Genomic DNA, 72,089 nt, shown 5'->3' on the forward strand with positions numbered 1-72,089 from the left:
ACCTGTTCCTGGTTTTCTATGTTCTTATGAAAATGATAAACAGACTGTTTGACATTTTTCTGCATGCATGTGAATTATTTAAGCTAAATAAATATGAGGTTTCCAAAAAATCATAATAAATGTTTTCAAACAGTGAGAAGATGAACCCTTATTATTAATGTGTTAATGATTCTAAAATCTTTTGCTGATAGACGTCCAGTCTTGAAGAGGAGTATGGCTGGAAGCTGCATTTCCAAAGAGCTCACAGTGACTTCAAACAAGCACCATTTAAATATACTATTCATTTATCTCACTGATTACAAACATCCCCTTGGCATTGAACTAGGTAATGTGGTAATACAGTAAAAAACACATTTAATTCTTCCTGACTGGAAACAAAACTGGTATAATCATTGCCGCCTAATATACATTCTGTACTGTCTTGTTTTACAGTGTTTGTTTCAGTGCAATTATAGGGTTTCACTTGGGAATAAATGTCTGCTGACATAAACGGATGGTTCTCTCCATATTACCATCTAACTGCTTATCTGGAACACGAGGAAAGGATACCACCTACTAACAACAAAACTTTGCCCACCACTGAATCTAACGTGGTCACTTTTTACCATAATATGTATAGCTATGAAGGTCTGCTATGGATAGTGAACAAAATACCTTACAAAGTGAGATAAACAAACCTCCAATGATTTGCTTTCCTCCCGCAGGGACTCCTTTGTCAATTTCAATTAAATAAATTCTCCTGCAATTTTCTTCTCTTCTCCTGAAGATATTTTTGTTGGGATAGAGTTTCATGGTGCTGGATACCCTCTAATGTCTTGATCGGTGGCTATTCTTTATAAATGAGTGGACAGGAAGAAGGTGGTAATGCTCACACACATTTCATGCTGAGATGCGTTGCCCACCGGGAAGCTCGCAGGGAGTTCTTTGTAGCTACCATCCACCTAGTGATGGCTCTTGTCAAATGTTGAACGACCAACTAGTGATTATCCTCCTTGGCGGGAGGTAATTGGGGTCTCCTTGGAGCTGAACTGACCCCAAGGTGACATGCCTGGCAACAGAATGTTGGAATTGATCCAGCCATCTGTGGCGGTCTCAATAATCCAGCTTCTGAGCCAGGAGGATCCGCAGTATTCCAGGATACTGCTGATGACAGCACAGGTTCATCGGCAGGACCTGGAAGAGCAGTCACTGGGGGCAGGGAGTCATCCCACTCAGCTCCCGTTAATCCTGCAAGCCAAAACCCAGGTGGTCCTACCTGGACAAGTAATAGGAGAACTTGCCGGACAATAATATCAATGGCAAACTATGCGATTGTAGCTGGTTAGATTCCAGCAGTACCCCAACGCACACTCTGGGGTCACCAAGCCTTGGCTCTTGCCAACCTTCGCCTAATACTTTCTGGAATTAGGTTAGCAGGATGCGTTCCCCCAGGGAGAGAGTGCACATTCCATTCCAACAATCTATCTCTGGAATTTCCATGTGTAGATGGGATGAACGGAAATCTCAGCTTGGTTTGGATACTCTTAAGCATGGTGATGGGTTTCTGCATGTATCAAACACCCGGTTGATTAAAAAAAATTACAAGTAATCCTAGGCATTGAATAGCAGAAAAGTGTGTATCAATGTTTCACAGCTGGCATAAATCCTGTCCACACTAACTTATTGCACATGGGTAAATGGGGAGTAAGCAGCAGCAAAAAAGATTACTGCGGATCATCTAGATGAACACCTTAGATGGTATGCAGACTGCCTCCACTGATGAACTGGGATGAATCTAAATTTTGTGCAAGGATTTTGGGATACAGGAAGAACTTTCCTGCTGGAATAAGATCAGCTGGGAGGGTAAAAGGTCAGGCAGAAGACACAATGTTTCTCATTGAAATGTAATATTTTGAGATGGGCCTTTCCCACTCACACCACAAAACATTGGTGGCTGATGACCTTTTTGATAGGTGAGGCAATCTGAGTCTGTCTAACCAAGCCTATCTTGTTAACATGGCATGCACAATGACTTGGCCTTTCTCATGATGGCCTTACTCCTGTGCCAGTGCTGTCTTGCTCCCATGCTCCGGAGATTCTAGGTGAGGCAGTGTCTCACTTGCCTCACCTGATGAGTCACCACTGCTGGAACTGGTGTATTGCAAAGAACAGAGAGAATAATAATAATTCTTAATTAATGCTAAACTGAGTTACATAATTCGCTGTATGTTCAGTCGCTGTGCATCAAATGTTTGTATTCAAGTTAGGTATTAGTCTGGCTCAGTTGGTAGCATTCTTATCTCTGAGTTAGAAACTTGTAGGTTTTATTTCCATCCAGGAATAATTGAATATGTTTCCACATCATCTGGTTCAATGCCAATAATCCTATGGGTCTATTCAAAATGTTAATGTAGTTTCTGCTGGTGTCCGGGACAATTTGCTGTACGTTCAGTCACTGTTCACCAAATGTTTTTTTTCAAGTTAGGTGTTAGCCTGGCTCAGTTGGTAGCATTCTTATCTCAGAGTTAGAAGCTTGTAGGTTTTAATAGTTTTTATTTCCATCCAGGAAGAATTGAATATGTGTCCACGTTATCTGGTTCAATACCAAATAACATTGGGTCATTCACTCCATGGCTGTTTGTGGAAATTAGCTTTGTACAAGTTGGCTGCTGTCACATCTACAAACATAATGTATAGTACATAATATATAATAATATTATCTACAAATATACAGCTGATTTACAGAAAAGTCTTTGAGATATTTTGATGATGTGAGAGATGCTATTTAAAAGCAAGGATTACATGTACATTTAGCCACAGTAATACATGTAAATTTAGCCACTTGCTCTAATTGTCAATGTAATAGTGTAAAATAATAATAATAATCCTTCCATTTGAAAGAGTGCCTTTCACATTAAGAAGACATCTCAAAGTACTGTGCAGGATTCATGGAAAGCATAGTGCCTGCCCGTAGTGCAGGCAATTTTGTTCACAAGAATTTAACTTCAGTTTAATTTCTCTTCAGAGGACGGCACCTGTGACAATACAGTGCACCCCCAGCACTGCATTGGAATGTCAGCCTAGACTGAGTTCAAAGTCCCAACGTGGGGCTTGAACCCACAACCTTACTCAGACGTGAGAGTGCAACCAACTGAGCCAGGCTGACACATGTCAGAACCTTCAAATTATACAGAAGGGATAAGAAACCTTTAATCATATATTTTCATAATCTGAAAAGTAATTTTAATTGCATAGTTTCTTAGAACTATAATACAGCATTTATTTAAGGTACTTTAATTCAACTAGGTTGCAGCAGAATGTGATAAGTGGCAGGAGACATAAAATGAATAGCAGAATTGACTCTGAATTAAAATCTCAGCTATAGAAGATCTCAGTTGATCATATAGTGAGTAATAAGAGCTAGAGTCATAGCTGGAAGAAAGAGGTCATTGAGAATGGCTTCTGACTACACTCGGTAATTATCTTCTTTCTTTGATATTTCATTTAACCAACTTTTGCTGAGCAGATATTACACATGGACTCCTCTCTCAGGCATAATGCTGGACTGTCCAATTGACTCCTTTTCTCACACCAGATTTTAATCTTTGCTTCCTCTTAGTCTATACATCTGAGAAATGATCATAACTACCTTCCCAACGTATTTCTCATTGCTGGCTATTTGCTGGCTTACCAGCATGATTCAGGCAGTGAATTTCTTTTAGGAACCAATAAATAGAGTTGAACAAATTCAGTTTTTTCTTGAAATCTGGGCTAACATATGTTACTTAACACAATTTAAATTGCAAGGTATTTACAGGTATGCACAAGGGGATTGTACATATTTGGTTATATTGTGGATAACCAAGTGTGGAGTCCTGTAGCTCAGTGGTTAGAGCACTCGCTTTGCAAGTAAGAGACCTGAGTTCAATTCCAGGCAGGGCGAAACCTTGGGCAAATTTCCTTACTCCACGCGCCTAATAATAATCCCTCCAAAACCAAAAACAATAATAAAATTGGTCATTTTCAATCCACGGCTGTTTGTGGGACACTGCTGTACGCAATAGGCTGCCGCGTTCGCCCACAAACATACAGTCAATTCACTTCACAGTGTGTTCTGTGAAGTGCTTTGGGACCTCCTCCAGACGTGAAAAGCGCTATATCAAATGCAAGGATTATTATTATTATTATATTCGGTTACATTTACCGGAAGGGATCTTTTCTCGGCAGGGGCCTAATCTGGGGTTCGGGGGTGTATAGTTTTGCATGTTGTGACTTCTACAGCTGGTAATAATAATTCTTGCATTTCATATAACACCTTAGCATGTTATCAAGACATCTCAAGGCACAGCATACACTGTAAATTTGTATTAAGACAGCTGGTGAGGTAATGGGAGCTATGTATGCAGTCCTTCATCTCAGGACCCCCTACATTTGTTAATCCTAAAGACAGGATTTAGAGTATCTTGTTAGGGTCTCAAAGGTAATGCTGAATTTAGAGGTAATAGAGGATGTCTTGTTGCTCAATGTTGTACGGTATTTCTCAAGAAACTGCTCAAAGAATGATTAGCACATTGTGAAGCAGTCGGTCGTTATCAATGATCCCGATAGCATCTTCAATGCAGTGCAGACTTCCCTCCAGACCGTAAACATTTTTTGAGAGAATCTGGGCTCCTGATTGTCTTGTCTGGGAATTTGTGAAGGGTAGAATGTGTTGGAGGAAGGGGATAAAGTTGACCCAGATTCCAGCCCAAACTGAAGATTTTGACCCATGCAATGATTTCTCAGAGCTGCACTGCCCATTAATATTTGGGGGGACTCTAATCACTTTATTTTTGTGGGAGGAAGAAAACATAGCTGTATCCATAGTTGTATAATTCTTCAAAGAAGTGTAGAGTTGAGTTAGTCCGGGCACTGGAGTTGTTGCATCAGGATACAAATGGAAAACATCTGAAATGGGTTGGCTTCAACTATCTGGGTCTCAATGTATGATGAAGATGAGGTGCGAACATTCCACTTTGACATAGTCCTGATAGCTTAGGGGTGATAACTGTGACAAGGCATCTGAATCCTGATACTCCCCACCTGAAGAGTTATGTATCTAATAACCATGCAGGCATTTCCTGAGTATCATCCATGCTTTCCATTCTGAATTTGTAGATATAAGAGTGAACACATTCTTTAATGGTATGGAAAGTAATGGGGAGGAAAGTGGTGAGGTTAGTTATTTGAGGCTGGTACATTTCCAGCAGGTGAGCATTCACCAGGAGTGAGACCCCTAGCTGACTGTCCCCTCTCTACACTGGACATTCAGACCAATTGTAGAACCACTCTTACCCAGTTTCAGATCAGATGATGCAGCATAGATTGAAAAATAAATTTGCAGGGATTAAATGTTGGACCGTCTATCTGTATAATGTAATTTACTGAATTAAACTCGGAGTCACCTTTTGTTCATTTTTGGAGATATATTTGGAGTTTGAATAAAATAGATAATAATAATTTGTTCAGATATTGCTATAAAAAAGGTCATTTGTCTTGAACAAACTGTTTTCCATTGTCTTTCTCCAATGTTCAGCCACAATAATGTTTTACCTGCAGTGAGATACAGTATAGCAATGCACTACTGTGAGCCAATGAGTTACCTTCTCATTATATGACTGAGCCTGTCATTACACTCCATTAGAGAGGTAAGTGGTACAGTGTCTATATGAGAAACTATGCTATATATTGCCTTACACTCAATGTTAGGGTTTTATTTCAGGGTAAAATATGAAATGCAAGTATTAAAAGATTATCACGTGGATGTTTCTTTATTGCACTCATTAGAAAAAGCCACAGTCGCTCACTTAGATAGAAAATGAGAATGCAAGGCACCGTTTCTTTTTTTTTTTGCCTTCAGTGTGCAATAAAAATGGATTCAAAAAATGTTGCATCCGTTCTTAGATCACAGGAATAATTCGCACACAGAAATGCGGTAGGTAGGACACGTAGGGAAATGATGGAGAGACGCAGATGGAGGTAACATGCAGAAAGATGGGGAAGATCTCTGGGAATAAATACATCCAGTGTCTGCCCGGATGGCGCGGCTGAAATCCTTCTGTTACGGATACAAATGCAATGTGGGAAATAATAGTATTGCAGTTTAAGTCACAGTGATCTCTGCGATTAAATGAAACCATTCACTCCAATGCAGGTGGACGGTACAGATTGTGAACTCGGAGCAAACGTCTTCGATCCTTTGATTCTCTCGTTAGCAGTTATTATTCCACCCGTTTATTCTCTCTCTTCGGCTTTGCGAGATGCCCAATATTATTACACAAATATAAAAAAAAATCATTGGCGGAGTGCAAACCGAGTCATTTATTCGAAATAAAGACATCGCAACTTGGGTTATTTTGGAAGGAGAGGGAAGGTGGTGGTGGTGGAGTGGGGGGGTGGGGGGTGTGGGGTGTGTGTGTGTGTGTGTGTGTGGATGATCCGACGATCATTTACATTTAGCAAATCGCTGCAAAATCTTGTTCATTACTTAAGCAATTCTGCTGAGCCTCTGTGCTCCACTCAATCGTCACCCAGAGCTGTGGGATGTGCTATAAATAGACTGTCGGCGTCCTCCCCCCTCCCCCCTCCTCCCCCTCCCCTCCCCCCCCATTCAGGAGTAATACACTCGGTTCCGTAAGTCCATAAATTAAGAGCACTGCTATTAACAGTGCTTTGAACAGTCCAACACTGCTCCCTAATGCACACATCCAGGGTAGGCGATGCGGTGAAAATAATAAAACTCTCGCTGCTCGAATGGTGAAACGAGGGGTTGGCCTTTGAGGGGTGTACGAGAAGAAGGGGGGGAAAAAAGAGAGAGAGAGAGAGAGAGAGAGAGAGAGAGAGAGAGAGAGAGAGCCCCGAAGCGATCAATAGTTGGCCGCCTGCTGCAAATTGACTGCAGTGTTCCCGGAGTAGTCCCCGGCAACAAAATTGGTGTGGGATTGACATGTAAAAGGGGCAAAGCCGCGTGTCAGATGTGCTTCACAGGAGGATCCAGGGCTGGGGGATCTGCCAGAGCTGGAGGAGGATGCTGCGACAAGTCGTGCACTCAGGGCTGAAGGGATGCTTTTACAGCTTGGGATTATTCGTGAGCAGACACCCCGTCTTCTTCCTGACAGTCCCCTCCATCCTGACCATCCTCTTCGGGGCGACCTTCCTCAACAGATTCCAGCGTGAGACCGACCTGGAGTTGCTGGTGGCGCCCAAGCACAGCCTGGCCAAGATCGAGCGGACCCTGGTCAACAGCCTGTTCTCCATCAACCAGTCGAAACACAACCTGTACTCGGACCTGCACACCCCGGGCAGGTACGGGAGGGTCATCTTCAGGTCCCGGTCCGGGGCTGACGTCCTGGAGGGAGCGGATCGGATCCTGCGGCTGCACAGAGCGGTGCTGGAGATGCGCGTCAACGCGTCCGACTTCAGCTATTCCTTCTCTCATATCTGTCTGTGGCGGAGCAGCGACGAGAGGTGCGTTCTCGACGATATCATCGAACTATTGGAAGATCTTAGTCAAGCGGCTCTGTCTAATAGTACAGGACCGAGGAAGTCATTGCGCTATCCTAATGCTAAATTAAAGGTGAAACACAACACGCTCTTCTTTTTTTTTTAAAAAAAAGATAGTCATTTCGTTCACAGGTTCTCATCCGCATGTTTCTCCGATTCGCTTTCTGGTTCTCTTCTGTTTCTGTTCGGGTTCTCTGATCGATTTTTTATTTTATTTTATTTTTTAAAAAAAAATATATATTTTTTTTGGCCATCGTTTCTTCTGCTGCTGCTTCTTTTTTTTTCTTCTTCTTCTTCTTCTTCTTCTTCTTCTTCTTCTTCTTCTTCTTCTTCTTCTTCTCCTTCTTCTTCTTCTTCTTCTCCTTCTTCTTCTTCTTCTTCTCCTTCTCCTTCTTCTTCTTCTTCTTCTTCTTCTTCTTCTTCTTCTTCTTCTTCCTTCTTCTTCTTCTTCTTCTTCTTCTTCTTCTTCTTCTTCTTCTTCTTCTTCTTCTTCTTCTTCTTCTTCTTCTTCTTCTTCTTCTTCTTCTTCTTCTTCTTCTTCTTCTTCCCCGGAAATTTTTCCAGTCTGGTCTTATATTGCAGCGAGTTTTTTTTTCCACCAAAAAAAAAAGAAAAGAAAAGGGTTTAAAAGCCCATGAGCACCGACTTTGCTGTTGGAAGGGGTTGGGGTTTCTGTGCAGTCACACACGCAATCACTGATGCTTTTTTTTTTGGTATTGTGTTTCTTTTTTTTTGTGGATCAGCAATGGGTTGAAACTGCACAGGTCGGTTTTTTTGTTGTTGTTTAATTGCTTTTATTTCCCATGTTTTGTTCTGCACTGTCAGTCTTGGTATTATTTCGGAATGAGTAGGTTTGGGTGGTGTGTGTGTGGGGGGGGGGGGGGGGGGGGGGTTGGAGGGGGGAACTTTTCAGATCTGTTTCGAAATAGTGCTGAAATTATTCAGGTCGTGCAAAAGATGTATTTATTTTTAAAAGCACTTACAATTTTGGACGCCAACCGTACACTTCCCAGCGAATCAGCACTTGCTGATCGTTTTGTAAACGTGCATTAGTCTCATAGACTCTTACTGTAGAGTGTGGAACCTTTAATTATTTCAACCTAAATGCTGTACGTTTGAAAATCCGTATAGACATAGTCTTATTGGTACCAACACATAAAACAGTTGCTCTCATTTAGTAGTGGCTATCGACAAATTTGAATTCTGCTTGAAACTTACATTTGCAAATGTATTTCCAGTATAAAATGTTGTTTATATTTGTTTATACAGCATTGCAAAATGTAAATAATCTGATCTTGTTTATATTTTGCAAAGCAGATAACTTATTTTCATTAAACCAACCAGCCCTAAACTTTGTATGACTTATGTAAGCATATTGCCTTCGAGTGCTAGGCTGGTGCAGGGAACTGTACAACATTAAAATATTGAAAGGACTTTAGGGCAGCTGTTATGGGCTAATGCTGCTGCAAGGTGTGAGGTTTAGCCCAGACTTTTGCTCAATTAATCTTCTGGCATGTCAATGTTATACTTATCTGGCAGAGAAAAAAATATCAAATGTAAGGATTATGTTATTAAAAACAAATTTGCAATGTTTTATCTTTAGGGTCAACCGTCCTTCGGATGAGACGTTAAACTGAGTTAATCTGCCTGCTCAAGTGGATGTTAGAGATCCCATAGCACTATTCGAAAGGACAAGGGAGTTTCTCCCGGTGTCCTGACCAACAAACCTCGAGATAAAAAAAATGATAATTCACTTCATGGCTGTTTGTGGGATATTGCTGCACACAAATTAGTTGCTGCATTCACCTACAAATACACAGTCACTGCACCTCGCAGAATCTCTGTGAAGTGCATCGAGATGTTTTGATTTAATAAGGTGTTATATCAAATATAAGAATCACTGTTATACAGGGCACGATGTTACAGCACGGTTGTCTGGGTGCAATCTCTCAGCAGCCTCCTTATAAACAAAGGTGAAAAAATTGCTAACTTTTAGGTCATTGGATAGTTACTGGTGTCACTTTGTGCAGTGAAATGAACGTCTCTTCCTGCACTGGGCACAGGTACACAACATTGAAGAAAGTGTGTTTCCTGCGCTTAATAATGCACAGGAGCAGTGCGCAGGAAGTGACATAAGCGACACTTTGTGCACAATGCACAGAAAGTGACGATTCCGCGGATCTGACACCTGGAAGATGAAAATTTTTTCATGCTCACTTATTTTTTAGAACAGGAAACTGCCTAGTCGATGCTGGAAGCCAGTTGTGGCATGTTTCCACAGGAAATCAGCACTATACACAGTAACAGCTGAAAACGTGTAAATGATTTGGTGGCGGATATGTGTGCAAAAGCATCCCAATTTAATTACTACATTTAAAATACACAGTAAGGGCCCCTACTTCCTAGAGCTCATTATTCATTTGCTTTTGAATATTCCATCATAATTCATAAGTGGAGTCCTGTAGCTCAGTGGTTAGAGCACTTGCCTCGCAAGCAAGAGACCTGGATTCTATTCCCGGTAGGCCGAAATGTTGGGCAAGTTTCCATACTCCACATGCCTCTGTTTACCTGGCAGTAAGTAGGAACCCGGTTGTTAGATGATTGGCGGATTGCTTTTCCGGGGATAATAATCCTTCAAAAAAATAATAATAATAATAATTTGGTAACTCAATCCAAGACTGTTGTGTGCAATTGGCTACCACGTTTCACCCACAAATATGCAGTTAATTCACTGTAGAGTATATTCTGTGAAGCACTTTGAACATCTAGAAGACATGAAAATGCAAGGATTATTATATTACTATTATGTAAGTGACTGAGCTTAGAGTAGGTTATTGAGAATCCACAAGAGTTGGGAAATCTAGTCGTATTTAGCATAGGTTTTATTTTATGTATTTGTTTGTAAAATGCTGGTTGTTTCAATTGTACTAAATATGTTTTGAAACTACAGAGGGGAGCCAATTATCCACACTATTCGGAATTATCCCCATTGTGGATATACAAACTGCATGGAAAATTGGACAGAACACAAAATATAAATTGGCTACAATGGTACCCAAACAATTATTCATTCAAGCGTTATACTGTCACACTCTGCCAATCTCTCTAAACCTCTCTCTCTCTCTCTCTCTCTCTCTTTCTAAGTCTCTCTTACCCTTCCTCACTGAGTTTGTCCAACTTTCTATCTCCCTATTTCTCTCTCTCTCTCTCTGACTTTATCTCTGTAACTATTATTTCTGTTTTTAAGCCTAAATATTCAAAAGCACATATTAAAACAACTTTGTGCTACAGGCAAAAAAAATCCAGTTGTGGGTTCCCGTAATAAATAATAATCCCTTACATTTTATATTTCACCTTTCACATTGGAGGACATCTCAAAGCATTTCACAGGATATACAGTAAGTACAGGGATTGTGTATCTTGTAGACAAAATAATAACCTTGCACACATGTCAGCATGTCAGTGCCAGTATCTCAGCTCCACATTAAGCCAAGTGGCATTGCTCACTTTGAGATAGCACTTCGGAATCCTTTGCATGACATTGCTTCATTGTGAGTCCTTTCTCTCTGAGACCTGAAAGAAGTTCTCATGGTTTTACAACAATAAGAACAATTTACGTTTATATTGTGAGTGCTTCTTAAAGACTTTCACACAGCCGACAAGGAGATGGAAGTGGTAGGGACTGAGAGTGTGAAAACATAGTCGGAAAGTTAGCTCTTGGAGAGGGGGGGAAGTAAAATGGAGGGACTCCATGATGGAATTCCAGAGAGCAGGAGCAGAATGGTTGAAAGCACACTCACTGGCGATGGGGTGGACCAGGTGGGGGATGCTCAATGGAGGGAACAGTTGTGGCTTTAAAAGACTGTTCAAGCAGATGATTTGGATGTGGGATACTGTACTCAGCACAATCTCACCAGAAAGTGCTATCACTGAATACGTGATGTATTTTCTCTTGTGTTAGCAGTAGTGGTTTGTGCAAGAATTATGAAAGTAGGATATCAACTGAGGGGAGCAGGAAGCTAATTTTGTGATACTTGTAGCTTTCGGGCAGCTTTTTGTGGCTTGTGATTTTGTTGTCACACATTTAGGTGGTGTGAGAAGGTGTTATCAAACACATTTGGTTCCCCTTGCAAGGCCAATGAAGCAGTTGCAGTTCCTGAATCAGGTGTCTTTTGCTACCATCTGGAGGAGGGATCAACTGACACTGCAGATAATAGCAATAATTTTCGTTGTTTTTGAAAAATCGTCACTATCGCTTTGTAAGTGTGGGAGGATTTACATAACTATGAAAAGAGTGTAATCAACAAAATAATGAAGACTGTTTATATGTTCATGATCCTTAAGGGTATAATTTCACTCCAGTAAAATGCGACATGTGAAATGCAGTATCAGTTGCTTTCTGTTAGTGTTATCCACAAAACAGGCTGTAGAGGAAAGCATTAGAACAGCCTAAATTGCGTAATCAGTGATGTTATTTAACATTATCAGGATACCACATGTATCCAACAACTTTACAATATTCCCAATTTGAAAGAATATAAATATTAATATGCAAAAGTATGCTACAAAGTATTATGATTAACTGTAATTGTTATGATTTATGTCTGTGTGATCATTGGTGAGATCATTACTTGGAGGAAATACTGAGCCCAAAAGTGTGAGGGAGGTGAATTGACATTAAAAGTACCTACTTGTTAATCAAGAATGACCCAAAATCTTATCTTTTCAGTTATGTATGTTAACTAATTTTTCTCCCAATGGATGGTATTTCCTTGAAACTACTTACCCTGATTGATGCCGTCAGCATTCACTGCGTAACAAATGTTTCAAATAACATAGAAGAAAAAAATAAACACAGGATATTAAAAAGTGCTGTGTGGTGCAATGAGTTAGAACTGCTCTGGGGCCCATTTGGAATGAAGCTCAGGTTGATAGGATGCCCACCTTTAAAGCCTGCTTTAAAATCTATACTTTTATCCGTGTTCTCCATCACATTTCCTGCTCCTCCATCTCCCATCTCTTTGTACAGTGGTAGCATGATTTTATACCTGATGTGTGATGGCCCAAATTGCATCACTACTCATGTAGTTTCCTCTATACTTACAACAAAATAAATCTTTTATTCTCTAGAGCCACAGCCATAAATTAAAGTAGGATAATACACCTGTAGGTCATACATCCTAGTGCAGCACCAGGAACTGATGCATCCTTCCCACCTATAAGAAATCTCACGATCATAACCTCACAAGTGGTAGCAACTGCACAAGCCTTAATGACAATTGTGAATTATGAGCTGCTTAAACTTATACAAACTAACACTAGTAACATACTATATAAATACGATCCAGCTGGTTAACTTAAAATGATTAATCTCTTATCTTCTTTTATTTAATAGTTATCAACTATAGTTTACTAAATTAGACACTAAAATAAGATGCTTCTTCCTTTGATGTTTCTGAGATTCCCATTTCTCTCCCTCATATTGACTTCGGGATTACACAAAAGGCCGATTCAACTACAGTTCAAATTCAAAGACTCAGCAAATGTGTCAGCTTGGCTTAGTTGTTGGTACTCTCTTCTCTATGTCAGAAGTCGTAAATTCAACTCATATATTGGAGACTTTGAGCTGACAATGTAGTCTGATGCTACAAAAGTTGCCATCTTTGGATTAAGTTATTAAATGGAAGTTGTGTCTATCTGTTGGGGTGCAAAACCCCAAAAGAATTTCAAAAAGAGAAGGGAATTTCTCCAACAATGCTCCAAAATAAATTGGACATTCACCTCCTAGCTGGTTGTGGGTCACTGCTGTGCATGAATAGGCTGCCTCATTCACTTATAAATACACATTCATTACTTTGAGGCGTTACAATACTATGTACATCAAATGTGAAGACTATAATTAAGCTAACAAAACATCATGCTAACTTAAAAAATGTTTTAACTTGTCCAGAATAAAAGCGATCAGTCATAATATTTGAATAGATTAAGACTTTTTGTGAGTGACTGTTTAATGAATTATAATGGTATTAGGTTCAGTCATTCATTTTTTTTCACAGAAGAGGTGGTTATTACCATCTGTAGATGAAATAGTCAAAGATACAACCCTCATACTCCCAGAGGGTGTCTAATGATGGCTTACTAGACTAATACCTGGTCTGAAGGCCTCAGCTAAAATGAGCGGTTTGGTAGTCTGAGATTATATTCCCTAAAGAAAGTCAAGGGGTGATTTGGTTAAGTTATTTAAAACAATTGACGTGAAAAGAAGTGACATGTTAGATTGTAGATGATTTGTTCCCTTGGTAGAGGGATTCATTACAGAAGGCGTAGCCTTAAAATGAAAGCGAGGACTGTCAGAACTGAGTTCAAAAAGTATTTCTTCATTGTGAAAGTAAAGAATGCTCTGCCCAGAAAACTGGCAGAATCAATAGGGATGTTTGAAAGAGAGATAGAGAGTAGGTAGTGGAAGGATTAAGGAGTATGACAAAAGGATGGGGCATTGGATAAAAAAATATTGCCAAGATCACCAACACAGACACGATGGTCCAAATGGCCTTCTTCTGTGCTATAAATGTCTATGGTTCTAAAATAGAAAAAACTGGTGGAGCAGGCTCGATGGGCTGAATGGCTTCCTCCTGTTTCTACATTTCTGTGTTCAGAATTCTCATTAAATTGGAGTGAGTTTCTTGAAGGGCAGACCATTAAATCATATTTTTGTTAACATTTCATACAATCCCCATTTACAGTCATTTAAACTAACAGTGAGCGGAAGTGTAGTTGGTAATGTGTAAAAAGAATATTTTGGAGAAATTAGACGCTGGTGGTGGGGGGATGTTACTAAGGTTAACCTTTTAAATATATTTATTTTTTGCAACGGTTTATGCAGGTATAAACATTACAGCTTTTTATTTTCTTCTGAGAAGATGCGCAATGAATTGTTTTTACAAGAATGCTTTATTGGAGCAGAAGGACAAAAACTTGCTTGATCTTCATTTTCTAAATTGTAATCTATGATGATTTCTTACAAGAATCCATAATAAGGAAACTGAGTGAGACTTCTTCCAGTAACAAAGTACATTGTGCAGACTTGTGGGAATTCTGCTCCGAAGCTACGTGACATTGGAGCAAGTTCTCACAAAACAGCATGCCGTATTTCCAGAATCCTGTGAGAAATAATACCCATGTATAAATATCCCACTTTTGATCCTAGCAATTGGTAGTCATGACATTCTTGCAATAAAATAATTCAAGGAGAGATTGAGCAAAGCATTTGTTGAAATGGCCACTGCACTGTTTATAATTGCTTTTGTTGCTATACACAGCAATGTTGTAACTCAATTTTGAAGTGTTTTGTTTCCATTTAACTTCATTTCAGTTAGGAAAGCTGTAACTTTAGAGACAAATTGTTCAAAGAGAAACTCTCAGAACAACAATGTATCTTGAATGCTCCCTCTTCACAATTACAATGAGTAAGATATTCATAGATAGAGATACGTTTCGAATCTTGGCCTGATGAGTTTGGGCACATGTATCTCGGGGTTCTCAAATCACATTGCAAAGCCACAACAACAACAAAATTACATTTGTATAGCGCCTTTTATGTCGGGAGGACGTCCCAAAGGCGCTGGACATTCAGTGTTTCAGACCCAAGCTGGGGGTCGGGATCAGGAAGGGTGGAGTGCAGTGGGGGAAGTGAGAGTGACCGAAGGCACGGAAGGTCGAAGAGGACAGTTTTGAGATGGGTCTTGAAGAAGGCAAGGAAGGGGGCGAGGTGGAGGGACTGCGGGATGGCATTCCAGAGGGTGGGGGCAGAGTGGCAGAAGGACCAACCACCAATGGTTGGGCGGGCAAGGCGGGCGACATGAAGCAGGCCAGACCCTGCTGAGCAGAGGGAGTGCACAGGTTGGTAGGGGGTTAGGAGGTCACAGAGGTAGCGGGGAACAAAGCCATGGAGGGTTTGAAGATGAGGACCAGGATCTTGAACTGAATCCTCTGTGTGATGGGAAGCCAGTGGAGTCGGGCGAGGATGGGGGTGATAGGGTCGCAGAGGATACAGGCTGCAAAGTTCAGGATGATCTGCAGCCTATGGAGGGAAGAGTTGTCAAAGGCAACAAGCAAGGAGTTAGTGTAGTCGAGCCTGGATGTTATGAATGGTTGTATGAGGGTCTCAGCGGCCTGCGGTGTGAGACAGTAGCAATGTTGCCGAGGTGTGGGAACAGAGAGTGGGACACGGCAAGGATGTGGCTTAAAAAGGATAGTTGAGTGTCAAACAAGACCCAAGGCTTAGGACTGGCTTAGTAAGATGAAGTGATATTGATCCATTTGAGCTGCAAAATTCCATCCAGTCTTAGCCCTGAAGAACATTTTGTTTTAACATTTAATATTGCGCACAACTATGGAAAATTCTTAATTCAGTCTTTATTTCGAAGCCAGCTTTCTTAAAAAGAACTGAATTCCAAATAGAAGCCAAATTTAACAATGTTCCACAATTCTGCAGTCTTAAATTTGAAGACAAAATAATGATCTTACAAACTAAGAGTGGGTGGAATTATGAACCTCTGAACCGAAATTCTACAAGCTTTTCCCTTTTAGCATAGTTTTGCTACTAACAATCACTACAGTTGGCATTTCATACTTATAGTCTCCCGATGATTTGGTTTTATTTTAATTCAAACATTCATGTTTAGATCCAACATGTTACTATTACTGAAACGCTATTACAGTGGATTCACATGTGTAGTAAAGATAAATGCAAGTTTAATGAACATGATCCGAACTGGCTGACAAACTGATAGACAAGAATCATTATTATTATTATTATTATCCCTTATTCTTTTCTTAATGTCTTCATTCCAGAGATTTTCTATATCCATAGTTCAATATTCATTGACCAAGAAACAAGATTGCTTCTCAGTGCTCCGCTATGCTGGTCTACAGCACTTAAGAGTATGAGAACAGCCTATGTGACTTGCTTTTCATCACCTGTTTGCTACCTTTTCAGGATAGCTCAGAGGCAATTGGAAATTTATGGTGTGCGGAACCACGGGTGAAGGTGCTCCCACTTCAACAGTGGCAACTGAATTAAAACAGCACAAAATACAATTGATAATTGGCAAAGAACCAGAGGGGAGATGAGGGGATTTTTATTTATGCAGTGAGCTGTTATGATCTGTGGTGCAGATTCAATAATAACTTTTAAAAGTGAATTGGATATATACTTGAAAAAAAGAAAAAAAATGCTATGGGGTAAGAGGGGATGTGGGACTAATTGGATAGCTCTTTCAAAGAGCATGGGCACGATGGAGCAAATGGTCTCCCTCTGTCCTGTAGGATTCTACAATTATATGATTCTAACAATGAATGAAATATAATGATTTAAATCAGGAGGCAACAAAATGAATATGTTTAATATACAGTTTCCTTATTCAGCTAGGTTAGCATGTCTTCATTGGTAGACAAAAATGTCCTGCTTGTCACTATAAAGTATAATTTGATGTACTTTTTGGTCAGTCACATGTGAAATAATCTGAGAACAGCAACAGAAAATTATTTTCTGTTTTTTATTATTATTTTATGACTGCTGAGCTTTAGAGCACTGCATAATTTCATTTTCAAACCGTTAAAAGAGATTTATTCGGTACTAAGGTCTTTACGAACATTGCTTTGAGAACTTAAAATGAATGTGAACAAAATACTTTTTATCATTAAAGGATGGCAGGGTGACTTTTATCGGACATCAACTTGGAGGCGTGATCCTCGTCCCCAACAGTAGAGACCACCAAGTCAAATCAGCTGGAGCCGTTCAGATCACCTACTACCTGCAAAACTACGGGTCTGCCTTACAAGATATTGCAGAGAAATGGGAAACTGAATTCAGCCATCTTGTACGCAGATTTCAGCAAGAGTACAGTGATTTGCTGTTGGACTCCCTGACATCTTCTGGTCTTAGGAAGGACTTCTATAAGACCAATACTGTAGCCAGGACTGAAGTGGTGGTGAGTCTTGTGCTGGTGTTGATCGCTGCCACTCTCTCCAGTGCAATGAGGGATTGCCTACGCAGCAAGCCCTTCCTAGGACTGCTTGGGGTTATCACAATCTGCCTTTCTACTGTTACTGCAGTCGGGATATTCATCAGCACTGATGGCAAATACAACTCCACTCTCCTGGGAATCCCTTTCTTTGCTATGGGTAATTATCTTTCCAAAATGTCTCTCTTTGATAAACCATAGCGTACAGTTTGCAAGAATATTTCTGCAAAGTTTTCATTTTTAATGATTGATATTTCTCTGATGAACGAAATATATATGAATCATCTACGATGTACAAAAGAAACACATTTATTTGGCTGGGTCCGGGCAAAGGCAGCAGAATGATAGCAGAATAGAACAGGTAAATAAAAAATAAGTTGAGAGATCTAGACTTCGGATACCCTGATTTATTTATTGTATTTTGCTTACAAAATACAGGTACTACATTTTGCAGTAAATAAAATCTTGTAAATCACTTTTAGGGGTTTTGATGACATGATCAGGCACTATATCAAATGCAAGGATTATTAGTAGTAGTTTTTACACACCATTAGTTAATACAGAAGGTGGATGTTCATAGCATTGTTTCCATTTGTTGGCGAGTCCAAGACTAGATGCTTAATTATAAGGTAATATATCTAATAGGGAGTTTAAGAGGAACTTCTTCCCAGAAAGGGTAATCAGAATATGATTGTAGTTGAAGAAAATAGCATCAACTTGATTCCTACTTGAGGGAGGAGGGAATAGAGTGGTACAAGAGGGGAAAATAACAGGGTGGGATTTGTGTGGAGTATAAACACTGGCATGGACTGGTTGGATTGAATGGCCTATTTCCTTGCTCAATTGCTCTACGTAACTATAAATTAAGAAGTAATAATCTTCATTTAAATAGTCTATCAGCAAAATTAAATGGCATTCTAATCTAAAAGGTTCACCATACAATAGGCACGAAAATTCATTTATTCTTAGCCTATATTTTCGCCAACAAAATACAGTCAATCCATTTTACGGTATATCCTGTGAAGTGCTTAGAGATGTCTCATTGATGTGATAAGGCACTATATCAAATGCAAGGATTATTATTATTGCTATATGACCAGTTTGTCTCAAAATTTAAGATCACATAAAATTTGTAGAAAATTCACAGATCACTGTCCACAGTTCATAAAAAGAACCAGCTTTTCTGCCCAAACCTAAATTTTAAGACAAAGTTAAATGTTAAGAGAAAATTAAAGACTAATACAAGATGGAATTTCAGGTTATAATAATAAAGTTTTAATATTAAATATTAAATTAAGCAATGCTATATTAATAATAGGCTCTGTAATCTTATCATCCCCATCCTTGTCTGGCTCCTCTGGCTCCCCATTCTCCAGAGGATTGAGCATACGATCCTCGTCCTCACTTTTAAATCCCTCCACGGTCTTGCCCCACCCTACTTCTGTGACTCTCTTGAACTCCACCAACCTGCCTGGTCCCTCTGCTCGGCAGGCACTCGCCTGTTTCACACTCCCTGCCTTGCCCGTCCCATCATCGGCAGTCGAGTTTTCAGCCTATCTGTCCCCACTCTCTGGTTTTTCCTTTGACTCACCCCTTCTCTCACCTCCTTCAAGGTCGATTTCAAGACCTTCCCCCTTGACCATGTCTTCGGTCATTCATCCCCCCCACTCCTCTGCCATCACCCCCACCAGAATCTAACTGCCACTCGGCTGCAAACATCAACTGTCCAGCATCTTGGGATATCCTCCCATCATGAAAGGTTAAGGATATCCTCCCATCATTATCAAGGCAATTTGCTTGTTTATTTGTTTGTTATATGGCAAGTCCACAGCAGAACTTTCAAGGTTAACAAAACATTAAATTTGCACATTAATAACCTGACCGGTAATTAACACCAGGCCACACTGGCAATAGAAATTCTCGTTGATAGTTTTCCTCGCTAGCTGTAACCAATCTGATTTTCTCTCATCTAAATGTAATTAACCAGAAAGTTTAACTTTGTTTTGCTACAAGCAGTGATTTTATTTTCATCTGCTGCTGGGCTGCTCTGAGGGTGGGGATAGAGAATTGCATGCGTCTCACAGATCAATGCCAGGAACAATGAACTCACCTTGGAGCTGCCCTTCGAATTCTAGTCAGGATTCTGGCTGAGACACAAAAAAACAGTATTCCAGAGTGCTACTGTGGTGTCTTTCCACAAAAAGGGTGACCTTAATGAACTAATGATGCACTAGAGGTCAGAGGTTTGATCAGAAAGGAATAGGTTATATTCCATTCTTGTGAGGATATGTAGGGCAGGTTGTGGCTTTGTTTATGCATACATAATGTCATACGGCTCAGGGGATAAACATCTGAGTTCATCAATTTTTGTAAGAGTTTTGATCTAATGCCTCCTAAAGCCCTCATGAAGAAGCAAATGTTAGCTTTTACCCACGATATGTATTCCAGTTCCAAAATCAATGTAAGGGTTGACAGGAGACTCTCCAAGCCTATCCCTCTTCAAATGGAATTATAGCAAGGTTGTCCACTGTCACCCACCTGATTTAATATATTTGTCAATGATGTATTGTGGGGTTATAGTTGATATTAACTTTTGCTTGGACACTGTCCTTTACAAGAGCACTCTGGTCGATCCCATTTCTTTACAATTTCAATGTTCCAGTTATTACGTCATTGAGATGTCTTAAACCACTTTACAAAATACATAGTAATACACAGACTGTATATTTTGTGGATGAAACTTAGCAGCCAATAGTGCACAGCAGTGTCCCACAAACAGTCATGGATTGAATGCCCCCCAAAACATTTTTTTGAAGGGATTATTACCCCCAGAAAGCGATCCACCAATTGACTAACAAATGGGTTCCTACTTACTGCAAGGTAAACAGAGGTGTGTGGAGTAAGGAAACTTGCCTAAGGTTTCACCTTGCCCGAAAATCAAACCTGCGTCCTCTCACTTGCGAGGCAAGTGCTCTGAACTATATGCTATAGGACTCCATGTGTTGCCGCTGGACTCACCTGAGGATCTTGTGCGCTGCACTCTCCATCTTGAGTACTGGGCCACTCAGTCAGTGGGACATGATGGTGAGCACTTCTATGTATAGTTTTAAGCCTTCTCATGGCTAAAGAAGGGACTTGAACATGTTGTTGAATTGATTGTTATTGGTATTGGGGTGGACCCCAATTTTTGCTTGGACACTGTCCTCTGTGACACTGAGAAGGGACAAGGGCATTCGGGTCGATCTAATTTCTTTACAATGACAAAGTCCCAGTGCCGGTTAAGAACATAAGAACATAAGAATTAGGAGCAGGAGTAGGCCATTCGGCCCCTCGAGCCTGCCCGCCATTCGATAAGATTATGGCTGATCTTCAGACCTAACTCTAATTACCTGCCTTATCCCCATATCCCCTAATCCCTCTGTTTTTTAAAAATCTATCAGTCTCAGCCTTGAAGATGTTCAAGGACTGAGCATCTACAGCCTTCTGGGGTAGTGAATTCCATAAATTCACTTCTCTCTGAGTGAAGAAATGTTTCCTCAACTCTGTTCTAAAAGGCTGACCCTTAATTTTAAGACTGTGACCCCTGTTTATAGATTCTCCTACCAGGGGAAACAGACCCTCAGTGTCTACTTTATCCAGCCCTTTAAGAATCTTATATGTTTCAATAAGATCTCCCCTAATTCTTCTGTACTCCAGAGAATACAGCCCTAGTTTATTCAGTCTATCCTCATAGATCAGTCCCCTCATCCCAGGAACTAACCTAGTGAATCTATGCTACACCCCCTCTAGGGCAAGTATGTCCTTTTTTAAATAAGGAGATCAAAACTGCACACAATACTCTGTGTGGTCTCACCAAGGCCCTATACAGTTGCAGCAAGACTTCCCTACTCTTGTACTGTAAACCTTGTGCAATGAACGCTAACATGCCATTCGCCTTCTTAGTTGCTTGCTGCACCTGCAAACTAACTTTTTGAGACTGGTGTACAAGGACACCCAAATCCCTCTGCACACTAACACTATCTAATCTCTCCCCCTCTAGAAAATAATCTGTTTTTCTATTTTTTCTACCTAGGTGAATAACTTCACACTTCCCCACATTAAATTCCATCTGCACCTACTCGCCCACTCCCCTGTTGCAATCGTTTTGCATCATCCTCAGAGCGTCCTCCTCCACCTAGTTTAGTGTCATCCGCGAATTTAGATACGTTACATTCAATGTCCTCGTCGAGATTATTGATGTAAATTGTAAATAGCTGAGGCCCAAGCACTGATCCTTGTAGCACTCCACTAGCCACATCCTGCCAATTCGAGAATGACCCGTTTATCCCTACTCTGTTTTCTACCCATTAGCCACTCTTCAATCCATGCTAATATGTTCCCATTAATCCCATGGGCCTTAACCTTGTGCAATAGCCTTTTGTGTGGCACTTTGTCAAATGCCTTTTTAAAATCTAAATATACTACATCTACTGGTTCCCCCCTATCTAACCTGCTAGATACATCTTCAAAAAACTCTAAAAGATTAGTTAAGCATGACTTCCCTTTTGTAAAGCCATGTTGACTCTGCCTAATCTTGTTATGGTCTTCCAGGAATCCCATAACGACATCCTTAATTAAGGACTCAAGAATTTTCCCTACCACTGAAGTCAGACTAATAGTTCGCCATCTTTTCTCTCCCACCCTTCTTAAATAGTGGTGTCACGTTTGCAATCTTCCAATCAAGCTTAACGTGTGTAAGCCATGTGTCCAAACAGATCTCCTGGTGGTTCTATGTGAAGCCCCAAGCACTCTGGGATACTAACCTGCATGAGGGGTGCTATATAAATGCAAGTTGTTATTGTTGAGGCTCAAGACTAAGCAGTGAGGTGAACTTATGTTAAAAAAAGAAAGTTCCATGTCTCCAACTGGTGGAAACATTGCTCAATGGGTAGGGATGTGTGTCCGAGCTGTTGGCAGGAAGATAAACGCAATGCTCTCACACATTTTATGCTGGCTGTGCTGCTTCCCGGAAATCTCACAAGGAGTTCCTGGTATCTGCCGTCCACACAGTGAGGCCTGCACTCCTTGCGGTTGGTAAGTGAGATCTATTTCAGATTCAACCAGCTGCGAGGTGACATGCTTGACCACACAAAGTCAGAATTGAGTTGACCCTCTGTGACCTTCTGTTCCTGAGCCATGTGGGTTTACAGTACTCCATGGCACTGCTGATGACAAACCAGGCTCATTGGCAGGACTCATATGGGCTGACCACAACAATATATAGGGTATGTAAGCAATGTCTCAGACTGCTTTACAGAAATGGGGTTGCAGATCAAGTAGGAGGGAGGGAGGGGAAGGGGGGACGGGGAGAGAGAGTTGGCCATAGGCGCATTTGAAGAGGTCAAATTTGAGGCAGGACCTAAGGTCAGCTGGAGAGAGAGGGAGCGAGATTAAGTTTTCCCTGTGGAGGGATTTCTAGAGGTTAGGGGCATAGGAATTGAAAGCTTGGCCATTGATGGTAGCTTGGAGAGGGTGGAGCTGTGCAGCAAGCCTGAGTTAGCTGGGTGGAGGGGGTAGGCAGAGGCAGTAGCACAGAAGGAGATCAGAGATATAAGTAGGTGTCAGGGAATGGATGGATTTGTAGGTGAAAGTGAACACCTTGAAATTGATCTGCTAGGGCACAGGGAGACAATGGAGACTGGCAAGTGACAGGGATGATGTGTCTGCGGAGTGTGATGTTGTTGAGAATGCAGACAGCAGAGTTTTAGACTCACCTCAAGACCCTCCTCTTCCACCGTGCTTTCGATCTCCCTGCTTTCCCCCCCCGCCCTCCACCCTCCCCCACCCCGACCCTAGGCTCGGATCCGTTACTCTGTCCAGCACCTTGGGACGTCCTCCTGACATGAAAGGCGCTATACAAATGTAATTTTGTTGTTGTTGTTTTGGTTGAGATGCAGATTGTGAATAGTGGAGCTGGGAGACCAGCGTGGAGTAAGTTGGAAACCTTTCAATTGGATGGAACGAAGGCATGAATGAGTGTATGAGTGTTCAGCGGCATTGGGTGTGAGATAGGCGCAGAGATTGGGAATATAGTTTAGTTGAAGGAAGATGGTCCAAATTTGAGAGAGAAAGGAGAGCTGGGGATCGAATCAGACATCAAGGTTGCGCACTAGTTTGAAACGTTTGGGAGTGAGGCCAGGGAGGTTGAGGAGGTCGGAGCTGTAAGAGAGGAAATATTGGCAGACAGCAAAGAGGGCGGCTTCATTCTTATCCATATTAAGTTAGAAGAATACTTGGCTCATCCAGAAACATGATTTTTACTAGAAAGCATAAACCTTTTTAAGTCTTCCAGATTCATACTCACCCTGCGCCTCACTTTCCCCTTTTTACTACAGCACTATAGTTGTCAGCCTAATTCATGTTCTTGCCTGAGTTGGAAGGTTGTGGGCTGAAGCCCTGCATCAAGACTTTGAGCTCATAATCTATGCTGCTACTCCAATGCACTGCTGGGTGAGTGCCACATTGTCCTTTGAATGAGACATTAAACCAATACCCTTATCTGCCTTTTCAGGAGCATGTTAATGTTCTCCTGACAATATTTGAAAACTATTTGTGGAAAGAGTAGGAAGTTTCCCCCCGTAGCCTGGCCAACAATCCATCATGTATAAAATTGGTCATTCACTTTATGCCTGTTTGTGAGACATTGCTGTGAGCAAATTGACTGCTGCTTTCTTCCACAAATATACAGTAACCACACTTTACAGTAAAGCCTATGATGTGCATTGACATGTTTTGCCAATGTGGTCAAGCTCTATTTGAAATGCAAAGATTATTATTAATAATTATATGCAGTTAATAACAAACAGAATGTGGCTGCATTGCTACCTGCATTCTCTGGGTTCCTTATTAGTTAAAATAGCAATAGATTTCACTTCACAGCAAGACACCATTCCAGTTATTATTTTGGATGTTTAACCATTAAATAATTTATTTCCAAAACCGCATACACCTTAGGCTATCAGTATCAGGATAAAATTGCTCCAGATAAAATTGGTCATTCGCTCAATGACGGTTTGTGGGAAATTGCTTTGCGCAATACACGGTCGCTACACTTTTCACTGAATCCCCTGTGGCTCTTTGAGACTTCTACCCAAAGCAAAATACACTGTATTAAATGCAAGGATTATTATTGTAATTTATTATCATACTATCTACCAATGGCAGCTGTGAAAAATGCATTATAACACACTATAACATACAACAGGAAAATAACATTTAAACCTGTTTAAAGCTACTGGAGGAAGGATAAGGAATTCTTTGGTTGCAGAATTTTCAAACAAAATGCCACCTGCAAATCTGCCACAGAGAGATGAAAGGAAGGGCCAGGGAATAGATGCAATAGCACATTACCTACACTGCAGTATCAAAAATAATTCTTATTGCTTCTTACAAGATAAGCATGATCGAGAAAGTTAAATTACCCTTCTGAAGAAATGTAAAGCATTTTTTCCACACATTTTTCCGATATCAAACAATCAGGATATTGGATGAAAGAATTTTGCATTTTGTATACTTCAGTTGGACCATTTGCAACAAAGAGGTTACTGCTTGAATTATGCAATACTCTCCATTTGTCAGGTGCTACAGCAAAGAACTCCTGCTGTGTCGTGTTTATATATCTCCCAAAGGTTCAGGAATCTGCAGGCCAGCTGAGAACTGAAACGATCATAAAGTTCAAACACTCCAGAATTTAATTGTTTCCACTTTTCTGTAAAATCCTGTGAATCTCTTTGAGACATTTTGATGACATGATAAGGTGCTGTATCAAATGCAATGATTATTATTGTCACCATGTCAGAAACTGCAGTACGATGTATAAATTGAAAGCATACAAATCACCAGTTTTGGGTATGTTCAGATTAAGGTATCACCGGTTCCCAATATTCAGAACTGTGTCCTATTTTCCACCACCTGATGGTAGGAGTCCTGTAGCTCAGTGGTTAGAGCGCTCGCCTCTCAAGCAAGGCACCTGGGTTCGATTCCCAACAGGGTGAAACCTCAGGCAAGTTTCCTTACTCTACACTCCTGATAATAATCCCTCAAGAAAAAAAATAATAATGAATTGGTCACTTCAAATCCACGACTGTTTGTGGGACACTGCTGAGCACAATTGGCTGCTGCGTTTTGCCCACAAATATACAGTCAATTCATAATATACAGTATATTCTGTGAAGCGCTTTGAGACGTCTCGAAGATGTGAAAAACGCTATATCAAATGCAAGGATTATTATATATATATTATACAATCTTAACTATGCACTAAAAAAAAATTTAAAATTGGGATAAAAGGTGTTTTAACAAACTTCCCAAAGTTAGCACTAGAGAAATCACTTAATGGTTGACATTCCCTCTATGCTAGTTGTGAGAACTGTAATATTTTTGCTCTTAACCATAAATTGATTGATTTTTTAAATAATTTGTTCGTTTCCTGTCACACTTGAAATCCTGAACAGGCATTCGTGGATCGCTGATGCTAGTTATATCAACACAGCGTGCTATTAAAAATACTTAGCTCTTTCATAAACATTGACAAAATGCTATCTAAATTTATATCAATGTTGCAATATTGATACTACAAAAACAATGACATTATTATTAGTAATAATCTTTGCATTTGAATAGCAGCTTATCACTTCATCAAAAATCTGCAAGGTTTACTGTGAAATGCACTGACTCAATTTTTGGCAAAAATTGCAGGTGATTTGCACATAGCAGTGTACCACACACATGAAGTAAAGGACCATTTTTTAAATTTGGGGGAGTTGGTCACCAGGAGACACTTCCTTGTTTTTTCGACTTGTTCCATGAGATCTTTAAAATCTACCCGAACAGGCAGACAGTACCTCATTTTAACGTCTCATAGAAGCACGGCATCTCCCAACAATGCCAGAACTATATTGGAGTGTTACTGAGTCTCAGGAGAGATGAAAACTCAAAGTCCTGCTGTGGGCTTGCCTTCTGACTCAGAGGCGAGAGTGCTATCAACTGAGCCAAGCTAATACCTCTTTGACACTAAAATTAACATTTTGATGCACCTTACATCTGTAGCTGAAATTTATAGAAATACAACATCAGCAACTTGCCTTTATATGGTGTGAGTCACTTAGGATAAAGTGCTTCATAAAAACAGGGTCAGAAAACCTCCTTCCTAACAACATTTAGCAAGGTCTTAATAGGCTCGGTTGATGATGATGAGATGCAAGAATACCAGGAATAGCACTAAAAAGCATAACATTAGTGAAGAGAGAATTTTTGAGGGTTAGTTTGTGGATTAGTAATGAAGTAACATTGGAAAGCAGGAATGGGAGGAGGTCATTCAACCCATCAATCCTGTTCTATCATTTTATTAGATCTTGTCAGATCTTTTAATCCCAATGGCCTATCTTTTCACCATACCCTTTAATATTTCTATTGTCCAAACACTTTGTCTATCTTTCTTTAAAAACATCCCTATTGATTCCACCCCTGTAAGCTCTCTGGGGCAGAGTATTCCATATCCTAACAATCCATGTGTAAAGAAATGCTTCCTGACCTCAATGTTAACTAGCTTGGCTCTGATTTTAAGGCTACGGCTTCCTATATGCTTATTTTCCCAATCTAGACTTTCAAAAATTGGCAATCGGCCCTCTAGCTCAAATAGATCCTTAAAGATCCAAATTATTCACAATTTGATTAATCCCTACCTGCTAGATTTATTGTTTGATTTACTCACTTCTACACAGTATGTTTACAAATGTGTACAATTTAGCAGCAATTATAATTCCTAGTCATTTTCAGATAAAAAGCAGTGCTTCTAGCAAACTGATCAGCTACCAGAACTCAATGCTACACAGAGGATGTGCTGAAGGCATTCGCTATTGTACTTAATTATTCTCCCTTACAATACTGTGTTCAAAATTATTTGAATATTTTGTTATGAATTATATCAAAGAGAAAATATGTACATTTTAAAAGCTCTTTCAGCCCTTAAACTGATAACATTTAAATGTGGCCCATGGAATAACTGGAAAACTGCCTTGTTAACCTTGGATTAATAATGTTCTTTGAACAAAATGAGTGCCTATTTTACTCAAAAGTGCCTGCTGTAGCCAATCCGTAGGATATAATTCTTGTTTTATTCTATACTTCCACAAACATTGTACTGCATAATGATTACAGAATAGTTATTCTCCTACATGTTTAGGTTTAGCAGTTTTGCTGCATTCTTGAAGAAAATCACACAAAAATAAACCCATTAATATAACTTTTCTTTGAGAAGCCTATCATTGATCTAATTCAGCCACATTTGTCACTGAAGCAGCTAAGTGAACAGGAGAATTAAAAACATTAAATAGGTCACCATCACAAACACACCATAAGGCTAATAGCATTTCATTATAAACCAACCTCCTTGACGGAAAACTCAATCCTATCTGATCTAGTGCCTGCTTAATCACATAATTGTTCACTTTTCTGGTTTTCTTACTGTGAAATTAATCTTTACTTTCTTGTAGTACAAATACTGATTGTTCACACAATGATCACTTTGAGGTAATGCATCATTGTTGCAAAGATTTGTCTATGAGCAAGTTATCTGAATGTTTTACAATCTATGATCTTTTGGGAAGAAGTGAAGATTGAGGAACAGATTTAGTTATAATAATAATAACTTTTACTGTATACAACGCTTTTCAGGTAAATGGTTGTATCAAAATACTTGATAGACAATACCTTTAAAACAATGAGTTCACTTCCCGATGATGTAGCTCTACTCCTCAAGAAATCGGAAGTTTCAGTTTGATTGCAGGTTTGTGCGAGTTATTTGATCTCAAAGAGGGCAGATTTTGTGCGGCTAGAATTATAACGTCATATCTACATTTATATATCAATTTATATAGATCCTTTCACATAAAAGCAAATGTTGCAATGTGCTTTACAAAATATAATTAATTAGAAATGAAGTGAATGTTCTATGAATACATGAGCAGCTAATTTGCACCAGCAACAACCCACAAATAACAATGAGATGAGTAGCCAATCATTTTGAAAATGTAGGGGTAAATTTGGATCAGATGGGGATATAAACACTCCACATATCTTGAAGCAAGTAATGTCAGGTTAGCCACTTTATGCTCACCTAAATCACAAGGCAGGCAGAAACTAAAATGAATATAATAGAGCCTAATTATAATACTGTAGTTGAAATTCATTAAGTCCTAATCATATAATAAGGATAGATCAGTGGTCAGGGTTTCTGCATTCAATGCACATGCAAAAATACAGTCAACTCTGTTGCATTCAAAACTCCAGTAGCATGTGGGAAGCCAAAATACTGACTTCCAGGTCGTCAGGTCATTGTCGCTATCACTTCCCCTGCATTGTGCTACCTCAGCCCAGCAGCTACTTCACATCATACAACAACGGCAACAAAATTACATTTGTATAGTGCCTTTCATGTCGGAAAGACGTCCATAGTAATAATTATATAATGTAATAATACCGATTCGATTCCTGGTGGGAGAATCAAAGTCTTGATAAAGCGCGATATCAAATCCAAGATTAATTATTATTATCAACACTTGAACACTACTCCGCATGAAGGGTGCTATGTAAATAGAAGCTGTTGTTGTTTCTGATGAACCAGAAATCAGCCATTTTTGAGCTTCCTATGTTCTTGACAACATTTTGGAACTTTGGGGTAAGTAAACTTTCTAATTATGCTATAATTATACTAATTATTATTATAAGTGAACCCGTGATATAATGGAATACATTATAACAGAGTTCTATTATAATATACATTTTTATATACATAAAATGTCATTAGGTAGGCAAATGCGGCAGCTGATCTGTGCCTCAAAGCTCCTATAAATAGCTATTGAAATTAAAATTGAAGAAAAAAGGCGGAGATGGAAATGAAAGGAAGAAACAGAAAATAAAAAAATAGTTAAAATTTGAAATGAGAGAGCAAAAATCAGCCAGGAATTCTCACACTGATCAAAATCTAATGATTCAGGTGGACAGGATTAGACACAGTTGAATATCTTCTGTAGACAAATAACTTTACGAACACTCACAGAGGTGTATCAAATTTGAAATGGGATTGAAAAATTAAATCCAGACCAATACTTAGGATTCACTGTGACAGTAGAAAAAGAGGATATAGGTTTAGAGTTGCAAGGGGAATTTCAGGAAAGACACCAGGAAGTTTTTCTTTACGCAGAGGGGAATAAAGATCTAGAGCCTGGAATAGGATGGCAGGAAGGATGGTTTAAGCCAGTGCATTGGATTTGTTTTTAAAAATGGTTTGATATTGTCACGGGAAGATCGTAAGGTGTGTATTCTAGAAGATAATAATAATAATAATAATCCTTGCATTTGATATACAACAAAACAATAACTTGCGAGGGACAAGTAGGAGGCTGGTGCCAGTCAAGCGGAGGTGCCAGGTGGTGGATTGCGAAGTGAGGAGGTCGGAGAGGTAGGGAGGTGCCAGGGAGTAAATGGAATTGAACACAAGTGTGAGAATCTTGAAGTCGATCCGTTCGGTGATGGGGAGCCAGTGAGATGTGACTAAGGAGTTTGTGGGTAAGGAGTTTCGTCCGGGTAAGTATGCGGGCGGCAGAGTTCTGAATCAGCTGGATTTTTTCAATAGTGGAGCTGGGGAGACCAGCGAGGAGTGCATTTGAATAATCTAGCCAGGAGGTGCCAAATGCATGCACAAGAGTTTCGGCTGCATTTGGTGTAAGGTACGGTCAGAGGCGGAGGTGGAGGAAGGCAGTCCTGCTCAAGGTACGGATGTGGGGGAGGAAGGACAGCTGGGGGTCGAACTGGACGCCTAGATTGTGCACTGGTTTGGTGAGTCTGAGGGGGAGCCCAGGGAGGTTGAGGAGTTCAGATCCGCAGGAGTGAAGACATTGATGGGTGCCAAAGAGTCTTGTCCACATTCAGCTGCAGGAAGTTTGCACTCATCCAGGCCCCTGATGTATTGCCAGACAAGCTGATAGAACATCTGCGGACCTGGAGTTGGTACTGGAGGAGGCAAAGTAGATTTGTCTGTCATTTGCATAAATGCAGAAATTTACCCCGTGTCTGCGGATGACATCGCCCAGAGGGAGCATATAGATGAGGAAAAAAAGAGGGCCAAGGATGGAGGCCTCGGATATCCCGCAGGGGACCGGGCAGGAGGAGAGACAGTCATTCAGTAAGCTGGATGGCTGCATCAGGTTCGTTGTGGGTGGAGGGCCAGAGGGAGAGGCGGTCCGACGAAGAGAGGGTATTTGTAAAGGACATAGGGGGAAGCTGTTTCTATGGGTGCAAAAAAATGGTGTGGGGCTTGGAAGAGGGGAGGGGGGTGTGGCAGGAGAGGGAGATACGGAAGTGGTTCGAGATGGCCTTTTCCGTGATAGACAGGTCATAATTGTCAAGGCCATGTGTGATGACGAGGTTGAGGGGTTGGCCACGGTTGTGGGTCAACGAGTTGATGTGGAGGGTGAGGTTTAGGGAGGAGAGGAGGGCAGTGAAATCTGAGGAGGTGGTGCAAGGGGAGTTTAGGTGGAGGTTTAGGAGGAGAAATGACTGTGGAGTTTGAGGAGGGGGAAAGTTGGAGAGGGTATGGATGAGGAAGGAATGTTTGCCTTTCAGAGGCGGTTGGTGCAGAGAGAGTAAGCGATGGGACAGTTGGGATGGCTGCTCTGGGACAACCAATGCCAGGAGCCACTATGGGCCTGGCGGAGGATGCCCAGGCTGGAGCAGAGGGAGATAATGGTTGGTTCCAAGAGACAGAAGGCGAGGAGGGCAGTGGGAGAAAAGGACAAAGTGGGAGTAGCAGAGTGTGAGGTTGGGGGAAGGAACATTTTCAGAGGGAGCAGCTTGGGTCGGGGTGGTAGCCAAAACTTGCACTGAGACCGGGAGCAAGCAATCAGCAGGGCAGCATCAGCCCTACAGGAGCTACAGGAGACAGTGCAGGCAGGGAGGGAGAGAGGCAATGGGGAGAGAAAGAGGGAGGACAAGGTAGCAGAAGGATAGCAAAATGTACACTACACTCACCCTGGAAGATTTGACCGAGATTCGGTCATTGTTCAGGCGGGGGATTTCAAATGGCATCTCCGCACCTGAAGCAACTGAACCTTTGCCTCGCCGGTCACGAACCACCACTCGTTTGACCACTTGTAGCCTCGGCGGTCACTCGTTCCCATCTGATCTCGGCAGTTTCCGTGGTTCAGGTGGGAGATTTCAAATTTCGTCTCCGCGCCTGGGCCCACAAATGGGCCTGCTCTGCCTGTGGCCTATTTCGCCCTACTGCCATTGCCCTAACCTTCGAACCTCGCGCTGGTCACTGCCTGTTTGTTTACTTGTGGCCCCAGCTCTCGCTGCTCTCGTCTGCCTTATCATGCCTTATCATGTCGCTGAGATATCTCAAAGCACTTCACAGAATATGCTGTAAAGTGGATTGACTATATATTTTGTGGGGCAGAACAAATGGATCTGATTTGAGATCAAATGGACTGATCTTGAGATCTATTTACAGCCCACATCATGGTTTCTAATATTACCTGTGAAACTTCTTGTCCAAGAATTGAAACCTACATTGCTGAGGAGAAGCAATAGCAATGATGTGAATGGATTGCAAATCAATCATTCATATAATTTACATATGATTTTAATGTATAAGATTCGCAAGAATTTAAATTGGAATTCATTGCTGCAGTGGTTATCTGAGAAAGATTAATAAGGTATATGTCACCTGAATCAACAAGCATATCTCATCTCTAAGTAAAGAATTAAAATTATTTCCATTGTATGGAATTACCATAAAGTAAGATGTCCTCATGCTACCAGCAATCTTGAAATATTCTGGCTCCAGTTTATTTTATCAGTGGAAAGCAAAGCTGCATTTGTTTTTCAAAAAAAAGCTTTTAGAGTTTATCAATAATTTTGTATTTTCTGTTTGTTATTTTAAAATTCTTCTGTTCTGAAGGCACAAATCGATGCTAAGATGTGTTTGAAGTGGCACCAATAGAACTCTGGTATCTACCCACGATAAAAAAAAAATCATCTATAAAGTAAGGCAGTGTATCTGGCAGACCATCATACTTGTGGAAAAATCATAACTGAACCTAACATTGACATCCATACACATGCATTTTCCAGCAAAGGCAAATGGATCATGAAATGATGGGGAGGAACCTTATATTATTTTTTCTTTGCCTGGCTTGGGAACACTAAGGTAAATCTTAGCATCTTCAACAATTTCTAAAATCAGTTCAGTTAATTCATCAAAGACTAGGTATCAAACCATACACATTCATAGTTAAATGACTGAGTCCCACACAATGGAATAAATGAGTAAAGCAAACCAGAAGTTGGGATGTATCGAAAGATCAATAGCAAGCCGAAATAGTGGGGTAATACTACCACTGTATAAATCATTGGTGAGACCATACTTAGAGTACTGTGTACAGTTCTGGTCTCCGTAGTACAAAAAGGATATTGGAGTATCAAGAAGATACAGAGGAGGGCAACATAAATGATTGAGGGTATGAAGGGACTGGACTATGAGAAGGGTAAATTGGGCATATTCACACTGGAAAAAAGATTGAGAGGCAACATGATTGCTGTCTTTAAGATTCTAAAGGGGCAAGACAATATAGATCATGATAAGCTGTTTCAACTTGTCCAGAATAGTAAAACCAGAGGACATGGCCTGCGATTGAAGGGGTAAATTCAGAACAAATCTACACAAACACTATTTCAGTGAGCGAAAGTGAACCTTTGGAACAGGCTCCCTAGGGAGACAGTTGAAGCAGGAAGTGTTGATTCTTTTCAAACACAGATTAGATAGTTTTCTTTTAGGAAGTAACATTATGGGACTATGGGAACTATGGGAACTCTCTCCTCGCCGGCCTTCCCGCCACCTCCCTCCACAAGCTGCAGGTCATTCAGAACTCTGCAGCTCGTGTACTGTCCCGCACCAGGCTTCGGGACCACATCACTCCCACCCTCGTTCGCCTCCACTGGCTCCCCATCCCCAGAGGATTGATTTCAAGATCCTCATCCTCACCTACAAGGCCATTCACGGCCTTGCTCCCTCCTACCTCTCCAACCTACTATCCCCCTACCTACCTACCCGTACCCTCCGTTCCTCCGGCTCCGGTCTGCTCCACGTCCCCCGCCCCAATCGCCCAACCATTGGTGGTCGGGCCTTCAGACTCTCAGCCCCGAGGCTCTGGAACTCTATCCCCCAGTGCCTTCGCCGCTTCCTCCCTTTCCTCCTTCAAGGCCGGTCTCAAAACCTTTCTCTTTGACCGAGCCTTCAGCTCCCCTCTCGACTCTCTTCCCCCTTCTCGCTCCCTCCCATCCCTCCCCTCACCCTGACCATTTCCCCCCTCCTCGCTCCCTCCCCTCCCCTCACCCTGACCATTTCCCCCTCCTCGCTCCCTCCCCTCCCCTCACCCTGACCATTTCCCCCCTGCTCGGGTCATGACCCAACTGTGCAGCGCCTTGGGACGTCCTCCTGACGTGAAAGGCGCTTTATAAATGGAATCTTGTTGTTGTTGTTGTTATGGGATATAGTACATAGGTAGTTCAGGACATATGTGGATGCTACTCCAGGAAGGTGGAAGGCAAACTAGATGGACCTTGGTTTTTTTTCGTCTAATAATAATAATAATCCTTGCATTTGATATAGCACTTTTCACATCTTCTAGACGTCCCAAAGCACTTCACAGAATATAGTATATATAGCATTTCTTATGTTTTTATGTTATAATGGGCTCTTATGCTAGTGAATGTTGCATTCCATGTCTGTAATGGTATTGACATTAGAAGCACGGAAAGCAAATATCATTTGCACTAGCAAACAGTAACTTTTCCTTCATAGTGCACATTCACCCATTGAACCATTAAGGATATAAGTACACTATGTGGCTTATTTGTGTTTAAAAAAATTGTGTTATTTGTGTCAGTCCATTAGGAACAATAACTGTAAGTAGGTTTTAACATTCTTCCATTGAATGCGTAGATAATTCATGGCACATGATAGTTTTACTGACACATTGAAAACATATTCTAAACAATTCTTAAATCTTGCAAAACATGTTGCATGTTCATTGTACAGATACATTCCATGTTTCAAGTTAATAAGTAATGCATTTTATCCACTCGAAAATACTTATTTTTCCTCTGAGTCTCATTTTTCTTTGTAAACAGAATAATACATTCTTAAACTTATCACTTACCATACAGCTTAGTGTTGTCAGTGAATTTTGTACTATGGAGTTGGGGGAATGTGCTATTCCTGAATTTATTCCATTCTTTACTTAATGATATTTTTTAATTAATAATAATCCTTGTATTTGATATAACACCTTATCAAGTCTTCGAGACGTCTCAAGGCGCTTCACAGAATATACTGTAAAGTGAATTGGCTGAATATTTTGGGCGAATGGCGGCTGCTAATTGCACACAGCAGAGTCCCACCAACGCTCAACAACAACAACAACAAGATTCCATTTATAGAGCGCCTTTCACGTCGGGAGGACGTCCCAAAGCGCTGTACAGTTGGGTCAGGACCCGAGCAGGGGGGAAATGGTCAGGGTGAGGGGATGGAAGGGAGGGAGCGAGGAGGGGATAGAGAGTCGAGAGGGGAGCTGAAGGCACAGTCAAAGAGAAAGGTCTTGAGCTCATGGATTGGATGACCAAATTATTATTATTATTTTGAAGGAATTATTACCCATGGAAAAGTAATCCGCCATTCAACTAATGACCGGGTTCCTTCTTACTGCTGGCTAAACAGCGACATGAGAAGTAAGGAAACTTGCCCATCATTTAGCCCTGCGGGCAATCGAACCCAGATCGCTCACTTGCGAGTTGAGTGCTCTAACCACTGAGCTACCGGACTCCAGGACTCCAAAACGAAAGAATGTTTTATCAACTGGACAGAAAATGTGGTTAAAACCTATCTCTAAAACCTGTTCTTATCAACAGGTTTGGAAATTTAATACCTTCCTTCCTCATAATTTCTGGAAATTTATCTTACTAAAGAGTTTTTACATCCAACTTGACCTATTTTTTAGTTAGTGAGGATCCAAAATGCTTTGTTTAAGCAAGAGTGGATCCTGAACCCGTTTATCTCCAGGGGAAGAATGTTAATGCTTCTTCACACTGGATAAAGTCTTAAAGTGCTATTAAAAGTCATATTTAATAGTTTAAATGTCACACTAATGGATGAGGATAAAGATCTCAGATTTCTGTAACCGCTAAAAGTGGTGATTTGGAATATGAAGTCTCTGGGCCAAAGGATTGTTGAATTATTGGGAGGGGAATTTGGGATAGTCTGGACCCAGATAATCTGGGTGACATGCCTGGCATGAATCACGTTCTATTTGAGTCTATATAGAAAATATCATGCTGCCTTAATTGGCACTACTGCATTTTTAGAAGATGCATGGTTACTGGAAGTGTGTCCAGTCATGTAGCTAATGCTGAATTTCCATTATTTTCATATCAGTTAAGGACACAGATGAATATTGCTGAAAGACATTGGTGAAAATTCATTTATTTTCCCAATGATGGTGTTAATAATATTATCAAAGTTAGACAATGGGGCTAGGGATGGTTATAATTGTATTAAGCCATCCAGACAAAGCCACCTCAGATAACATGAGCTGATTCGGGATTACAGTAGCATGAAGAGACCTTCAGTTATTTTTGTAAGGTGAAAAAGACATTTTGAGGAACTGAAATGAAAATAGGCTTAAACCCAACATCTGGTCAATGTTATTTTGCCTTTTTAATTATTTGGTTCTGACTTTAAAACCTTCTTTGAAGCAATAATGAGAATTTATTATTAAAATACTCAGTGGGAGGGAGAAATGTCCTCTGTGGTATAATCATGAGCCATATAGACCGAGAAGATCCCAAATTTGATCTCTGACCTTGAGTTAGCTGATTACCTGATCTGAGAAGGGTATCACATTTCACCAATTACTTCCATCACCCAGTTGTTGTCAGGCTCCACTGGCTTTCTATCGAAATTGGATTGATTTCAAGATACTCACATTTGAATGAGTTTATGTCCTGGACCTCCCTACCTCTCCAACCTGCTTACACTTTACTCCACTGCCTGCTGCCTTCACCCAGATGGCTCCAGCAAATTGCACCTCTCTAGTTCCCTCTGCTCCACCATCACGCTTGATAAGTATTTCTTTCAAATGTAAGGATTATTATTATTCAAAAGGGAAGGTGTCCTGTCCAACAATCCCCCAAATAAAAGTGGTCATTCACTACATAATAATAATAATCCTTGAATTTGATATAGTGTCTCATCATGTATTTGAGGCGTCTCAAAGCACTTCACAGAATATTCTGTAAAGTGAATTGATTGTATACGTTTGTGGGCAAAACTCAATGGCTGTTTGTGGGATATTGCTGTGTGCAAATTAGCTGTTGTGTTTCTTCTTCAAAATACACAGCATATCCTTTGAAATGCTTTGAGACATTCTTTCATTGAGAAAGGTACTATACCAAATGTAAGGATTATTATTGTTATTCTTTAGTCAAGAAGTTGAGGAATTTGTGACAAATCAAACTTGAACCTGTGAATATTACATAATTACTGAACTAAAATACCAAATGTATTAGAAATTATCAGACAGACTTTTGATATCAAAATCAGTTCAGATACAAAATACGCACTAGATTTGTAGTGTTCACATATATCCAAATAATTGAATCTTAGGGAAACTCATATGGTAGAGATCAGGGATACATATGTATCAGAATTTAGGGCAGAAATGACACAATTATTCTGACCCAATTCTCCCATCTTTGATGGAGAATAGCAGCTAAAAGCTAGGATTATCCCTTTTGCTGCTATTTCATTCTTCTTACGTGGAACTCAATTAGGAAGTAATACAGCTATACATAACAACAAGTTACTCTTATAGAGATTATTTCACATTACAAAGACTGAGTGGGACTCTCTTTGACCGTGCCTTCAGCTCCCCTCTCGACTCTCTTCCCCCTCCTCGCTCCCTCCCTTCCCTCCCCTCACCCTGACCATTTCCCCCCTCCTCGCTCCCTCCCTTCCCTCCCCTCACCCTGACCATTTCCCCCCTGCTCGGGTCATGACCCAACTGTGCAGCGCCTTGGGACGTCCTCCTGACGTGAAAGGCGCTTTATAAATGGAATCTTGTTGTTGTTGTTGTTGTTGGGACCCCGAGGTGGGAAGTTGGGGGGTAGGTGGCCAAAGCACAGTCAAAGATGTAGGTCTTCAGATGGGATCTGAATACAGAGAGGGAAAGGATGAGGTGGAGGGATTTCAGGCAAGAGATCTAGAAGGCGAGGACAAAATGGATAAAGCTCGCTCACTGATAGTGGGCCAGAGTAGACACAGGGCAGGAAGCAAGTCGGATTTGGTAGAGCAGAGGGAGTGGCAGGTGAACAGGGTTACAGGAGATTACAAAGATTTCATGGTGCAAAGCTATGGAGGCATTTGAAGGTGAGACTCTTAAAAGTTGATCTGCTGGGATTTAGGTGGACATTGAAACCAGGCGAGGATGGGGATAATAATAATAATCCCTGCATTTGATGTAGTGCTTTTCACGATTTTGAGACATCTCAAAGCACTTCACAGAATATACTGTAAGGTGAATTGACTGTATATTTGTGGGCAAAATGCAGCAGCCAATCAGGCACAGCAATGTCCCAGAAACGGTTGTGGATTGAGTGATACAATTATTATTTTTTTCTTGAGGGATATTATCAGGCGTGTGGATCAAGGAAACTTGCCCAAGGTTTCACCCTGCCGGGAATTGAACCCAAGTCTCTCGCTTGCGAGGCGAGTGCTCTAACCACTGAGCTGTTGGAACCCAGTGTAGAAGAAAATATGATTTGCAGAGTTCTGGATGGTCTGGAGTTTGTGGAGGGTGAAGCTGGGGAGATGGGCAAGCAGGACTCTGGAAAACAACAACAACAACAACTTGCATTTAAATAAAGTGCCCCGTATGCGGGGTAGCAACCCAGAACAAGTCTAGTGGTGACAAAGGGGTGGATGCAGGGCTTGGCTGTATTGGAGTTGAGGTATTGACGGAGATAGACGATGTTCTGGAGATGGAAGTAAACGGATTTGGTCATAGACTGTATGAAAGGTTAAGAGAGTTGAAGACCTAACAAAACGTCAAGGTTCCACGCAGCCTCAGTGATTTAGAGGCAGGAACCAGGGAGGTTGATATGGTCAGCGCCTTAGGTGAGGATGCACTGAAGGCAACCAGGCAAGACAGCTTCAATTTCGTCAACATAGAATTAGAGAAGATTATGTTTCATCCAGGTCTTATTGTCTGACAAGCAGTAGGAAGTTGCTTTAAAATCTATTTAAATATTGTTTTCAAAATACCTATCTGCTTCAATGAAGGATACTAGCTTGCTATATTTTCTCTCGAGTGGGCTGTATTCCACAATAATCATAAACTGGATTTATTGCTTTAAACCACAATTCCTGGTTTACAACATTTATGGCTTATAGATCCAAAGTGAATTGCATAAATTTCAATTGTCACTTTACAAAGGTGGAGATGCAAAATTACCCCAATCTCCAAAAAACAAAACGCTGTTGAATAATCCAACCAGATGTTTTTCACTATTCTTTTTCTCTACTTTTTGTTTACTTTGCTGACTTTGGATCTGCAGTTGGACAGCAAATTTTGTATATCTGCCATTGTAAACTGGGAGTTGAAATTTATGCGACTCACTTTGTGTTTTGCACATGAAGGTGGACGTGGACTTGTAGCTCAGTGGTTGGAGCACTCGCCTCACAAGCGAGAGACATGGGTTCGATTTCCCCGCAGCGGGAAACCTTGGGCAAGTTTCCTTACTCCACACGGCTGATAATAATTCCTCAAGAAAGAAAAACAATAATAATTTGGTAACTTCAATCCACGATTGTTTGTGGGACACTGCTGTGCGCAATTGGCTGCTGTGTTTCGCCCACAAAAATGCAGTGAATTCACTTTACAGTCTATTCTGGGAAGTGCTTTGAGATGTCTAGAAAATGTGAAAAGCATTATATCAAATTCAAGGATTATTATTATTATTTCACAAGTTAGACAATTAAGGAATGTGGATGATTGAGTTCTCAGTGTTAATAATATAATTGTTTTCCAACTATATTCTGTTCTAGCACATTCCTTGATTACTATTCTACAACATAGTTAACTTGCCATCAGAATGCTCTCACCAAACATTATTGATCAATGGAGGTCTTTTCTTCTCATTAGATGAAAATCATTCATTCTGTCCTCCCAGGACGTAGTCAACATCGCTCTTACATAGGATGTTTGAAAGGCATCTAGCCTTTCCTTTTGCACTTTTATCCGAGTCCAGTTCTCTCATGATATGAAACATCTACCTGAACACTAGCTTATACCCTCGCCCTTTGGTATCTGATGATATATCACTCCTATTATTTCAGAATGGTTTCCACAGTCTGATAAAAAATACCTCAAATTAGAGCCATGTTTCTTTCATCTCTTTCACACATTCTCCTCACTGGGAATCTAAATCTTGGGTTCTGAGTAGCTCTCTATGCAGGTAGCCACTGAGAGTGGCACATTGGTGCAGCTAAAACAACTAAAAACAGGTTACTAGCTTAATACAACCACTAGCTTATGAAGCAGTACTCAAATGCTATTTTAATTGCTAAGCAGGTACTCAACATACTGCCCAAACAATGTTGAAAAGATCCTATTGTCCTGCAGTTCTGAAATGTACCATTTCTTAACACATTTGATGTGCACAACTGAATCTGTTACAGCATCTTATTTATCACGCCATGGAGTGTCAAGGGCATGGCCTGGTATGGAAGGGTGAAACCTACTGAGAACAACAACTTGGATTTATATAGCACCCCTCACGCAGGGTCGCGACCGACAGCGCCTGATAGTAATGAAGCATGACGTCGAGCCGGGGGAAGGAGAGAGGTGACCGTAGGCAAACATAATCAACCAGTCACTCTCCTCAGGCTCGGTTCCTCTCCCCCATAAAATCGCTGTCATCACTCTCCTCCTCAAAAAAGCACCATTGGCCCATCTAACCTTACAAATCACCGTCCCATTTCTAACCTGCCCTTCCTTGCCAAAGTTCTAGAACGCATTCGCTAACCAGCTTTTCTCACACCTCATCTCTCCCTCCACTCCCTTGAATTTGGATAATTGGGAGACATGCCAACATGCTTAACATCACATCACATAACATCACATCACATGTAGGAGCAGGAGTAGGCCATTCAGCCCTTTGAGCCTGCCCCGCCATTCAATCATGGCTGATCTTCTAATCTAACTCCAGCTAATAACCTGACCCTGCCTTATCCCCATATCCCTTAATCCCTTTTGCAATAAGAAATCTATCTATCTCAGTCTTGAATATGTTCAAGGACTGAGCGTCAACAGCCTTTGGGGTAGCAAGTACCATACGTTCACCACCCTTTGAGTGAAGAAGTTCTTCCTCAACTCAGTGCGAAAGGGTTGGCCTCTGATTTTAATAATAATAATCCTTGCATTTGATATAGCGCTTTTCACGTCGGGAGGACATCCCAGGTCTCTCGCTTGCAAAGCGAGTGCTCTAACCACTGAGCTACAGGACTCCACTTTAAGGTTGTGATTCCTGGTTTTAGTTTCTCCAACCAGGGGAAACAATCTCCCACTATCTACTCTATCATGCCCTTTGATGATCTTACAGGTTCCTATAAGATCCCCTCTAATTCTTCTATATTCTACATAATATAGGCCCAAATTGGTCAGCCTATCCTCGTAACTCATCCCCTTCAACCCTGGTACTAACCTAGTAAATCTACGCTGCACTCCCTCCAAGGTAAGTACATCCTTCCTTAAATAAGGAGACCAAAACTGCACACAGTATTCCAGGTGTGGTCTCACCAGGGCCCTATACAGTTGCAGCAAGACTTCCCTACTCTTATACTCTAATCCTTTCATAATGAATGCTAACATACCGTTCGTCTTCCTAATTTCTTGCTGCACCTGCAGACTAACTTTTTGTGATTGGTGTACAAGGACACCCAAGTCCCTCTGGACGCTAACACATTCCAATCTCTCCCCTTCTAAAAAATAACCCGCTCTTTTGTTTTTGATACCTAGGGTGGATGACTTCGCTCTTCCCTACATTATGCTTCATCTGCCTCCTACCTGCCCAATCACCTAACCTATCTATGTCTCACTGCATTTTTTTAATGTCATCCTCTGTGTTGATACTTCCTCCTAGTTTTGTGTCATCCACGAATTCAGATATATTAACTTCGATGTCCTCATCTAGATCATTGATGTAGATGGTATATAGCTGAGGCCCAAGGACTGATCCTTGTGGCACTCCACTTGTCACATCCCGCCAATCTGAAAAGGACCCATTTATCCCTACTCTTTGTTTCCTACCCGTTAACCATTCCCCAATCCACGTTAATATGCTCCCCCCAATTCCACGGGCCCTTATCTTTTAATAATAATAATAATAATAATAATCCTTGCATTTGATATAGCGCTTTTCACGTCAGGAGGACGTCCCAAAGCGCTTCACAGAACACACTGTAAAGTGAATTGACTGTATATTTGTGGGCGAACGCGGCAGCCAATTGCGCACAGCAATGTCCCACAAACAGTCGTAGATTGAAAATGACCAATTTAATTATTGTTTTTGGTTTTGGAGGGATTATTATTAGGCGTGTGGAGTAAGGAAACTTGCCCAAGGTTTCGCCCTGCCTGGAATTGAACTCAGGTCTCTCACTTGCAAAGCGAGTGCTCTAACCACTGAGCTACAGGACTCCACTCCTTTTGAACTAACCTTTTATGCGGCACCTTATCGAATGCCTTCTGGAAGTCCAAATAGACCACATCCACTGATTCACCCTTATCTAGTTTACTGGAAATGTCCTCAAAAAACTCTATGAGATTTGTCAAACATGACTTCCCTTTTGTAAAGCCATGTTGACTTGGCCTAATTATATTGTGCTCCTCTAAATACCGCACTACCACATCCTTAATCAATGATTCTAAAATGTTTCCTATCACTGATGTGAGGCTAACTGGCCTATAGTTCCCCATCCTTTCCACCTTTTTTAAATAGTGGTGTGACATTTGCGATTTTCCAATCCATGGGGACTGTTCCAGAATCCAAGGAATTTTGGAAGATCAGACATAAGGTCTCCACTATCTCATAAGCTACCTCTTTTAAAACCCTGGGATGCAAGCCATCCAGACCAGAGGATTTGTCACTTTTTAGTGCTAACAGTTTCCCTAGCACCAATTCTCTACTAATAAAAAATTCCCTAAGTTGCTCCCTGTCCTTATCCCCTTGGTGCATCCCTATTGTTGGCAGACTTGTTGTCTCTTCTAGGGTGAAAACAGATGCAAAGTACCCATTTAGGGACTCTGCCATGTCCTTATCCCCCATTACAACTTCTCCCATCTCTGATTGAAGTGGACCTACATTTACCCTCACTAGCTCCCCTAAATATATTTGTAAAAACTTTTACAATCAGACTTATGTTCCTAGCTAGCTTGCCCTCATACTCCTTTTTCTCTCTCTTAATGAGTTTTTTAGTTTTGAGAACGCTTGAGAACTGTTTGAGACAAAACAGTACAGGAAATAATTTTAAAATCAGGCTACATTGGTGAAAGTATTAGCAAAAGAACAACAACAGCAACAACAATAATTTATATTTATATAGCAACCCTCGCACAGGGTAGCAACCCAGAGCGCTTGTAAATCTTTACAAAAAGGGTCTTGAGAATATAACATTCTAACTCAGAAGATAGATACAGAGTTAGAGAGTTGATTAAGACATTCCAGAGAGAGAGAGCGAGAGAGGGGGGGTGGGGGGATAACTATCAAGTATTATTATTATTATAAGTAAGGATATTAAGAAATATGGAAAATATGGAAATAAGAATTAAAGAGGTTTAACAACAGAGCAGGCTCAATAGGCCAAATACAATACAAAATTACATTTTGACTTATTCCTGTGCCTATGTTACCAATAATACCCGGAAGTAAAGCCTCTAATAGATAGCAACAACAACAATAACAAGATTGGATTTATAGAGCACCTTTCACGTCGGGAGGATGTCCCAAGGCGCTGGTCCAAAGCAAGCCATCATAATCAGAAGGACCGTAGAAACAACGATTGGAGATGGTGGTAAAGTTGTTTCTGATCTGAAGAACTGTGCGTGCATAACTACTCCATTCATTAATCATCTCATACTATAGTCAAAGGAACCTGGCACCAAGGTTATTCAGTGAGAGCTCAGGTTTTATACAGTAGATGTATGATGAAGTACATGTGTCTTCAGTCTTTAACCAGAAATAGAAATGGAAGATCCATTCCAAACATTAAACTGCCCTTAGAATAGAAAATATGGATATTACACCTGTTAGAGGTCATTAAAAAATGCTGTGCGACACCGATAGGTTAGGTAATTGGGCAGATAGGTGGCAGATGAAGTATAATGTAGGGAAGTGAGAAGTCATCCACCTGGGTAGCAAAAACAGTAGAACGGGTTATTTTTTAGAAGGGGAGAGATTGGAATGTGTTAGCGTCCAGAGGGACTTGGGTGTCCTTGTACACCAATCACAGAAAGTTAGTCTGCAGGTGCAGCAGCAATTAGGAAGGCGAACGGTGTGTTAGCATTCATTATGAAAGGATTAGAGTATAAGAGTAGGGAAGTCTTGCTGCAACTGTATAGGGCCCTGGTGAGACCACACCTGGAATACTGTGTGCAGTTTTGGTCTCATTATTTAAGGAAGGATGTACTTGCCTTGGAGGGGGTGCAGCGTAGATTTACTAGGTTAGCACCAGGGTTGAAGGGGATGAGTTATGAGGATAGGCTGACCAATTTGGGCCTATATTATGTAGAGTATAGAAGAATTAGAGGGGATCTTATAGAAACCTGTAAGATCATCAAAGGGCATGATAGAGTAGATAGTGGGAGATTGTTTCCCCTGGTTGGAGAAACTAAAACCAGCAATCACAACCTTAAAATCAGAGGCCAGCCCTTTTGCACTGAGTTGAGGAAGAACTTCTTCACTCAAAGGGTGGTGAATGTATGGAACTCGCTACCCCAAAGGGCTGTTGACGCTCAATCCTTGAACATATTCAAGACTGAGATAGATAGATTTCTTATTGCAAAAGGGATTAAGGGATATGGGGATAAGGCAGGGTTAGGTTATTGGCTGGAGTTAGATTAGAAGATCAGCCATGATTGAATGGCGGGGCAGGCTCGAAGGGCCGAATGGCCTACTCCTGCTCCTACATATTATGTTATGTTATATTATGTTATTTTAGAGGCTCTATAATTCAGGATAACTATGACAGACCAAGATAAAAATAAACTTAACGCAATGGAATCAGGGCTCCTCAATATGTTTTTACGTTATGCATATAATATTAAAAGGAAAAAAATAGCCCTGGAGACTGTAGAATGGCAGCCCATAGTAATAATAATAATAATAATAATAAGCCTTACATTTGGAATAGTGCTTTTCGTGTCAGGACGATTGACAAAGCGCTTCGCGATGGGTTTTTCTTGGAGCTGAACTGGTTCCAAGCTGACATGCTTGGCAACGGAATGCCAGAATTGAGTCAACCCTCTGTGATTCAAGTCCCTCCTCCCTCATCCACCTTAGTGGGACCACACTCGCATACTTTGTGTCCAACTGCCTCCACTCATCTCAGCAAATGGTTTCTCCTCCTGCCCCCGATTGGTCACCTGCGGGGAACCCCAAGGTTCCATCCTTGGCCCACTTCTTTTCCTTATCTATATGCTCCCTCTTGGCAATGTCATCCGGAGGCACAGGGTAAACTTCCACATGTATGCAGATGATACACAAATCTACTTTGCTTCCTCCAGCATTGACTCCAGGTCCGACGATGTTCTATCAGCTTGTCTGGCAGACATCAGAGGCTGGATGAATGTAAACTTCCTGCAGCTGAATGTGGACAAGACGGAAGCCATATTCTTTGGCTCCTGTCAACGTCTTCATTCCTGTGGATCTGAAATCCTCAACCTCCCTGGGCTCTCCCTCAGACTCACCAAACCAGTGCACAATCTAGGCATCCAGTTCGACCCCCAGCTGTCCTTCCTCTTCCACATTCCAGTCCCTGTTCAGGACTGCCTTCCTCCACCTTCGTCACATTGCCTGCCTCCAATCGTATCTTACTCCAAATGCAGCCTAAACATTCATATATGCGTTTGTCATCTCCCACCTGGATTACTCAAATGCACTCCCCGCTGGTCTCCCGAGCTCCATTTTTCAAATAATCCAACTCATTCAGAACTCTGCCGCCCACATACTGACCGGGACCAAACTCCGTACCCCCATCTCACCAGTTCTGGCCAGACTCCACTGGTTCCCCAACACCAAACAGATCAACTTCAAGATCCTCACACTTGTGTTCAAATCCATTCACTCCCTGGCACCTCCCTACCTCTCCAACCTCCTCACACCACAATCCAGCCCGTGCGCCTCCATTCGACTGGCACTGGCCTCCTGCTTGTTCATCGCACCCTCCGCTCCACCATTGGAGATCACATTTTCAACCACTCTGCCTCAAAGCTCTGGAAAACTCTTTCTCAATCACCTCACCTTGCCCCCTCACTCCCCTTTTTCAAGTCCTGCCTGAAAAACCTTCCTTTTCAACCGTGCTTACGTTCACCTCCCCCCCACACCCACCCACCGCCCCGGGCTCAGAGTCAGGCTCTGCCATTGTTAAGCGCTCCATAGGAGGGTGCTATATAAGTGCAAGTTGTTGTTTTTGTTGGTGATCTCATTAGACTGGATTAGGTGGATCCACAATACTCCAGGGCACTGCTGATGACAGACCAGCCTGACTGGCTTAACGACAGGAGTTGGAGAGGTAAACACTGGGGCAGGGATTCTACCCATTCACCTCTTGTTAATCCTGTAAACCAAAGCCCTAATGATTAGGGTAGTCCTGGCTGGACAAGCAACGGGAAGCTAACCAGACAGTGCTTTCAATGCCAAACGATGGAATTTTAGCTGGATAATCTTCAGTAGCAGTTACTCTTGGAGACCCCAGCATGTGCATTGGGGTTCAAACAGGACTCAATGTATACTCTGGGACTCACAAGCCTTGGGCCCATTAATCTCCAGAATTAGGTGAACAGGGTGTGTCCATCTAGGGAGAGAGTGCACATTTCATTCCAAAAAAGGGAATTTCTGCATTTCCTTGTGTAAGTAGTGTACATATGTGGAATTCTCCATTTGGTTTGGATACTCTTAAACATGTTGTCGGGGTTCCATATGTTAGACACTCGGCTGACCCCTAAAATTGAAAATATTATAGAATATTTTCATGTAAGAGCACCAGTAATTCTGCAACTTGGATAAATGTGGCGATCTGGCAAAACACCAGGTATCTTGCAGTGTTGGTCAGAGTCATCAGTAGTAACAACAAATCTTGATAATTTTGTAGTGCTTGGACTTTGATATGGAATGTATCATCATCATGAAGTCCATGGCGTGCTATCAATTTGGACTACACTGAACAAGAAATAAGTTTATAGCCTGCCAAACTGCTCTACTGTATATAATTGCTGATAACATTAATTTTATCCTCAGTGATAGGTAACCTGATCTTAGGATTCCTATTCCTCCACCAGTTACACCATTCTTTTTGCACCATTTGTTTGCCCAGGACAGATCTGATTTAGTTACTGAGACAATTGATGAAAAAGCATAGAAAGCCTCGCAGAGGAGAGGTAGTGGGAAATGTGATGGTCAATCTTTCATACCTCAAAGATATTTCCTGTTTTAATTCATCAAAGACTTTTCCATTTTGCGTATGTTCTATACGACCCATTCTCCTGCTGAATCACACGAGTTTTACATTTCCATTTATTAAACTGCCACTTATCCACCCAGTCTCACCAGATCTTTATGCATCTATGCACATGCTTCTACACATTAAACTTTTGGATTGCCAAATCTGTCAAGAAATTGTCATTTTATTAATACTAAATACTGATTTTGTTGAAGCTTTTGTCAGCTTGAGTAATCTTATTGAAGTATGCTAGAGAAGACTTGTTTAACATTGTGGCAAGTAACTGGAATGCAACTGACTACATTTTTTTGGCTTTTAATATATTGTGCACCTCCGCCATACCTCACAGCCGACTCAGCTGAAACCCTTCTCCACGACTTTGTCAATTCCTGGCTGGACTATTCCAATGTCCTCCTCGCTGGTTTCTCCAGCTCCGCCAAGATCCAATTAATTCAAAACTCCGCCGCACACATACTCACCCACATGAAATTCTGTGCTTGCCAGGCTCCACTGGCTCCCAGTCACTGAATGGATCGATTTCAAGATCCTCTCACTCGTTTTCAAATGACTTCATTTTGTGCCTTGTCCCCTGCATTTCACCATCTGTGGCCATGCCTTCAGCCACTATGCCCCGAAACTCTCTCCCTCAATCCCTCCCCCTTTCCCCCTCTCTCCCCACCTTCAAATTCCACCTAAAGAACTTCCTTTTTGATCATGCATATGGTCATCTCCCCCCTCCCTCTCTCCCTGGCTCACTGTCACACTCCGCCACTGTGAAGCGCTCTGGGATGATACATCACGTGAATGGTGCTTTATAAATGCAAGTTGCACCTTCAACTCCATTAGTTGTAACTGATGATTGATTTCTACTTCTTTCTTATCATAATATTTGAATAAAAAGTAACAAGATAGTGAAGTTATCTGTTACTGCACAGTATTTTAGTGATAAGGTGAAAATGAAAGAAAAAGAACAGGGCACCATATTTATTTATATCTTGAATTTGAACCTAGGAAGGTGAGTGAAAGCAGCCCACCTTCTGTGCAGAAATACTTGTCCTCTACTCAGTGCCTCTCTCTACAGTGTGACTTAAATCAACAGAAACAAGCAATATGCGAGATCAATCCTGCATCCATCTATAGATAGATATTTTACTTGGATATTAAGGTATGTGAGGAAAAGCCAAGGAGACACACTAAAAGATATGCCATGATCTAATAAACTGTAGAACAGGTTTGACAGGCTGAACGGCATTCTGCTTGTTGCTACATACTTTGCAATAAATGTCCTCTCCCGCACCAAGTACCGTGAGTCCATCACAAACATCCTGGTTTGGCTCTACTGGCTCCCCATCCTCAAGCAGATTGAATATAAGATCCTTGTCTTCACTTTCAAATCCCTCCACAGCCTTGCCCCTCCCTATCTCTATGACCCTACTGCTCCAGCCACTACCTATGCTCAGCATACACTGGCCTGCTTCATGACCCCTACCATCAATGGACCATTTGTGGGGGAGACCAAAACCAGGGGCCATCAATATAAAATAGTCACAAATAGATCAAATAGGGAATTTAGAAGAAATTTCTTCCCAGAGAGTAGTGGGAATGTGGAACATGCTATAACAAGGAGTTGTTGAGGCAAATAGCATAGATGTATTTAAGGGAAAGCTAGATAGGTACATGAGGGAGAAAGGAATAGAAGGTTATGCTTGAAGGCTTAGTTGAGGAAGGGCAGGAGGAGGCTCATGTGGAGCATAAACACTGGCATAGACCAGTTGGGCCGAAAGGCCTGTTTCTTTGCTGTATATTCTAATGTATTCTAATGTAATAATCATAAAGGAAGGTAAATAAAAATGGGGAAGGTGGCTTAGAGCTCTTCAAGTCTCTGGCACAGATAAATGACCTCACTTGGCACAAGGTAGTTACATTTTCAAATGGCATGAAGCTGGGAATCAGAATCAGAGGAGCGAGCCACGATCTTATAAAGAGAACTCCACAACTTCCCAATTGATTATTTCAGTTCATACATATAATATACCACACTGCATCTAGGAAATGGGCAGGGGTGTATATTTACTCCATGGATGGGATAGAACTTTTCAGGTGGGCAGTTGAAGGAGACCCAAGAGCATTAGTTGATTCATTGCACATCATACCTAACCAGTGTTATTCAGAACATATTCCAAAACAAAAATCATTCATAATATGATTCATAAACAAAACAAACAGGGCTATATTTCTAAATCAATTGAGTTCAAATCCTGAGAAGTCATGTTTCAGTTGTACAGAACTCTAGTTGGTGTTAGATTGAGTACAGTTGGGTACAGTTCTCCTCATTCTGAGATAAGAGTCAACAAGGCCCTAGAGCAGTAAGAGGAAAGCGAGTCTGCTCCCCAATGGTTAAGTGAATGAGATATGAGGACTGATAAGATGGTGCTGTCTCAGAGGACACTGTATAGAGGTAATAAGGGTTGATAAATGGGATTAAAAAAAAGGTAAAAAGGCAGAAGGATAAGACACATAGGGCAGGTACAGGTTTGGGGTTGTGATGGGAAAGTTTATGACAGTCACTGGAACAAAGCTCTTTACATAAAAGATAATCAACAGAAGGAATGGTTTATCAGGAAGGTTGGTCTGGGTCACAACATCTGATTCATTTAAGAACCCGTTGATGTTGGAGAGGAAAGATATGTTTTACTGTGGGTTGCAGAGAAGGAATTGATCTGGTTGAAAGCAGTTCTAAATGTATTCTTAGTTTTTGCCAAATTTGGAATTGCTGTCTATAGCATATTGCCAATATCAATCCTCCCTTCCCACAAAGCTCCTTGGAGAGTTGAATCAGTGTATGTCACAGCTTCAGGAAACCATATGTTGGACAACCAGGATCAATACATGATTCTACATTAATATCAATAAACAAGCAGCAAGAACATATTCCGATCCTGCCTATATCATTTGATCCATGTGGACAAAATACCTGTGGGACAGTGCTTTATTAACCTTCATCTTGACTGTCCTTCTGTTTTCTCCCTCTTCTGCAAGCAATCAATAGCATTCAAACTTGTGCTGAATTCCATGAATCAGTCTGTTGCTGTTCATTAAATACTTACTTTCAACCCAACTGGAATCCAAGTCAGGCCATTTGTTTTTTAAAACCCCAAATGTTACATTTTGACATCTCTGGATTGTAATAACACCAATCATTTGTTAGTTGTACTTACTTTCAGGAAAATGTTACGATTTGTAAAAGCTTGACAGGAGGAAATTGAAGGTAACAAAAAGACAATGCATTCTGTACAGAAAAAGCCTCACTCAGTCAGTGGGGTTTTTTCTGTCCAGAAAGAGTACTGATGCATTGGGCCTGAAGGAGGATGAAAGAAGCTTTGGCACAGGTAGTGCAGCAAAATCCTCCATTTGTTGCAGCATATGAATTGTCATTGTTGCAGCAGCTTGACAATTTAGCCCAGCATTCAAGTGCACTACATTAGTCAGTACTTAGTTATCAGTCTAAACTGGCCAACATATTGATAAGAGATAATGTTTTACTCGTCACATGACTAAGGAAAATTAAAGATTACTATTCATATAATTTATGATTTAACAGCATAACAAACATACAGCGGGGTATTTATATGCCCCTGTACTGATAATAAATGGTACATTTCTCTAACCAAACTGTCAGTTAATTGTATAGATTCTTTCTGCATAATTGTACAATAATGAAAGCATTTGTGAAAGATCTTGCCAAATTGAAGATGGATAAGACAAGCAGCAGATGAGAATACATTAAGTCCATTAGCTTCTCATTTCATTCTCTGTTGAAAAGTGGGTCTGAGGAAGCACATGGTTGGCTCAATGGACTTGCCAGATCTCCAACTCCTCCCTAAACAAGCTGCAGACTGTCCTGAATTTTGCATGTTGAGTCCTCTCAGCAAACTCACCACCCTATCCTCACCCAGCTCCATTGGCTCCCCATCCCCATTGGATCAAATTCAAGATTTTCGCCCTCACATTTAGATGCCTGTATTGCCCCGCCTAACTCTGACTCTGGGATATTCTGCAACTGTACTTACTAAACCTCTGCTCAGCAAAAACTGACCTACTTAATGTCCCCTGCCCACTCAACGAAAATTAATAAGTGTACCTTGAGCCATTCTGCCCTTGCTCTCTTGCATTCCATACCAGAGGTTCTCCACCTTCCCCCTCCTTTTCCTCTTTCAAAAGACACCTTAAAACATTTCTCTTACACTGCACTTTCCCACCTTTCCCCTCTCCTCCCATTTCATCCCCAGCCCCTTCCTCTAAAATGACGACATGATAGGGCACTATATCAAATACAAGTAGATGCAGATTGCTCCCTCCTTGCCCATCTTTAGATCGCAATTGAAAATCTTCCTCATTGAGCATGCTTATGGCGCCTCACTTCTCTCCTGGTTCGGTGTCAAGCACCACCACTGTTAAGATGCTATCCTGCATGAAGGGTGCAATATTAATGCAAGTTGTTGTTGTATCATTCTTACAATCACAGGATGACAGAGGTGAACACCAGCCAGAGGTACAATGCATTGTGTTGTTAGCATCAAACAGCTGGTCAAATTCCTAAACTGTTAATCCACATTTGGCTACACACTTTCTACTACAGTAGTTACCTTGACAGGTACAGGCACACAATTAGTAACATAAAATTATGTTTTTAAATCTTTATAGACTTTGCTGTATTCTAGGCAATAATCAGCAAGTGACTTGTATCAAGGAGGTTTTATTCTATTTAGCCAGTTATGCTGGCCACTTAATTCTATCAATGACACATACATTTTAATAATAATAATAATCCCTGCATTTGATATAGAGTCTTATCACGTCTTTGAGACTTCTTAAAGCGCTTCACAGAATATACTGTATTTTAAACCACTTTTCCACACTTGTGAAATGCTGCTATTTCAAGGTTTAATTACACCTTGGAGCTTTATCAGCTGCACTGCCTGATAGAAAAAGTAGTTTTGCATTAAATTAAAATGTGGATGGCTTATGGAGTTGTCAGGAATTATGTCAATTTTTAACTTTTGCACCTACACTAATTGTTGATTTCCCTTCAGCTACTTAGCAACTATAAAATTAGAAATTTCTGAACATTGGAATCTGCTTAATATTGAATTTGGAATATGCAACAACAACAACTTGCACTTATATAGTGCCCTCCATGTAGGGTAGCGTCTCAGAGAGCTTAACAGTAGCGAAGCCTGACTCCGAGCCAGGGGGAGGGGGCCTTAAGCACGGGCGAAGAGCAAGCTTTTCAGGCGGGACCTGAAAGAGGGGAGCGAGGGGGCATGCTGGAAGGTTTGAGGGAGAGCGTTCTAGAGTTTCGGGGCTTAGTGGCTGAAAGCCTGACCTCCAATGGTGGGGCGGAGGGTGTGAGGGATGAGCAGGAGGCCGGTGCCAGTCGAGCGGAAATGCCGGGTGGTGAATTGGGGATTGAGGAGGTCGGAAAGGTAGGGAGGTACCAGAGAGCGAAGGGATTTAAACACGAGTGTGAGGATCTCGAAGTCGAGTATATTAGGATTAACACTATAGAAAGAACATTCTTCAGGTCAACAATGACAAACTCATTTATAAAGTTTATATTTAACTTCATTTAAATTTAAGAACTTGGAGATGTTTCGGTTCCTTTTCCCACAGTATTAGAATGAGTCAAACGTTGACATTTGTTTCTTTACTTGTGTGTCTATTTACAATAGTTACTATTGGATTATTTGGGCTTTTGCTGCTGCTTTCTATCCTAGCATTGACTCCTTATTTGAAATGAACTATTAGTGTCATTATTATTTTTCAGGTTTCAGAATTTCAAGGACAGAATAGTAATCTATTCATATCAGATATACATAAATGTTAAACTCGCAGTAAATCTGCTCCAACCATAAGATTGATCTGATATCCAATCCTTGCATTTGTTTGAGCATTGTCAAAACATTTCAAAGATTTTCACAGAATTTACTGTAAAATTTAGTGGCTGTGCATCTCGGAATACAATATATAGTTTGGGACATGACATATAACGTTGTTAGAAAATAAAATCAGCCAAATCTGTTAGGAAATAACGCTAATTCCTTTAACCAGATATCAGACTGTTTTATTATTATTCATTCGTTATTCCCTAATATCCTGATGGGTCAGACCAAAGGCCGGTACAATCAATAGATCTTATAACAGAATAATACCACCATAGGTATCTCGAGTTCAACACTGTGTCTTTACAGCACACAACCTTGATTCTTCATGCTTTCAGTCTTCTTGCTTACAGCTTCCAATCTTCCATCTGATATCCTCAGTCTTAGTGTTTCCAGCTCTCAAACTTCCATCTCCGTACCCTTGTCTCCGCAGCCCGGGATGGCCCCATCTCCCGTATCCTTGTTTCCGCGACCCAGGACGGCCCCATCTCCCATATCCTTGTCTCCGCGACCCGGGACGGCCGCGTACACAAAGTTATCGGAACTCTTATACCAATGTTCATCCAATCATGGTGCGGACATTAGATCCCCTGGTCGAAATCATGCTGGGTTCACGTGAGCACCTCATGGGGTGTACGAGCCTCAGCACACATACACATTGCCCTTAAGACCCCTGTTATCTGATCTAATTGTCTAAGATAGAGGATTGATCAGTTTAGGGTCTTATCTGTGGTGTGGGATCATTAGTACATTCCTTTTAAGTGACTGGTTATTTCTTATCAGTATCCCGGGATGGTACCAAGGCCCTCTAGTTTAAGCAACTTGCTCATTAGTTGCTATTCTTGAGGGTTGCCTTCTGTCGGTTGGCAGGCCCTGTCAGAATTTAGCGACTTATTGCTCAGTCGAGATCCTGTGTTGACTGGTACCTTGGACCGTTACCTCTGTGGCTTGTTGTCATTTACTGATAAGAGGTGACCCCCTGCCCCTGTCCTTTATTCTTTCAAAAACAGAGAAAACCAGATGTGTCCTAACCCATGACTGTCAGTTCAGTTGTCCCCCACACTTAACTTAAAAGTTAACCTATTCACAACATCTATTATGATTCTAGCAGTATACAAAAAGTGTATATTCTAACAACATGACTGCCAGGATGTTGGAAGGTGAACTGAATGGACGTTAGACTTCTTTTGCCGAGCAAGTTCTTATGTTCTTTTATATTTTGGAGGTGGATTTAGCAGCCAGTTTGCACACCCCAATGTCTCACAGATAATCATGAAGTGAATAAAAGCAATCATGAGAGTCTTCTTCATAGCCAAAGCCATTGTAGCAGAACAGTAATATAAAATGATAGCTAGAAATATAAAGTCAGTAGGCAGCGGAAAAACAATACCTTCCATATGAAGAATAAGGTCAAACAAATCTTGCAACTTATTTTTATAATAACTCCTCACAGTTCGAAGACAAGAATTACAATCATCATTTTTATATTGTATGTCAGCCTGGCTTAATTGGTAGTATTCTCGCCTCTGAGTTAGAGGCTGTGGATTCAAGTCCCACAACGAAAGTTGGAACTCACAGTCTAAGACGACATTCCAACATACGCAGCCATCCTTTGGATGAGTCAGCAAACCAAGGCTCCATCTGCCTGTTCAGGTGGTACTATTCGAAAAGAGAAGGGAGCTTCTCCCAATATCCCGGCCAACAATTCCCCAAATAAAATCTGTCATTCACTTCACGGTTGTTTGTGGATAATTGCTACATGCAAGTTGGCTGCCATATTCGCTCAGAAAACACAGTCACTCCCCTTTACAGTATATTCTGTGAAGCACTTTGGGATGTCCTCTCAACCTGAATAGTTCTACACAAAAGATAGGGATTTTTTTTGATTGGCCAGGTATCTGACACATGTGGAAACAAATCACCATTCTTAAGAGTCTCCAAATTAAACTATTGAGAGTTCCAGATCTTTATGATTTTTGTTTGTTTGGTATGGAGTGTGCACTCTTTCCCAAGAGGGGTATCCCCTCCTTATCTAAGCTGGGAATTAGTTGAGCAATAATTTAATGAATGGTAATCAATTAGCACGTTCTTTGTTCATACAGTTTTAGGGTTCCCATGTGGGTCAATTAGCAGCTGAACACGTCTTGAACGAGCTGTCAAACTTTCTCCATACAGGTCAATTAACAGCTGATTTCTCTGCAGCATTCCTTTCATTTTTATATAATAGCCATTTATTACATATTACTCAGTCAATAAAATTGATGGTAATTGGTCATTTATACACAACAATTCATGATCATTATACCCAATAATCATTATAGGTGCTGATTACTAAATCCTCCGAGAAAAAGGACTTGCATAGTTACAGTGAAACATGTCAAAGTGTTTTACAGTCAAGTGCAGTGACTTATTTTTGTGCAGCCTGCTGTCAACTTGCGAACATCAGTGTCCCACAAACAGCCAATGAACAATCTTATCTGGCTACCATTATTTAGCTAGCACTTGAGATTGAGAAAACCACTTGTCCTTGTTCCAAAAGGTTAATGTAATATACTCTTCTATGTAGTAGTAATAATAATAATCATTGCAATTGGTATTATGCCTTTCACATCAAAAGGATGTCACAAAGTGCTTCCCAGACTATGTTATGGTTTCACTGTGTGTTTGTTTAGAACAGAAACCAAGAAAACCCAGGATTCTTAAATGTCAAATGTTGCTCATAGAGCAGTCAATGGTGGAATACAAAGGCAGAATCACATAAATCCAAAGACATCTGAGAAGGAATAGTCATGTATAATCTTTCTCTTTATTCCAGATAAGGTTTTTATTTTAAAATGGTCTCATAATAGCTTCCCTATGTGCTGACCATGTGCAATTCTATGAACAAAGATGTGAGCGATTACATATGATTTCATTGTACAGTATGCCTATTTTATTTTCACATCAAATTAGGAAAAGCATCAGATAACAAGATGGATTTAGTGCTATTACATTTTACATTCTTAGATTTTTAAATTCCAGAAACCAGGAAAGTAAGACATTTGTTGTTGAATATTTATTTTTTCATTGCAACTTTAGTAGAGAAAGCTGCAATATAGTGCCATGTCAGATACTAAAGCAGTTTGCACTATTGAAAATCAGGCTGAAGACAAATGAGAACATGTTTGGGGACAGTCTATTATCTAATCTTGAATCTAGTAGACAATTAAATCTGCTGTAGTTAGAAATTCCCACATTCTGAAAGACCACATGCAATGCTTCTTACAATAAAAAACAACAGTAACTCAGTTTGTTGACAGCTCGTCAGTAATCAAATTTCACATTTTAAAATAATTGTGATTATTTTGCAAAACCAGATTTGATGATCAACTGTGTGGTAGGAGCAAAGCACACTTTCCGAGGAGGTGAACTTAAACAAGGATTCATTCAATCTGGGTCATAATGTACTGGCACACAAGCAATTTACTGATATCCTGCAGCACTGAGCTGTACTTGAGCTGGTGCCAGATTCTGAACATGACAAAAATGCTGATGTTCTTCATGTGATACAATAGCTTAATGCATGCTGTACAGATAGTGAATATAAGGGATACTCAGTCAAATAACAATCCTTATATTAATTGGCATGAATATATAATAGAATAAAAATAAGTTACATTTGTGTAGCATCTTAAATGTTGAAAGTGTTTTACAGTCATTTTTGTCCTATCAAGTGACTGTTTAATGTAGACAGATATAGGAGCCAGAAAAGACCATTGCTCATTGTCCACAATATTCACACAGTCATATCACTTTACAGTATATCCTGTGAAGCAGTTTTGCGATATCACAACAACGTGATAAGGCAATATAGTAAATGCAAGGATTATTATCAATAATATTATATATTATTATTGGATTCCATCAAGATAGTGCATAATTTAAAAATATGAAAATTAAAGATAATCCCACTCCAGTTCTTGTACTTCCTAAATTGAATTCTTCACCAAGTAGCTGTCTTATTATTATTATTACTATTAGTATTAGTATTATGTTAAAGATTAAAATGCAAGGTACTGTATTTTGTATCACAGGTATCTGATATTCACAGTTTTACCCTTTTCACCCATTTTCTCAATTGAATAATATGAATAATCTGCTGTGAACTCATTGTGCAATCCCATGTTTCTGTCATTTTTACATACTACAGGTGAATATCTCACCTTGCATTTTTTATATATTTTTACTAAATATATCAATTATATAAATACTAACATAGCAATGGGGTCTAATTTCAGGTATTTCTTAACAGCATTACCTAGTAAAGAACTGGGTTGTCCAAAGGGGGATGGAAATGTATCACACCGACCCCCAGGAACTCCGTTCTCATGTGGTAAAAATCCAGAGTGAAGTTCCCATGGGTCAATGGAAATTCTAACAGGATTCTTTAGTAACTGTTTCAGAGTTCACAGAACTGTTCCATTACAGTTGTATTCTTTTGCTTTCTTTAAGGTCATGGAACCAAAGGGGTGTTTGAGCTTTTAGCTGGATGGCGGAGAGCAAAAGAAGACCAGCCATTTAAGGAAAGAATAGCGGCTGCATATTCTGATGTGATGGTGTCCTACACTATGACGAGCTCACTCTACATCATCACCTTCGGTATGGGTGCAAGCCCATTCACGAATATTGAATCTGTTAAAATTTTCTGTCAGAACATGTGTGTCACTGTTCTGGTGAACTACTTCTATGTTTTTTCCTTTTACGGTTCATGCTTGGTCTTTGCTGGGCAGCTGGAACAGAACCGCTACCATAGTATATTTTGCTGTCGAATTCCCTCTCCTGAATATTTAGCTTCTAGGCCAGTCTGGTTCAAAACCATGATGAATGATGGATACCAGCCATCCACTTCCCACGAAAGTGATCCCTATCAAAAACATTTCATTCAGCGTTTTTTAAGGGAGCACTACACTGAATGGATCACTAATACATATGTCAAGCCTTTTGTCGTGTTGTTATACCTGATTTATGTGTCATTTTCCTTTATGGGATGTTTACAAATCAGTGATAGGTTAAATCTTGTTAACATGCTCGCTAGTGATTCACAAAGTGTTTCTTTCACAGTAGCCCAGCAAAAGTATTTCAGTAACTACAGCCCAGTGATAGGTTTTATATTTACGAGCCAATAGAATACTGGAATGCAACAATACAAGAAGACTTACAAGTAATTAGCAGGGGCTTTATCAGAATATCGTGGATTGAACATTACTTGCATTATTTGAAAAAAATGAATTTTACAGTACTAACCAAAAGCGATTTCATCAACATTCTGTCAACTTCTTTTTTGAAGCAACCTGAGTTTCGAAACTACATGGATGACATCATTTTTTCAAAGACATCAGAAGAAGTGGACATCATTGCATCTCGTGTGTACATGGTGGCCAGAACTGCAGAGAACATACATGAAGAAATGATCGATCTACTGGAAACACTACGGAAACACTCACTCATTTCTAGGATTAAATATATTGTGTTCAATCCAACCTTTGTTTTCATGGATCGATACAGCTCCTCCATCACTTCGCCAATCCTGAACTCAAGTATCAGTGTCCTGATCATTCTAGTGCTGACTATTTCTTTAGTTATTAGTGCTTTGGGTAACATCTGGGTGATACTTAGTGTAACATCAATGGAGTTTGGTGTGGTTGGATTTATGACACTATGGAAAGTAGATATGGACAGCATCTCAATCTTGTGCCTTATCTACTCCCTGAACTATGCCATAGACCACTGTGCACCTCTGCTTTTTACATTTGTTTTAGAAAAGGAGCGTACCAGGACTCAGTGTATCAAAAACTCTTTAGAATGGAATGGAGCAGCCATTTTACAGAGTAATATTTGCTTTCTTTTAGGGTTAATACCCCTGTTTTTCGTGCCTTCGAATCTGACCTTCACACTGTTTAAGTGTTTACTTCTCACAGCCATCTGCACACTGCTACATTGCTTTGTTATATTACCTGTATTTTTGACATTTTTCCCTCCATCCAAAAAACGACACAAGAAAAAGAAACGCGCAGAGAGGAAAGAGGAGATTGAATGTGTAGAGATACGAGATAATCCAGGAATGGTTGACCATGTCACCACAGTTTGAACACTTGGACAAAATATCGCTGGAAAAATCTGCATCCGAATAGAGCCACAGCACAGGTGGTCTGACTTCCTGTTTAAGTCTGAGCTCACATCAATCCTAACAGCTTGTGCTGGCCAGTAGGTCAGAACTAAGGAAGCATGGGCAATTTGAACTGTTCTGTTTTTAAGATGGTAACCAAAATACTGAAATTTTAAAAGAACAACGGTGTTTCAAATTTCCACCTAGAGGGCTACGCTCCACTTGGTAAATTAACGTGTGTTTATCCCTAGTATGTGCCATTGGGCATGTTACCATTTATGCTGCTCTGAGCGTGTGCAATTCTCCATCTTCTGTGGCCGACCTCCCAGGAGAGAGTAAAAGTATTGTAGTAGCAAATCCAGTGCCTGATTACTAAATGGAAAACTCACATTTTTTTTAATAGTGTTAAGAAGCCTCTTAACTGCGTAAATGCGCATTGAGGCAGCAATACAATTTGGAGTGCACAGATTGATTGTGGAAATAGCCGAGGGTTAAAAGCACTAAATAAAATTTTCAGTGGCTAGATAGGTGGCTCTGGACTAGGCTGTCTTGGAAGTTGGGAAGATCTATTCATTGGGAGGTAGGTTCACCAGTATAATAAGCAGACATGAATGGCAAGAAATGAAATTCTAGGTCCGCATGATATTCAAGAGTAATGGAAATCAGCCATAAAGGTAGAGAAAAGAAACATTTTGCCAAAATAGCTGCAAACCATGCAGTAATATTAGTCATTGCCAAATATAAAGTACTTTGGAAAACAGCTGTATTTGTCTGTAAATGTATTGTGGCCTCATGGTAGTTACTAAGAAGCTAAACTTAGTGATAGTTATCTTTGTTGTCATGTCCATTGTGCAATGTATGTAGTGCATGTAATCTGAATATAGAATGTATTCTTGATTTTCAAACTGAAATGCTTCTGTTCATATATATCCCCAGACCAGGTTCGACTTTGATTTGGCACAGATGATAAAAAATAGGGGTAGCCTTACCCTTAGATAGGATGTAAAGTCTTCCATGCCACCCCCACAAAGAGGCAGTTTCATAACTGATAGGGAGGGAGAGCATCATAGGCATTAGAATGGGCACAGGAAGCTCTTTTATACTATGCCTAATTTCCTTCCAGCATTGCTGAAATTCTATTTGCTTGAGGAAATATGTTTTCCAACGATACACAGCACAAGCAAACATTCTTTTGGAATGGGAGAGCAATGTTATTTCTGAAAATTAGGGACGTATCCCAACCACAGGAGCACAATTCTGCACAACTTCAAGAGGAATTGTATCTTCTTCCTGTTCTACCCTACTCACCATCTGTTCAATGACTTTGAGTTGCAGACACCAACCCAAATAAAGGTACGCAAGGGAACAGTGAAAGTAAGCAGGTTATTGTGAGTGGGCACTGACTCAGGTGAGCATTGGAACACACTTGTATAGCACCGTTCAGGAATGTCAATGCAAATCTGAGTCAGAGTAGGATGACAATCTCCAATAAAGAGAATCAGAATGAGGACCTTCCAAGAACACAAGAGAGGTTTGGCTGAAGAAGATCCTTCAACCCATTTAATCTCATGCTTCCAGAATACCAAATTTATTGTCTTCCATTTACAGTATCAAGCTGTTTCTTAAATGAGTCCAGTGATCTGGCTTCAAACACTCTTTGTGGAAACATGTTCCAGCCATGAATTACCCTCCGTGTAAAAATCTTCCTGGTGTCTGGCTGAAATTGCCCTTTGCAACCTTGAACTTGTTTCATGTGAATTTTGTTTTAACAGGAGGCTGGTTCCTCATATGCAACAAATAGAACAATCTTGCTATGATTTGGAAAATATTTTAATGGAGCGATATGTGAAGATATATGCAGATATGGTATGTATATAGTGTAATCTTAAGACCAATAGCTTATAAATTAAGATGGTGTAAATTTTGGTAGTCTGAATTTCAAGCTTAATTTTGAAGACAGCTTTTCACTCTTAAGTGGTTGAATTGAAGGCTTTCATAAAATTTACCGAACATTTGAGGAGCATTTATTCTTATGCCTAAGATTTGTGCGAAATTTCAGAACTCAGATGTCTGAAATACATAATATGTATTTTGCAGTTTATAGACCTGTTACAAGATGTGTGCTTGACTCCTGTAACTGCTGTAGGTGAATTGAAATATCAGAACAAGCAGAAGTAAGTGCTGCCTTAGACTGTATTGGGAAACAGATTCAAAAATAGCAAAATTGTTCTGATGCTTAATTGAAGCACAAATGTCTATACTTATACAGACCATTGGGTATCAACAGTTGAAGGCATCCACAATAGTGCAGTATGAGTGTACCAGTAGCTCTTTGCCAATATATAACCATAGATTAATGGCTGGCAGAGCAGCTTGAGTAGGCACAATACCCACAACTGTTTTGCCCAGATGTAGAGGTGCAGTAGCCCTCCTGCATTTGTTGGAGTTGCAATGCTCACTCTCCAATTTTGAGAGCACAAGATAGACATGTAATTCCCTGGAAGCAGCACACTACACTCAAATGGTGCTCAAGAATCCAGCAGACATAATATGCACAATATGCACATTTAATATGCAGACTTTCAATATGGGAAAACAACAATAGTTTACATTTATACAGCTCCTTTCACATCAGGAGGACATCTCAAAGCATCTCTTGGCTGACTGAGAGCCTAATTCTGGATGAAATGCTATTGGTCACTGTAAGACTGCTGTAAACTAGAAATCATAAGTAGGTAAATATTATATTAATAACTCAAAAGCTGTTACTTGCTATGCCGTGTGAAAAAAATCACAACTGTCAGCCAGAAATTAGATAATCACATAATGGGAGATATTTCAATCAGTCCTGAAAGAAAAGAAGTCCCAAATAATTTATTGCCATAAGTCATTTGCAGTTTTCTTCACCTGCTTCTTCCACCTCACCAACCACCAGCTATGCTCTAGCACTGGATATCATAGAATTATAGAAATGTATAGCACTGAAGGAAGCCATTCAGCCGATCGGGTCTATACTGGCTCTCAGAAAAAACTGTGCTTTCAATCGCATTGCTCTCCCTATCCACATATCACTTCAAACCTCTGTCTTTTATATACCTGTCTGCTTCCCTCTTGAAACCCACAATGGTTTCTGCCTCTATCACCTTACTTGGCAGGGCATTCCACATTCTCACTCTCTGTGTGAAAACATTCTCCTAAACTCTCCTTTTGCACTTCTTGTCACTGGAACATAATTATTCGGTACACAATTATTACCTCAATCAAAAACATACCAAGACCATCGTCCACGTTTACATTGAGCAGATGGTAACTTTGAATTCTGCGGCCACAGAACAGCCGGAATTATAACAAAACAATCTGGGTGGAATAAGAACCCTGGACGAACATCTGTTCGTCACGGGGTAAAGTTCATGGAGCTGTCTCCAGCTCTGAGTATTTCTGAGCCCAATTGCCAGTCAGTGACATTGTTCTGGGGGCTTCTGCGTGTATGCTATGTGCACCAAATTACCCTCCTCAACACACACACACACACACACACAGTTGTACTTACTACTTCACCAGACCTATCAAGACACTTTCCTATGTTTATACATGACAAATGTTTCTTTTATTGAGACTCTTATTTGGGATGTTGTCTGATTGAAGGTCATCTCAGCTGGGTACAGAATAGAATAACAAAAAGCAGTAAGGAAACAGCAGATCTTAAATGAGCCATGTATCTAACCAAAGCTCCAAGCCCATCAAATAACTATGGCACTGACAAAGGTCTGAAAATGAAGGATTTATGGGTGTCAGCAAAATAATTTGCATTTACTTGCAACCTATTTCTGAGTGGCCATGCACTATTTGTACAATCGGAATACAATCCTTACAGTTAATGTTAACTATTGGGTTAATGCTGCATATACTTATTTACAGTATAACCTGAACTCATGACTGCCCATAGGTATTAAACCCTTAAACTGCTTTTGTTGCTTTCCGAGAATGTATCATGCAGCCCTTAAAAACAGATGGAGAGAAATTCCATCTGGGTCTAGATTTACTCTACATTCCTAGCATTCAGAGGTCCAGAACATGGCAAATTGATGAATCCAGTCTTAATTTTGAAGCCTGTTTTCCGTCGTCCTTAAAAGAACTATAAGGAAAACCAGCTCAAAATTACATATTTAAAAATTGTCAAACTCTGAAAGCTAGGTGGAATTTCTTCCCCAGAGTATTTCTGGCCTGTCATTTTTTCTTAGTGAAAACTATGAGAGCAATAATGGAGCAACGCTTATGGTGGAAGCAATATCAGGATTGGCAAAAAATAAATGCCATATTATGTAGTTCACAACATCTCACCAAAGCCTCAGTCTTCATAGTCACAGTTTCACTTACAGCTCCAGGCAGATGACCCTTAATTAGTGCTATACTGCATCAGATGCATCTGTGGGAGAAGTGAAATACCTATACAGGCTCTTCCGTTTTGCTTCTCCTTTTTCACAGTTGTGGCCCATAAATTCCAACACCGAAAGAACATCCAGATTTCAGCACCATTATAGAAATAGGGGTTGGAGGGACTCTAGGGTGGAGTTCTAAAGAGCTGGGCAGAATGGTTGAAAGGCTCCCACCGATGTTGGGCAGATAGGGTTGGGGAAATGAAGCAGACCAGTGTGTGCTGAGTGAAGGGAGTGCCTGGATTGGTGTGGTAAATAATTGTGAGCCATCTATACAATGGAGAATTGCACGTTGAAATCACACATTTCAGGTGGTAAGGCTTTAATTTTAATAGGAACTAAAGAATAAAGTCAGTTTTAAAAGGATGAAGAATCAGGAGTAATTTCATTAAAAATGCTTATGATCAATCAATTCTCCACCCCAATGTGTGTGCAGTGTCATCTTACATTGATTTTGCCTGAGATAGAGAATATTCCCCCAGGGTCCAATAAAGTGAAACATTCAGATTAATAGACTGTCAGTCATGATTTGATGTTTTGAGAAAAACTTTGAACGTATTCTATTTCTGACTACTAGCTTTCATTGGTATTTTCCTTTTTTTTGAGTTGTACAGAAAAAAGCAACGCACAAGTTGTAAAGAGCAATGTAGGAACATTTACTTTGAATGAAAGACTCACAAATGGACTAACACAAAAACTTGCTAATTGCAAAAAGTTAAGTCATATGAAAAGAAATCACGGTACCATTCACGAATACAAAGCCTTATTCACAATTTTTTTTCAACACAAAGTTGTCAGGGAAGTTTTATGTGTCTTCTCCAAAATTAGGATTACAATTGTCTGAATTGCAATTGTTTGAATGATTTATGCTGAAGATTGTAGGTGACAGAAAACCACTTTAGTCTTCTGGGAAGTAAGCCAGTTAAGTGTAAAGAGCAGTTAAGAATTGTACCTGAATATGACCTGTTATGCATTTATGTGACAGAATATTAGGATAAGTTCAGTGCTACCAATGCATTTTCCCATTATCTGTGCACATTGTCGACACGTACTAAACTTATCGCCACATGGAGAATCTGTGGCCATTATTTTGGTACACTTTTTTTAAAAAACACTAAAAGCATATATATATATAAAGCATAGATATGTTCGATCATGCATTAACTGTTTTCCAGTGAAGACATAACAGAATATCATTGAATACATACACTACGTTACAGAAACAGTTTCCACATGCATATTTTTTACTGAATTATTCATTTGTTTCTGGCATCTTTCAAAGTAAAATTATGATATGCTTCCTTTGCAAAGAGTTATTTAAAAAGTTATGACAATGAATCCAATATGTAAGAAACTCTGAAAAGAAATTGTACTAATCACTGTTAAAAAGTCAAAATGATTAAGTTAGCTGCTTAGATAATTTTGTTCATGTTAAAATGACTAATGCAGTTTAACCTTGTTAGAGTGAACACAGATATAATGATGCTTCACTTGTGATAAAATATATCCAAATCACTTACTATGTAAGTTAGTGCACCTTATATAATTAAAACTGCTTGCATGTAGTGAAAATCTGAATTCCGGCCTTCTGTCATTTAGTCTGTGGGAAATCCTGGAATGTTCTTTCTTGGAATCGAGTTCCTCTATGTCACAATATAGTGATTCATGGTCTGTACTCTGAATCTTTCCTTCACATTTATTAAAGCTGCTCGTTCCATTTCAACTGCAGTAAATTGTCTCGGGTTGGCAAGGTTTTGTGAACATGCAGTGGAGAGTTGATCATTTTAAGCCCTGTGTTTGCTGCTTTCACTGATTGTCCATTTGTAAAACTCTATTTACCAACTCCTGAAAATGGGAGACTCTCCATGACAGGATTTTGCAGTATCGAAGCAGAATTCTGTAATATAGAGTGAATGAACATAATATAACTGTCAGTGTTCCAGCTATGTAATGAATCTGCCATTTTTTTTCACTTTTTGCTTTGATGCAACCACACCCAAATAATTGTTTCTTGACCTGTGAGCTCCGTTTTCTGCTTTGCTTTGTGATTCAACCAGGTTAGTAATAATACTCCTGCATATTTCTGTAGATCAACTTGAATAGCTTTATGCTCCAGATTGAAAAAAGATTGTAATTTCCTCTCACGATATCATGGATATTAAGGTAGTCTGGCAGCTCCTTTTGATTATAGAGCTCTCATGTAACTCCGTTTCTCATATCACAAATTCCCTGTGGTCTCACCGAGGTGTGTTACTATGATCATTTTTCAGATAATAAACATAATTTCTGGCAGCATCATAGCTATTGTGACCGCAAGATATGAAGGTTAATTCTGTTTGAAGGAGGTTTCACTGTTACTCTGTAAAGTTAGCTACGACTCAGTGCGTTCGATTTTAATGGTCACAAAGGATTCATAAGGGTTAAAGTCGTGCACCAGTTGCAGAAATGAGCGAGCAAAAGTATTAATTACCATAGAGCAGAATCCTGGCAAATCAATGTAATACGTGTGGATATTGAACAGAAAGAGTACTCTATATAGTATTCTTGCTTGTTAAAACTGCTAAGTGGTGATTAATCACTTTTGCATGAACAAGCACTGATGAAATGTGTTGGGTTTTGAGATCAGTGTTCTTTGTTCTATTAACCCTGATGTGAAGTCAGAGTTATAGTTTGTAAAGATTGCTGTGGAGAGAAATTTAATCAGGTGTAATAAAGATGTAATTAGACAAGCTATATTGTGATGACTTAAGGCATTGCACAGAATGATGGGAGACATTATACATTGGTTGCATGAACCATTATATATCCTGAACACTTGCATTTTAGTGGAATAAATTAGAGTCAATGAAAGAAAGCTGAAGTGAAGCCAAATCCTTTCAAGAACAGTTACATTTCACGAACTTTACAGTGTGTAAAATATACAGAATGGCTTTGTATGAAAGAAAGAGAAATTTCCACCATCTCCACAATGAAAGTCAAAGGACAGAATTACATCAAACCATTGTAGAGATTCTCCTAATGAGTTAAAATGTAAAAGAAACAATAGATTGTATCAGAGTGAGGGGGAATAAGCTCATTATAATGACAGACCCCAGTGTGCATGCAGTTATCCATATATCCCCGATTCTACAGCTCACTTATTTCAGGAGCCAGCAAGAGAAGTAATTACCTTTCTACAAATTTGCTAATGAAACCTAGGGGAAAACTAAGATATTTCTTAACAGACTGAGTGTTTAACAAACACATTAAGTCTGTTAAAAAGTATCACAACTTTCACCCCTTACCCTCCCCGCCCTCCACCCCTCCTAATCCTAATCACCAGCTCGGGTGCAGATCCCTGACTGTCGAATCCCTTGGGATGACCTCCTGATGTGAAAGGAACTATACAAATGTAATTTGTTGTAGTTGTTGTTGCACTGCACGTGGCCTGATTTTCAACTATTTTGCAATACAAATACCACATAAATATTCAGAATGACAAGAAGACATGTCGTACCAATGAGCAATACCATTGATCACCTGCATGTTGGAAGCAACCTACAGAGAACAGAACTGTGGCTCAGGATCCATTCACATTGGGAGATATTCCTACTTTGCAGCCTATTGTTAAGATGCAACACAGCAAAATACTTGTGTTCTAGTATTACATGAATGAAGACAATGCTTTCAATGCAGTAATACGGGAATTGTGAAGTCTTACAGGATTAGTATGCAGGCAACAGTAATATGCTTATATTAGTAAGATTATCCATGATATCCAGAGGAATTATATTACTAACTACTCATTTATGCTTAATGTACACATACAACATTTAATAATGTACTGCAATCTGGTGTCCACTTTACATATATATATATGATATTGCTTGCTCAATAGTTTAAAGAATAGCTTTCAATTCATAAGTTCTCTTAAAGGTTTCGTAACTGTATTCCAAGCTTCAACTTGGAAATATGTGCCTTTATATATATGCAACTTTTTTTTCTATTGCATGCTTGCTATTACTTTATATTAATTTATAGTGCCTTCATTTTTAATGCATTGCCGTAGATGATTCTATGGAAATACAACACAAAATGCAATAAACATTGCTTAATTGACTTACGTGGCACTCTTTTTTTTGACAGATCATTTAAATACACACGTATGTTACTTGCTTTAATGATATAAGGACTATATATCCAGGAACATATGCAGCTATGATTATCCACTAATTCATGCTGAATTTAATATGAGGATAATTTTTTTTCATTGAATTGGTCTTTTAATGTACATTAAAACATTTGGTGCCAAATAATTACTTGCCATTGATCCATCAAAAATGCTGTCCAGACGTCCTCCTGATGTGAAAGGTGCTATATAAATTCAATTTGTTGTGTAAAATTAATCTCTGTAAATCTTGTTAACAGCACCCTGGAAATTGAAATCATTTAATTAAAATAATTTCATTTAATATTTAATATACGGTAACATTTTCTTCATCCTCTGATACATACAATATGCACACTTTTATTGATACAGTATATTTCTTTCCTCTGACAATTAGCCATTTCCTCTGTTAAATAATTATTATTAATAATAGGACATGGACTAAAGTATCTAAGGGAGTTATTTTGTTATATGCACTACATGCTTGTGGGCTAAAAGCTATCCCCTCTTTTCAAATTTCCCCCCAAAACAACTCTAATACCAATGTAAAAGCAGAGTTTTACAGTACATATATTTAATGTTATGTTCTATTTTATAATTGTATTATTTGCAATTTGGAGTTCCAATTAAGAAATCCCATTTGAGTTTTTTTCATTTATAAACCCGTGTCTGAGGTGGATGACTGTTCCTCTGATCTCATCATCTCCTGTCATTCACCTAGTTTTTCCTTTTTCTTTCCCCGCCCCATTCTCTGTCCATCATAGACTGCTCCCTTGTAACATCCACACTTGCTGATGAAAGGTCATCCACCTGAAACCTTAATCCACTTTCCTCTCTCCATTGATGCTACCTGACCTGCTGAGTGTTCCCAGCAACCTCTGTCTTTTTCTACATTATTTTTACAATGCCTTATCACAAAGAGCTTAAAGGTCATTGCTGTTGAATGTAATGACAATATTTGAATGCAATAGCTGAAGCCATTTGAGCTATTATGGTCCCACAAAACAGCCATGAGGAATATTAATCTGAAAGTGTCAGCCGGGAGAAACGCCTTTCACTTTTCAAACAGTGCCATGGGAACTTTAACCCCCAACTTAGTTTAATGTCTCATCTGAAATAATAATAAACAGCAGCAACAGCAAATAAATACTAGCGTCTACATACAGATTCATTGATGTGGACATTCCAAGAATAACAACAAATTGCATTTATATGGGAGTGGTGCAAACTCAGTGGCCCGCGGACAGGAAATGGCACACAGGGCTGTCAAGAAGCAGGCCCCAGAACATTCTCAAGAGTCTAGGTAAGTCCATGTTCCATCTTGATTTTTTTCTTGATTTAATATTTCTTGATTTGTGGCTTAAAAATGAAGGAAGTTTCTCCTGGTGTCCCGGTCAATAATCCTGCAAACTATAATTGGTCATTCACTTCATGCTGTATGGGAGACATTGTTATTCATTTTTATGGCTACTGTGTTTACCTAAAAATACACCGTGCTTTACCGAAAATCATGACAGTAAATCCTGCTATTTGTCCTCTCGATATATCAAATGCAAGAATTTTTATTATTATTCCACTTATTTTTGTTTTCTTCCCCCTATCTATTTGAACCATACGATATTTTCATTTACATTTACCAGTGGTTTGGCTTAAAAAAGCACCTTTCCCCTCTTTCAGTTGATACATTCAGCACTGGCTACATTTTATAAGGATATTCCTCGTAGGCAAATTTGAGTTATCCAGTATTACTGTTGTTAGACCTCAGGGTATCGCATCTGCACATAACGTAAAAAAATGCTTTTGTAGAAAATCAGAACTTTAAAAGTTGTGATTATAGAAGGAAATGTTGTTAACAATACGGTCAGCTAAACAAAAATGTGATAACAGCAGGCTAATTCACAGTACAATGAACATACCAGAAGGAGATGTTCCATCTGCACAATGAACCGTTTCAGCACTACTGCTCCTCTGCCTATAATAATCATCCTTGCATCTTACATAGCCCTTTTCACTTCATTGAGATGTTTCAAAGAACTTCACAGGATTTACTGTAGAGTGTACTAGCTGTGTATTTGTAGACAAGCACAGCAGCCAATTTATGTACCACAATGTTCCATACAGCCACATGATCAATTTTATCTCAGGCAGCTGTTGGCAAGGAAACCTGGAAAAATGCAATTTTCTTTTTGAACAAAGAGCACCGAGACACTATCCTGAGTGAAGTAGTATATAAATGCAAGTTGTTGTTGTTGAATAGTGCCACGGAATCTTTAACACCTTTTTACACCTGAACAGGCAAATTAGACATCGGTTAATTGTCTCATCCCAAGAATGGTACCTTCAACAAAGTAGCATTGTATTGGAATGCCAGGCTAGACTGTGAGTGCAATGTCCTGAGATGGCACTTGAACCCATAGCTTTCTAACTCAGAAGCAAGAATTCTACCAACTCATCCAGGCTGACAAGTATGTCCAGAGACACAGATGTCATGCAATGCAAAGTCACAGAGAACAACAGGAAGGAGTTCCTAGACTTCACGCACTCCAGGAATGGTAGTCATTTGTAGTTAAGAATATTTGCTTTTTTGGACCAAGCAGACATTGTAGTCCTGTAGCTCCCTATTGGTAAGTCAAATAATGTTGGATATTATATGAATTACAGGACAATTCCATGACTACAGGACTTCAACAGTAAAATGTTGGATCATTTAGTTCCAATGGCTGTACAAAGAGGCATGAAAAATAGCAAATCTCTTGTTTGTCAGGTCTTTAGCATCATTTCCTGTGTGCATAATTTCCTGTGTGCTTCCTGTGTGCTTAAATGATGTCAGCCCATCTTCCTGTGCATAACGTACATGTATGTGATGGCAGCAGAAGCTTAACATAAAAAGGTAAGTCAACAACAACGTAACGACCCAACAGTTGGCCATTTTTATGCATTGACAGGATTTAAATGATACAAATTTGATTTTTATAAAGAAAATAAGGGGTTTTGTCGTTTTTTTGAATTTTCTCCAAATCAAGAACTCGATAGAGACTGTGTTTACACTCGCCTAAGGGGGGAGCCAGAACCTGAGTGGTAAAAGCTGCAAACTGAACTAGTGTCCTCTCTCTTTAAAGGAAGGCCATTCAGCAATCGAGATAACAAAGGAATCTTGTGGCCCAAACACAGGGCAAAGCTTGCGTCTCCTTTGGAGAAGACTGCAGCTGGTAAATGCTGTGCCTGGGAGACTAAGGAGACATGAGTGGGATGGAAACTGTGAATGCCAGTAGGAAGTAGAAGGGGTGCAGGACACCAATCAGGAACACAGGTGCCTGCACTCCTCCAGTTCCGTTAGTGATGTCTGGAGGTCTGCTGAGACCTCAACACCTTTACAATTAGAACACTGAATTGTAAAAAGCGTCTGTTTCCATTTGTTCAGTATCTGTCAGGTTTGCTGTTTACAATGTGCTTTCATTAAAGTTAAGCGCTCTGAGATGCTACCCTACATTAAAGGTGCTATATAAATGCAAGTTGCTGTTTTTGTTTACACAGGTCTCTGCCTCTTAACCTCTGAGTAGTAATAAAACGAAAGAACAACCCAGATTAAAAAGCCCTGGTGTCCTGCCATCCTGAATTCCAGGTCAGATTTGAGTGCCAAAAACACCATTTCAGAACTTATTTATGGGAAAATAGCCTAACTTAATCTGGTACCAAACCCAGATCAATACTGTAGGATGTATCAAGACATTAGAACTAGAGAACGTAGGTTTTGGGTTGTAAAGGGTAAATGCAAGACAGGCACCAGGAAGTTTTTCTTTATGTCAAGGGTAATCACGGCTGAAACATCAGGGAGGGTGTTCTGGAAGGATAGGATCGTATGAGCCAAAAAGCCTTCTTCATCCAGACCAATCTTGTGATCCTGCGGTTGGCCAATATCCCATGAATGAGCTCTAAGACTGTTTCCAGTGCTTGCTGACTGCAGTCAGGACCTTGGTGAAATCTTTAGCCTGAAATATTCATAGGAT

The 72,089-nt window shown here is 40.2% G+C and overlaps 1 protein-coding gene across 1 annotated transcript; it reads left to right on the forward strand.

The window, feature by feature from the left end:
* Positions 1-6,872: 6,872 nt before the first annotated feature.
* ptchd4 (patched domain containing 4) lies at positions 6,873-59,481 on the forward strand. The gene is given in 4 exon segments (XM_007903312.2): positions 6,873-7,594; positions 17,229-17,706; positions 57,846-58,493; positions 58,496-59,481. Coding segments are annotated over 4 exon segments (2,661 nt in total). The 5' UTR covers positions 6,873-7,045.
* The last annotated feature ends 12,608 nt before the right edge of the window (positions 59,482-72,089 follow it).

The sequence above is a fragment of the Callorhinchus milii genome, unplaced genomic scaffold (assembly GCF_018977255.1).
Source record: "Callorhinchus milii isolate IMCB2004 unplaced genomic scaffold, IMCB_Cmil_1.0 Scaffold3, whole genome shotgun sequence".
Classification (NCBI taxonomy): Eukaryota; Metazoa; Chordata; class Chondrichthyes; order Chimaeriformes; family Callorhinchidae; genus Callorhinchus; species Callorhinchus milii.